This window comes from Magnolia sinica, chromosome 9 (assembly GCF_029962835.1).
Source record: "Magnolia sinica isolate HGM2019 chromosome 9, MsV1, whole genome shotgun sequence".
NCBI classification, from domain to species: domain Eukaryota; kingdom Viridiplantae; phylum Streptophyta; class Magnoliopsida; order Magnoliales; family Magnoliaceae; genus Magnolia; species Magnolia sinica.
In genome coordinates this window covers 80,198,088-80,270,176 of record NC_080581.1, presented here as the reverse complement: position 1 = coordinate 80,270,176, position 72,089 = coordinate 80,198,088, and the positions used below count along the sequence as shown (strand labels likewise).

The 72,089-nt window shown below is 40.7% G+C and overlaps 1 protein-coding gene, 1 long non-coding RNA gene and 1 pseudogene across 2 annotated transcripts; 1 reads left to right on the top strand and 2 right to left on the bottom strand.

The window, feature by feature from the left end:
• Nucleotides 1-8,644: 8,644 nt before the first annotated feature.
• LOC131255819 (cellulose synthase-like protein E6) lies at nt 8,645-21,269 on the bottom strand. The gene is made up of 8 exons (XM_058256695.1): nt 20,983-21,269; nt 18,853-19,171; nt 15,170-15,310; nt 13,523-13,654; nt 11,935-12,147; nt 11,514-11,738; nt 11,074-11,421; nt 8,645-9,277 (listed from the first exon to the last, which is right to left on the bottom strand). The coding sequence occupies exons 1-8, from the start codon at nt 21,246-21,248 to the stop codon at nt 8,732-8,734; spliced, it is 2,190 nt and encodes a 729-aa protein (XP_058112678.1). The 5' UTR covers nt 21,249-21,269; the 3' UTR covers nt 8,645-8,731.
• A 10,778-nt stretch (nt 21,270-32,047) lies between these two features.
• Nucleotides 32,048-33,090, bottom strand: LOC131255823 (uncharacterized). Its single transcript, XR_009176472.1, has 2 exons — nt 32,853-33,090; nt 32,048-32,678 (listed from the first exon to the last, which is right to left on the bottom strand). It is a non-coding gene; the product is annotated as an uncharacterized LOC131255823 (long non-coding RNA).
• Nucleotides 33,091-43,764: 10,674 nt separating this feature from the next.
• LOC131255216 (cellulose synthase-like protein E6) lies at nt 43,765-53,192 on the top strand (annotated as a pseudogene).
• The last annotated feature ends 18,897 nt before the right edge of the window (nt 53,193-72,089 follow it).

Genomic DNA, 72,089 nt, shown 5'->3' with positions numbered 1-72,089 from the left:
ATGAGTGTGTGAATGCAATTAGCCCGGGGAGGCACATCCAGCTGAACAAATGAATGGACCTTTTAGACAGTTGGTTCATTTGTGTAAGAAAATGGATCTTTTAGACAGTCAACCCAATTCAAAATGCAAAAAGGGTTGTTTGAACAGTACACTGGTCTCTTAAACAGTCAACCAGATACCCAATAACGCCTACGTGTCATGTATTTATGATTAAGCCAACCATTATTGGTCCAATTTATAAACAACATATTTGAGAAGCTTAAAGGTCACTATGGGCGGGAGGAGGGGAACCCAGCATAGGCCGACAACTCAAGCATAATGTCCTATACTATCATCCCCGGCTCATGAGATTTTAACAAGTTAAATTCTAACACATGCAAATGATTATAAATAATGTTGATAAAATAAAGAATTCAAGACATTCCATTTACAAGAACCTCTACAACTAGTGGCTACTCATGATTCAACACGTATACATTACCATCACAAGTCCAAATATACTTCAAACAACAAAAGTCATTCAAATAAGCCACATTGGCAGTAAGTCCTTCAAGGACATTAATAAAAATACAATCTACAAGCCACATGAGCAAAAATAATCCACGAGATGGTAAGTCGGTGATCACATAAGATTTAATTCATTCCTAGTTCGAGGAAGTTCTAACTTACATATCCGTCAACATATGACATTGTATTCCAACTACAACTCCTTAATACAACCAAATATCAAATTAGACCATAATCAATTCAACACAAATCATTAAGCAAATATCCATGTGAGTACTCATCAAAACTAAACTAGAGCCAATAATAAATCATAACTCTTTAGAATTTAGGATATTAATATCTACAAATCAAGAAACGTACTTAATGGTTCCTAATTGTAGAAGGATGTGCATATATAAATGCGAATTATTTTTAAATGAAGATTAACAATTCATAAATCAACTAACTCTTTGATCATACACGTAAAGCAAATAACCATTATTAGGAAAAAAAAAAAAAAACTAAATTAACTATTATAATAAGGGAAAGCTTGAAGGATGAATCCTTAACTTCCAAGTCGCGTTGCGATCTAATGTTGAAAAGACTCAAATCAAGCTTCAAATTGAATCCTAACAAGGATTCCCAACATTAAACAATTAGATAATTTAATATTTGTTCAAACTAGAGTTGAACTTGGAACTAAATCATATAAGATGGAATCCAATGGAATGATTTGGAAAAACCTAATTTCCTACATTAAATCAGAAAGTGAATGTCTATTACACTAAATTACTATCTAGTTGCAACTCAATAGGAGATTAGAGATATCCCGAATACAGTCCAACTCGGATTTTGACTAGATGGATCTAAACATGATTCTTAGAAATTACATTCCTACATCTAATTATAAGATCTAAAATCATTAATGTATATTAAATTCTAATTAAGTTCAAATAGAAATTTGATTTAAACCGAGTAGGCCCCAACCCATGCTCCATCATTGAGTCAACCAGATCTGATTCACCTCCCTACAAAACTCGTGGGAATCGTTCAAATTGACCCAGTAGAAACTCGACAACCATCTATCCTCGACTCTATCCTCTTCCTTCCCTAGCTCTCTCCTTCTTCACTATTTTATTCTTTTACCTTCTCTTTGGGATGGCATGTACTGGGTCTGAACTTAGTCCAGACACGCTAGACCCAACCCACGACTCGGGCGAGTTGAGCCGATTCAGTGTGTCACAACCAGCACGCACTCTCTTTCTCTCTCCATCTTTCTCTTCTTGCTTTCCTCTTTCTTTTCTTTCTTCTCTCTTCTTCAATCCCTGCATGACCAAGCGAGTTTGAACTCGACTTAGACGCTACCCAAACTTGGAGGACTCGAATCAAGTCTCGGTGCTGTGCGGGGACAACGGTCCCCTTCTCTTTCTCTTTCGTTTCTCGTTTTTCATTGCTTCGTCTCATTCTTCTGCTTCCCTTCACGTTTCTCCTCTCTCTCTGGACTTTTGTTAAAATTTGTGATTTTCGAAAAAATAATTTAAAATTTCAAAAATTTGGGATTTTTCTGCCAAAAAGATTTTTGAAAATTTCAAATAGGAAAAGTGTGGTGTGAATTTATCCCACATCAGAAATGATAAGAGTTTTGGGGTTTATATGTGGATGTGTGTATAGTGTTCTTACTTGGAGCTTTGGAGATTGAGACGCTCGGGTTGCGTGTACGCACTGGAACGCACGCACGGAAGCGCCCACGCTCGAGCTTGGGCATGGGCGTGGGCAGTGTGGATGCAGTGGGTGTAGTAGCGCTAGTTGGTGCACTTTTCACTTTGCGCGTATGCATCGTGTCACAAAGTGGTTGCTCCCTCGCGATCTTGCACAAACTGTCACGAGACGATGTGAGTGGTCTAGTAGGAGCCTAGGCGCAATGGATCTGAAATGAGACAGAGTTTTATAGGTGACTGAGAATGATCAGATCTTTAATCCGAAATGGTCAACTATTTTTTAAAAAGGCTAGCTGCCTTAAAAGCCACAATGGTCTAAAAACGGATGGGCCATGATGATCCAATGGTCAGATCTTCCAATTCGATGACCAGAAATGACTGATATTAATGATCAACGGTCAGAAATTTTTTTCAAACATTCTGAACTATTGATGGCCACTTAGCAATGGTCCACTCTCTATTTACTATACAAATTGGACCATTCCGATCCAAATTCAATCATCTCGAACAGAAATCTCTCCTTTTCCATCAGATTCTCTAGATGACATCTCCTTCATAGAATATTGTAATCACATCCACTGTTTGATTTTGTTAGAAGATCTGCTGCATTGAATTGTTCCTAAGTGGACCCATTATGATTGCTGCATGTCGGATCCAAATAGGCTTGTCTTATCTTGGAAGCAATTCACCTGTAACTCATCGACAATTGATAAGAGGGCGAATCACACTTTAAGTACAATGTATATTTTTACGTGATTCAGCTTAGTGAAACTATATAATTAAACTTTGTTTTTTATTTTTCGACATATCCAACATTTTTCTAACAACTTTTACGAGATCCGAGCTCGACGCTGCAGCTCGTCCAAAGCCTAGTAGGTGCAGCGGAGACGAAGACAACCATTAATGACATCTTCGAGTTTGTTGCTTCTACCTCCCATCCGATGCTTGCGGAATGTCTGCATGGGCCCTAGGAAGCTTCCAGACAAGCTTTTTCGAGCTTGAAAGAAAAATGGCGGATTCCTAGCGTTTCCTCGAAAGACGAAAGGAAAAACTATTGCATTTGATCCCTATCTCATTTATACCATTACCCTAACTATTTCAGACCTTTGGATGAAAACAATACACAGCCTAGATTCAGTCTAGGGTTTCCTACTTGTGCGCTCTCTCTCCCAAAAAATCAGGTGGGTCCTACCAATGAATTTCAACTATTCTATTGATTTTAATCAATCCAATGGTTAGATTTATTCTGAATTGAACATCAACGGTCAACAACACCTGATGGCCGAAAGTACGGGTGTTACACACATGTTACACATGGAACTCTTGAAAGGATTTTATACGTAATCCTACTTTTCACCTTCGAACATACCTTAAAACCTAATGCAAACCAAATGAAATCTCAACTCCAAACAAGCCAAACCATGCCCACCTCACTCTCTCTTTTGGAACTTGAGTTGCTCCATACCAAAAAAAAAAATCATACAGACGCCTACAAATACTGAAATTGCATACATTTTATATGCAACTCTACCCTTTGCTTCCTTCTCTAGAGAGGTACATACCCTTCTCTTCCCATCCTCCCTCTTTCTCTCTCTTTTTCTAGTATAGATCATCTGTGTGAAGAGCACAAGGATTTCTTGTGCCTTGGATTCTGATTAGGCTATGATCATTTGTGTTTACATCAGCACACTAATTTAACATGATAAAGAAAAGTTTACAAAATATTATCTGATTAACAAAAATTTTTACATGTCAATACTTTTACAATTACACGGTCTTAGCTGTGACCCAAGATATAGTGATGTTAATGGGACCCTGACGGTGGCCCACCTTGATGCATGTGTTCTATATCTATGCCATCCATCCATTTTTTCTAACTTGTTGGAGTGCATTATCTCAAAAATGAGCAAATAATCTCAGGTGGACTACACAGTAAATAGTGGTCATTGATCACCCACCATTGAAAATTTTCTAGGGTCCACCATAATGTTTATCTTCCATCCAACCTCTTGATAAAGTCACACAAACCTGGATGAAGATCCAAAACCTTTGTGGCTCCAAATTTTTTAAATGGTCAATAACTATTGTTTCTTGTGTGTGGTCATCCAAAGATTTAGATCAACTTCATTTTTTGGTCCATTTCATAAAATGAGCTGGCAAATGGATAGACGCTGTATATATACAATGTATACATTAAGGTGGCCCCATGGTCAAGTCCTACCCACATCGTGGGATCTGGGTCAGAGCAAAGTCATTCCTTTTTCAGCTGGTTTTCAAAATGTTACATATGTTACCTTCCATTTAGACTTTGATTTTTTAAAAGGTGGTAACATGCAACCAGATGTATATTAAGAGAACAGGGGATGTACGGCCATTCGGGTGGGCCCCAACAAAAAGGTTCTGGGCCTCACCTATCATATGCTGAACTCCTAATACAGAGATATACAACAGGCAACCAAATGAAAAAACAGCGAGGGACAAGCAACCCAAAGGAGCGACGATCACTGGAGAAGCAGCAAGGAACAAATGTGCAGGGGAGACCATCAACTTCCAATAGCAATCTAGAGATCGAACAGAGCAAGAACAACTGCTGGAGAGGCTGAAACAGAGGCAGTCGGGGGCAGAGCAAAGGATCATCCAACGCCTTTCTCGTGGAAACTCTGTCTAAGCAGGCCAAAACCCAGCTTTATCCAGAATCAAGAAGTCCCTGAACAAGACTGGAAGGAGGGCTGAGGTGTGGTAACATTGCGTCGGGCCTACCTCCACTAGCAGATTTGGCTAGCGCATCTGCTACAGTATTGCCTTCGCGGAGAGGGTGTGAGAAGCGAAGGTTAAGATGGTCGGTAAGACTGTGGATATAGTCCATATAGCACTAGATGTTCCAGCTGCCCAGAGTAAGCAGGTTTGAAGCCACTACAAAGATGACTTGGGAGTCAGTTTCGACAACTACGTTTGAAGGCCCCAGATTGTAGCAAATCTTTAGACCATCAGCCATAACTTAAGCTTCAGCTACTGTATTCGAGACCCACCCGTAGGAATTGTGGAAGGCGAATATCAGAGAACTGTGATGGTCTCTGCAAATACCCCCACCTACCCCTACTCTCGGGTTTCCTTTGACAGAGCCATGCACATTTAGCTTAAGACATCCCTGTTAGGCCTCTGCCATTTGACTAACTGCATTGTGACACCAATGGATGGAGTTGCGTCCTCAATGGCCAAAGATCGGAAGATGGAAGCTTCATGAGCGGAGGGACTGTTAAGGCTTGGCAAAAGCTTTCCTATCTGTTTCAGCTAATTTGAGATTTTTCCGATGGTCCATGCTGCCATTATTTTCTAATTATCATATATTGCTTCCTTTCTGCTCAACCAGAGTTCCCAAATGATGAAAGGAGGAGTCATATCTTGGAGGATCTTCCCTCTCGACGATCAGCTCGCACAAGAAGCCCATTGTAGAAAGTGGCTCTGAATGGACTAAGTAGGGAGGAGGGGGACGAGAAAAAGCTGCGCAAACTTCTTTTGCTACCGTACCATTGTAGAAAAGGTGATTTAAGTTTTCAACCTCTGATCTGATGGTTGGAGTATTCTGGGTAAATGTGGTTGGGTGGCCAACATGGAGCCCGTGCACTGGAAGCTGAGAGACATCACGGCAGGAACATTTGGATGCCAGACTAATACCGAGTTTCTGAATGGCAGAATCAACCAGAACTACTTTATGCATTGTTGTCCACGTGAAAATTGCAATCTTGGGTAGAATCAGCTTGTTCCATACCCAGGGGGTGCACCTTTGCTTGGGATGGCGTGAACGGAGAGAATTCCAAGCAGACTCGAGGAGAATGTGCCTGATGATGTCGTTTTCCATACAAGCCGATCCTTTCTATTCGAGAGGGCGATGCCACTGTTTAGAATGACTTGAATGGTTGCAGGGGAAAGGAGATTGTGTCACAAGGGGCAATTCCATTAGCCAGATACATCCCAAAAATCGTTCACCATAACTGACAAATCAATATCTATAATTGGATGAAGGAACTTGTCAGAAGCCCTCCTCTGGTCCAGTTTTGAGTCCAGAACTTGGTAACTCCCTCGCCAATCTGCCATATAGAAGTAAGGATCGAGTGGGGTATAATTGTCTGCACATCCTTCCAAAGAGTAGACTCTTCTGATTTGATCAGATCATTTCTGGCTATAAACTTGTGAAGGTATCTATCTCTGAAAAGTCTTGCCCAAAGCGACTTTCCTTCTAGAAGTCTCTACGCCATCTTACAGTGGCAGACTTTGTTGGGATTTGTGCTATGGACTTACACAGATCTAAATCTAGGATAGCAATCCAAGAGCACAAAGCAATCACAAGAGAACACAAAGATTTAACGTGGAAAACTCCTGCGGGAAAAAACCATGGCACAAAGCGACAGAATTCCACTATGAAAATATAAATTACAAAGAGAAAGGACTTACCCAATTTGAACAACCTCAAATCTCACCCTTGCTATACCCTTTAAAAACCTTAAAACCCTTTTAGGAATCCTTGAAAACCCTTTAGGAAGCCTTTACAAAGACCCTAGGGACCCTTATTTATAGTTTTGAAAACTCCACTCACGCACCTCTCTGAAATCGCCTCAAATTTATGCAGTCCGCACACAATCTACGCAACCCTCTATTAGTCAAGCCTAGGCTTCAACCGGTCGAGGGACCCCCTCAACTGGTCGATCCTGATCCTCGACTAGTCGAGCGACCTGGTGATCCCAAAATACAACGTTACTGGACTTCGAGTTGAGCAATTAAGCTTCGATTGGTCGAGTAGTGTGGTGAAAATCTAATTTAAGACATCTGTTTTACAACAGGCTTGCATGACATCAACTGTCTACCTGACTCCAATGACGCCCTCTAACAGCGAGAAGTATATATTAGACCTCTTGACCCTGTGATGTTTTTGTCTCCCTTCTGAATATCCCCATAAAAATTGAGAAAAGGCTTTCTCAATGAGGTGACAAGCCTTCCTGGGAATGTTAACAATTGAAAGCAGGTGCATCGATCGGGAGGTTGGAGAGAACATATTTGTTGAGAACAAGTTTAGCCGCTTGATTGAGGAGTCTTGCTTTCCAACTTGCCATTTTGTTCTCTATTTTTTGGATGAGAGGCAGAAGGTGACTTATCCTGATTTTACCTTTAATCAGCGGGACCCCCAAGTAGAAGAACAGGAGAGTAGCTTGCCAATAGACTTACATTGTGGGGGAGCACATGACACGGATCGTGAGTACTGTGTGCTACTAAAAAAGCTTTTGTAGGCCTCGTTATGCTAGATGTATTTTATCTATGCTCTCCACTCATTTTACCAGCTCATATTAGGGCATGAGACCATAAATGAGGTCTATCCAAATCTCAAGTGGACCACACCACAAAAAATAGTGATTGAACACCCACCAATAAAAACTTCTTAGGGCCCACTATAACATTTATTTTCCATTGATAAGGTCACAAGGACAAGAATGAATAGAAAATACAAAGTTAGATTCAAAACTTTTGTAGCCCCTGAGAAGTTTCTAATGGCATGGCATGGATAAAACACATACATTATGGTGGGGCTCATAGAGATTTTCCAATAGCACACCTTACTGCCATTGGTGCTGTTTTCTACACTAAGCAATTGAGTCTTGTTGTTCACAGCCGCTATCCTTGCAAATGGCTTAGCGGTTGGTGAGCCCCACTGTGATGTTCATGTAAAATCAACCTTGATCACGAGGGGTATCACCTCATGTTAGGCCAAGGGCTTAAAAATCAATTCCATCTATGAAAACAATGTAGAGGCCAGTTCTCAGCTTTCAAAAAAAAAAATTCTCAACTTCCAAACTATTTCCATTAGTGTGGCTCAAGTGATTAATTGTATACGTATGATTTTTTAGCCACATGCCTTCTTCTTTTCTTTTTTTTTTTTTTGGAATCAAATGGTTGGAGTAGATTTCATATAAGTATCGTGGTGGTCCCTTCAAAGTCTCTCTCCCAATTACTTCTTTTGTCATGGCCATAGAATCACAAGTCAGCTTGATTTTTTTATTTCTAAGCCTAATAACTGACTTGAGCAAAAACCAAAATATTGAAGAAGAATTGGTCTTTGGATTACCTTTATTAGGACTATGTTCTTATTTATTTTTGTTTCTAACAGGTCAAGTGCTCTTTTACCTCAAAAAATCATACGTACGGTTACCTCATGGGATCCAAATCAAAAGTCACTTCCCATAAATTTTATTTTATTTTTCTAAATAAACAGTCTGATCATCTTCCTCAGGATATTCCTGGGGCATAGACTCAATATGCCAATGGCCTGGATTGCTGGAGCATAAGCTGCACTTCCAGTAATTGAAAATCTGTTACCATGCGAATGCACTACACGAAGATGAGATACTTGAATACTGGGCACCCGACATGAAAGCCATGGCTTTGGTGTCTGCATCAAAACATTGTTGAATGTTACATACGTAACTCATGCTGTCTGCATCAAAATAAAACTGAATGTTATACATGTGACCCATGCTCTAATACATGGGCATTAGACAAGCCAGCACAGCTAAACCAATAGATGTAAATGCAACTGAAATAGGAAGGCGGCCCATGTCCTTGCGCAAGAAGAGCCCTTGATAGATAGGCCAGTTGATGATGACCAACACCCCACATAGAACAAACTGCAACACCAATGCCTCCATATCTCCCATTTCATCGCCCATGGCTACCCTCTTGATTGCACCAATTAGACAGAAGAGGTTCAACATCGCCAGCGTTGCTAGGATGGTGAACATGGGAGAAGTGGACCCAAACTCCATGATCTCCTGATCATACCTCTTCGCCACCTCCTCATCAGTTGCCTTGGCCGTGATCGCGAATGCTGACTTGGCAAGCCCTGATAACTGGAGCACCGCATCGATGGTGGCGAAGAAATACGATGCAGTCCTTTTGTAGAGCCATATCCGCTGTAGGTTCCACCATGACTCAACCGTCTCTCCCAAACATAGCCCCTCGCCTAGGCTGTATGCGTGCTTTGAGATGGTCACATACGCAAAGGGTACGAACCATGGGCTTGAGATCTGAAGGGACGTAAAAATTTTCACTAGAAGACTTGGATTATACCACGAAAGTATGTTCCAGTCAATATGAAGAGCAACAGCCCGTATTGATTATACCACGAAAGCATGTTCTTTCTTTCAAGTAACATTTCCTGTATACGTGTATATGGGAAAAATGTTCCTCGCCGGAAGAGAGATGCTAAAACTTCAGAAAATGAGAAGTTCAGGTTTAATATGGTTTGGACTCAAAAGGCAAAAAAAACGTCTGTATTATTTATGAATAAGTTTAAAATAAAAATTTTCAATTAAAAATTAAAATCACCGTATGCATAATCTATAATGTATATTGAAAATCGAATGATGTTCTTTGTATCTCCCAAAATTTCCTTTTACAGGTGTACTTCTTTTATAAATTGAAACGTCTCTACTAAATTTTTTTCACTTTCTACTCAATTATATGAATACCACCAAATAATTTAATTTTTAACTTATGTTACGCAGTTAAGTTATTTTTTTTTATACTTAAATTAGTTTAGTAAGTATCAATGTCAAAGTTGCTTATTGCTAAAAGCTACTTATCTTAATAAGTAATTTTTTTTTAGCTTTTTAACTTATGACTTTTCTACTTCCCACTCTCACTGTAAATGGTAAAGGAGGCTTTGTCTCACTGTCCATATTAAAGGAAACAAACGTGGTGGATTGTCCACATTAAAGGTGAGGCTCACATGGTAGACAATCCACCTAAAAGATGGGCCTCACATGATGGATGACCCCATATTAATGTGGGCCCCAAATATGGATGGTCCACGTCAAAGGTCAGCTTGTAATGAAAAAAAGCCCACACGCATAGTAGCGTTGTATGATGGATGACCCACTTCAAAGATGGGGCCTACATAAGGGATGGTCCACATCAAAGGTGGGCTCAACATGATTGGCAATTAATAATGGTGGGCCCCACATAATGGACAGTCCACATCAGAGGTCGGCCCTAATGATGGGTGGCTCATATCTCAGGCGGACCCTGCATGATGGACAACCCACATCAAGGTGGGCCCCACATGATGAACGGTCCACATCAAATGTCAGTCTTAATGATGAGTGGCCCATATCCAAGGCGGGCCCTGCATGATGGATAACCTATATCAGAGGTTGGGCCCGCATGAGGGACAATCCACATTAATGGTGGTCTCCACATGATGGGCGGTGGATATTGAAGGTGGGCTTCACATTATGGACAATAACATTGATGGTGGGCCCCACTTGATGGATGACCAACATCAAAGATGGGCCCTACACAATGAATGGTGCACATTAAAGTTCGGGCCATAATAATGTATGGCCCACATTGAAGGTGGGCCCGTATACAAATGGCCCACATCAAAGGTGGGGCCCATACAACGAATGGTTCACATTAAAGGTTGGCCCCATATGATGGATGGTGAAGGTGAGGAGACCAAACAAAACTTGAGGAATAATTGCTTATGATATGGGAAACCAAACATGATTTTCTACTTTTTGATTGATAATTAAGTTTGTTATACCAAACATACTTATATAGTGATTGAGTAGAAACCAAGAAGCCATAAGTAGCTTATCTTAAGTGACTTAAGATATCCAAACGCCCCTAAAAGTTTTGTTTTTGTTTTTTTTTTTTCTAATATATCTTGTTTTGTTGAAAGAATATGTTTAATTCTTTTACCACCGCCCCCCCCCCACAAAAAAAAGTTTTCTTTTACCTATCTTTTGAAATATATGGAGTTTTAAATGTTTGATCAATTGAGAGAGAGAGAGAGAGAGAGAGAGAGAGAGAGCCATACCCTTGGGAACAAGGAAATGCCATTGAAAAGGGCAATGGATGGGACCACAACATAACATAGTGTTGGGAAGGCATTGAGAGTCCACGCATTGCAAATAGCATAGCTCATTTGAAGTCCTATCTTTATCTGGCCATGTCCTTGTATGAATGGACAATGCTTGGTGAGGAATATTTGAAGGTGTCCTTCTGTCCATCTCTTATGTTGAACCAATGTTTGCAACAAGGTTGTAGGTGCAACACCCAAGAATGCTTTCCTAGTTGGGTTGAAATATATAGATTTCCACCCCCTACATTGAATTGCCAAGCCTGTTATCACATCCTCCACTGGACACCCATACTTCAAACCCATCTGCATATTTCAGGTACATGAAAGTTCATATGAGAGAGAGAGAGAGAGAGAGAGAGAGAGAGAGAGAGAGAGAGAGAGAGAGAGAGAGAGACCTCTTTTCCCCACTGAGTATTCTCTTCACAAGTGCAACTTGCAAGACCTTTGGCTCTGTCCTCCAACTCCACAGCACTTCCCTTTGCTCGCCCTTCCATTCCTTTTTTCCATTCCTTCTTGTAGTCCTCGCCATACTTCTTCCCACATAGACTCTCCCTCCTAAAAAAGCATCCGGTCCCACAGTACAGTGGCCCTCCATAAGCGTCCATACCGTGTAATTCCAACTACGTTACCAAGCACATTGAAAGATCCATCGTTTTGATTAGTCATGACCATTGATTTGATGGGCCATTGCCCAAATGCAAGATGATCAGACTATGGTAATCATCCGATAATTGGTCCACAAAATAGATGGTTTATTCACTTTGATTTTGGCCATGGCCCACCATAGAACTTTAATGGGAAATCAGTGATACTTACCCCTAGAGCTACCTTGAAGGAATTAGAATAAATATCATTCGTAGAGAGATTATCGAAGCTCTGAGGGAATTGTACGTAGGCAATTTCATGACCCTTCTCTTCATCCATGAAAAAACACAATGCATCTCTAACTGTTTCCGCTTCGTTTGAGTACATATCGCAGTCTACGGTCAGGATGATTGGCCCATTGCTTATGACCGAAGATACCCGTATCTGCAATTTCGATCATGGTGATCATTACCACTAAGTCAATATAAAAAGGTGAGGATTGTGGCAACGCTCATGTGTACGTGAGGTTCGCATTCACTTGCATACACACATGAATGTTTGTTCAAGTGGGCCCCACAGCATAGACGGCCTTCAATAAAATTAGGTTTATCAATTCATCAGCTAGGCCAACTATGTAAAATAACCATGAGTGGTTTAAGAAATTGTTGGCCATGATAGATTGACAAGGGTGTTTGGCCTGCTTGATGAATGAACCAGATTGGTCTCTAGACCAAGCAATATACAAGGTGGGCCCACCTTATGCATGGATCTGTTGTCCTGAATAGTATGGAGGCCGTCTAGCCGAGTACAATTGTCTGGAGATTAGGCAAAACTCGCAAGCTTGTATGCCCAAGATGCCTAATGTCTATTTCGACAATTAGAGCTGGACATCAAGTCGAGTCGAACCGAGTTAGGGCTGACTTGACTCGATCCGGTTTTGAAATAGGCCTGACCAGAACTCGAACCGACTCGATACCAAGTCTAACATACCTAACTCGATCCAAGTCCGGTCTGGCCTGGACTGATTCGGACCGAGTCCGATACTGTCAGAAGTACCGAGTTGGGTTGAGTTGGCACCGAGTCGGATTAAGAGATGAGGGAGGGAGAGACCGAGAGAGTGGAGAGGAGAGAGAGGAGGAGGAGGGTGGTGGGTGGTTGCCGGGTTTGGAAAATGAAGAGGATGAGGGAGGGAGAGAGAGATTTTGTAATTGGGTCAGGGTAGGGTGTGGCGGGTAGGGTGGTTAGAGAGTCGAGTCTAACCGGATTGAGTTTTGAGTCGAGTCAGGTCGAGTTACTAGGTAACTCAAACTCGACTCAGTTTGAGTTTGTATTGGGCGAAGCCTACTCAGTTCGGACCGACTCACCCATTTGGTTCGGGTCAAGTTGGATCTGAACAATTCGGACGAGTTGAGTTAGCTAGATCAAGTCATTCGGTGCCCACCTTTATGCACAGTAGGTGGCAACGGGCTAGGTAGGAAGGTAGCTTGGGCCCAGTCCATTTGTGGTTGAGCTTCGGCTTGTAAATGGGTCAATGGGCTCTATATGGGCCTATAAAACCCGATTGATTAGTGGATGATTCCCGGGCCCTCGTTTTGCAATATTTTTTTATTCAGATCTAACCCACGCCAGAGAAAAGGCCCATTTACTGTTTTTCTAATGACCTTTGGCTTGTACTAAAGGCCCAATTACTAAATGGGTCGGCCCAGGACTGCTTTTTGGACCAACTATTAATCGGATCTGACTTACCAGGTCCTTGACGGGGCCTGTTTCCACCCTAGTGATCTTCATGTGTTTCGAAATAAAAACATGTAAAGATTACCAATGCATTCAAAGCACCAGCTTTGAAGTTGTGGGGATGTTGAGGTCTCTTCTCACGTGCCATGTACACGAGTGTTGGCAATGCCGATCCTTCTGTATCCACAGCATTCGGGTCCCTCCCATCAATTAATATCTGGAATTTTTTATTGGAAAGATAGATAAACAATTAGGTGGCGGTTTGGTGGTGACTCATCCACTGATAATATGGTGCATATTCACGTCCATCCAGACCATCCAATTAGATCTCATGCGCTGCATCACTATACTGGGTTGTGTCACCATCATTTTAGAAATGCTGAAAAACTATTACTTACAGTGTTAATGCCAAAGGATGGTTTTTTTATTTTTTACATCTTAACCCGCACGTTGGGTTATACACCGAAAAATAACTTCTTTTCTTTTCTTTTCTTTTTTTAAAAAATAATTAAAAAAAAAAAAATCCGTTAGCTTGTTATTACACCCACTGATATTACACCCACCAGCTATAGATACCAGGACCAGAGTGTCCAAAAAAATAACTTCAAACTATTTTCATAAAACTGCCTCTCTTTTTAATATACTTATACTTAATCACCTGTGTCAACTTTGATGGATGGACGGTTTAAAAAAGTGATTGCTAGGTATTAAAATTACATTTTTATCTTTGATTTTACATTTACCTCCTCACTATTTCCTTTTCCATTTCCAACTTAGTTTTACATTTGCCTTACTTTTGGGCCCACTCCTTAGTATAAGCTATCATATATGAGGCTAATTGCAGGTGGCGCAAAAGGTGAGCATTCTATAAAAATAGTTTAAAAGTATAATGTTTTTCAACCATGGTCTGAAATATACGTAGTTATTTAAAAAAATTCGTTAAAAGAAAAAAGAAGAAAGAAGTACGGAAAATGAGAAGTGATCTAGATGCTTTCTAAAGTACTTAAAAGTTATAGTGCCCCTAGCTGGATCGGAACACTTGAACTACCTAATTGATGGATCCGGACCGTTTATCATGACCATCACATAATTCATAAGTTGTCGCTGAAAACTCATGCCAAAATAGTAACTTATGGTACTCTACGGGAACTGGATCACTTTCCTTTAAAAAGAGAAGTTGATACTCTGCCAGCGTATAATGCTTGATCCTCAGGTAGTTTAAAATTGTATGCTGGCATTAGATGAGTTGAAGAAATGATTACATACAGCCAGTCAACATGTCATATGTGTAGAGTATCCAATTCCAATTTGTGGAGGTGGCCCAGACCACAATGATCAGGCGATGTGAAAATTAGGCCAATCCACTCATATGGTGGAACACAACATTAAGAAAAAAAAAATGGATTGTATGATCAGTGAGCTTTTGTGGCCCACCAAATGAGTGGCTCTGCCTGATTTTCATATGAAGTAAACATCATGTTGTGGCCCATCTTTTGCATGGACTAAATGTTCTACACACGAAACAAATTGACAAGAAAGAATAGTTGCATCCCTTGCTTGCTGGCCGCCTCAAAGACGATGTGCGCTAGCTTTCGTTTTTTCAGCATGGCTTCGAAGTTTATTAATAAAATTCCTTCTAATAAAAGGATCATATGTAATGATTTCTGTTTCAAGCTTAGAGTGAAAACAATGGCATTTTTCCTATTTTAATAAAATGGAATTAAAGATTTACCTGAACAATGGCTTGATGGTTGCGAGAATTTACTACCGATTGCCACTCAGCAAAACCTTTATGCTCGGCTCGGATTTCTCCTGGGATGCAGCCCAACTTAGCTGCAGCGTCGATCCGATTCGCCATTTCTTCGTACAATTTCTATGAAAAACAGACAAACGTATTTTGAAATTTTTATAGAGCATAGATTTGAGAGGAATTAGAGTTTCATGCTGATCAGATCATGGCCATGCATTTGGGACCATGATAAGTTGATCGAAAAGTGTCTAATTGATGGCATCACTTCAATAACAAATGCCCAAAAATTCTCCTAAATTGAAAAGATCAACGTACGTGTTTAAAATACAAAACTGTTTACGAGGATTGGTTGTCTTTGGAAAGAGAAATACTTTAATACTTTTAATACTTTGATAGAGTTAGGGGTGCACATCGAACCAGTAGAACCGTGAAACAAGACCAGAACCGACCAAATGATCCAGTTTGGTTCAGTTCTAGAGTGCACCGGTTCCAATTCTGGTTCCAAAAATTAAAGAACTGTTTAGTTTGGTTCGGTTCCCGTTTGAGGGTACGTAGAACCGAATTGAACCGTGATCCGAACCGTGAATCCGAACCGTGGAACCGAACTTGGAACCGAATTGTGGAACCAAACTTGGAACCGTGAGTTTACAATATATTTTAGTTGTATATTTGACTCATAATTTATGGTTTACAATGCACCCTTTGATTGTTTTCATAAATGTATTTTTTTCACGCCATATACAATATATAAACCATTCATCAAATGGATCACAACATGAATGTACATGGGCTAAATTATAAAATAGAACATGTAATTGGGCTGGATTATAAAAAGCCTAGAACTGTGGAACCGATCCTTAACTGAACCGGTTTTCACGGTCAGATTCCGGTTTGGTTCTAGGGTGCTACCAGTCCAGTTCCAGTTCAGAAAATCCTATAACTGTAAGGAATGGTTTGGTTCCGGTTTCACCCCAAAACCGGACCGAACCGAACCATGTGCACCCCTAGATAGAGTATGATGATGGATAATATAGGCAATTCATAATTTTTAAGAAATTGCATACATGCCATGAATAAATTCAAAATAATCATTCAAATTATGCCCGTGGTTTAGATGTATCAGGAAAAAAGATATTATTGTTATATGGTAATCCATTTATTAGATTGCTAGACATTCATTGTACAGTTAAAAATAAAAGCCATCCAATGGTCTCATTTCAAATGGTAAGTGTACATAAATAAGAGGTTACGATAGTTTAACTAGTCCAATTTTCAAACTGTAACTCAGGGATAAATCGTTCCATAATTTACTCACTTTAATTTGAATTAATACATGCAATTATACCATTTCTATACACAACTAGGGCATCAAATAACTCCCATTCTACAAAAAGGTAGAACTTACTCCTAGCAAATAAATAAAATAATTTCTAAACATGCTTTATATGTGCTAAATGTTAGAAAAATGTTGGATATATCGAAAAAAATTTAAAAAAAAAGTTTAATTATATCGTTTCACTAGGCTGAATCACATAAAAATATACGCTGTCTTTAAAGCGTGATTCGCCCGCTTATCAATTATTGACGAGTTACATGCGAATTGCTTGTAGGATAAGACAAGTCTGTTTGAATCTGGTGTACAACAATCATGATGGGTTGATGTAGAGCGGGTCGCGGACAGTTTCATGGCCAAGATGGATTAGAAAAGGCCAGGTCGACGACAGAAGGGATCCGGACCGTTGGACCTCAGATCGGGCGTATCTCGCAATCCAGAATGAGTTATCTGACGTAAAATATATGATTTTGGGGTAGAACGAGCTACTTTAGCCAACCAACTCGGCTATGCCAGATTACGCAGCCCGAAATTGTGAAAAATTCCTGAATCGACAATCGTTTCCCTGTTTTAATTTCGTTTTTATTATAAATAGTAAGTTTTAGTTTGATTATAACTCTTCATCCGTCAGGCTTTAGGAATTGCGCCCAACGTGAAAAGAGCTTAGAATAATTAGGAGAATGGTTTGGTGAAGCCAATAGGACACTTACTATTTTTGGCCGAAAACCTTGCGCATTAGTAGACATCACGACCGTCTATAAATAGTAAGTTTACTATTTATAGTAAGTCGCGGATTCTAGGAGTTAGAGTTGTAGTTTGATTTTAATTTCTTTTCCATTGCTTGGTACCCCTATTTAAAGGGTTGTGAACTCGTTTTTATTCATCAATTAATTAATTTTGAATTTATTAGAATTTATTTCTATTTTCTGCTTTCTTTCCTCGTGGATTCGAGAAGTCTCTGTGAGGAGTTCAGAGAAGCTCCGTGGATTCGGAGTAGTTATCCTCATCACGTTCATCCCTGCATCATGGGTCCACTTAGGAACAATTCAACGTGGCAGATCTTCTGACAGAACGAAATAGTGGATGTGATTACAATATTCTATGAAGGAAATGCTATCTGGAGAATTTGATGGAAATTGAGAGATTTGTGTTCGAGATGATTGAATTTGGACGGGAATGGTCCATTTTATATAGGCACTAGGGAGTGGACCGTTGCTAGGTGGTCATCAATAGTTCAGAACATTTGAAAAACGTTTTTGACCGTTGATCATTAATTTCAGATGTTTTTGGTCGTCAGATCGAAAGATTTGACCGTTGGATCATCATGGCCTGTCCGTTTTCAAATCGTTGTGGCTTTCAAGGCATCTAGCCGTTTTCAGAAATGGCTAACCATTTCGGAAGTACAAAGTGCGTCAACTAACGCCATTACAGCCACACTGCCCACGCCCAAGCCCGTGCCTGTGCCTGAGCCCGAGTGCACATGCGTGCGTGTGTTCCAGTGTGTACACGCAACCAAGGCGTCTCAATCTCCACAGCTTCGAGCAAGAATACTACACATACATCATGGTGGGTCCACTTGAACTTTAGATCTATTTCATTCTTTTTCTCATTCTATAAAACGATGTCTCCAAATTAATGGATGTTGGACGGTATAGATACAACACATGCATCATGGTGGGGTCCACATAGCTTGGTGAAGTCACTTCAGTAGCGATTTGGCTATTGACCTTTCGAGTATCTAATCTGCGTCCCCTATATTTGGCAACATCCTTGATTTCAGTGCTTGCCAGTATCTCAGTATCTAATCTGTCCCACATAGGATCCTTGATTTTAGCGTTGAAAAAAAGTAAAAGTCACGGCATGGTAACCATTGAGGGAAATAATTAATTATTGTCCATTTCCACTGCATTTACATTTACTTGAGAAAATCAAACATGCCCGGACAGGTGAAGTTAGCCGGCATATTATTTACCGGCAGTTACTGATCGGGTGTCCGACACACTAGAAATAAAATAATTGGTCAGAATGAATTAACTAGCTTACTCGGACAAGACAGCCTCCCAGGTGCAACTTTGCTTGATTTAAAACACCAGATGCCAGACAGTTCAATTAACTCATCAAAACCGTTCATAAGGTCCATCACACATCCATTGCCTACCATTAAAAGAAAAGGACACACATTGGACAATTCTAACCTTTTGACATAGGGTCACCCAGTGAGGATGCATGATGTATGTGATGACATGTTGGGGAATGGATGTATGTGTGACAATTTGGATGGTCTGGATTGATCTACGTTTGCGGTTAATAAACAGTGTGGCAGATATATTACCTTGGTTGGCAGCCATTCGTTGGCGTGCTCAGGATCATGTGGTTCAGATGTTGTGCCAAAATAGACGGCCGGTGATGTTGAGTCCACCTTGAATTTCCTGCAAAATGGGATCCAATGCTTCGAGAAGTGGGACGCCTCTAATAGAGCATAGAATGTCAGATCTGACCCACCATCATCGGAGAGGTAGACGCTCAGCTTCTCCGGCGCGTAATCGTAGGCCATGACTGAAAGAACGGTGTTGATCACTAGGTTGGGAGGTTCTATTATAGGGTCCGCGGTGCACACGAAAATGTCCACCCTCGGCAATTCATCTTCATATCTGCACCGTTAAATTTTTTTATTTTTAAAATAAAAGATAAATTAAGAGGACAAAAATGGAATCTTATACCATTGTTCCTTTCAAACGGGCCCATATGAGGTGCAGAGCAGGTTGAATCCTGCCAGAGAGGATCTGTGGCCTCTCTGCCAAAAACAAAGTATCCCCCACGTGGGCGCGGATTAGGTGAGACCCCGGGCCCACCCAAGACGTTGCAACGTTCACTGTGGGGCCCACCTTGATGGATATATTCTGCATCCATGCCGTCCATCCGTTTTTTCAGATCATTTTATGGCATTATGACAAAAATGAAGAAGATTCAATTATCATGTGGACCATACCGTAGGAAAGTGTGGTGATTGACCATTAAAAGGCCATAAAAGTTTTGAATCAAACTGATATTTGTCTTTTCCCTTCATCTAGGCTTACGTGATCTTATCAACAGATTGGATGAAAATAAACACTACTGAAACATTAAGGTGCACCCTAATGGTAGGGTTTTCAATCAGCACTGTTTCCTATGGTATGCTGCACCTGATAATTGGATCTGCTTAATTTTTTGTGTAATGCCTTAAAATGATCTGTAAAAACGGATGGACGGTATGGATACAAAATACATAAATCAAAGTGGGCCCCACGGTAAGGGCCGCACTGTTTCGCTTTAGTCCAGGGTCTCACCTAATCCGCTCCCCTCCCATGTGGCCCACATGCGGAGATGATATGACGATCGCATCCATCCATCTTTTGGGTGTGTATGTAGCTGCTTTCCCAAACTCCCATCATCTGACAATCAAAATACATAGATTATATATTTTGATTGTCAGATGGTAGGAGTTCTGATTGGGTGGATAAACTTTTATACCAAAACCTTTTCTAATTTATATATGGCTGGGATGATCAAATCAGTCCTTGATTTCCATGATCAAATCAGATAACGATTGTGACCAATTCATTTATCCACTCAATCTTGACCATCCATTTTCCATGCTACTGGTCAAATGCTTAAGAGAATAGGTGGTTCAAGTTGATTGTTGGGCATAATTTAAAATAGGGGTGCACACGGTCCAGTCCGGTTCTAGGGTGAAACCGGAACTGAACCGTTCCGTACGGTTCTAGAATTTTTGGAATCGGAACTGAATCGTTAGCACCGTAGATCCGAATCGGAACCAGACCGTGAAAACCAGTTTGGTTTCGGATCGGTTCCACGGTTCTGGGCTTTTTATAATCCAACCCAATTGCATGTTCTATTTTATAATTTATCTCATGTCCATTTGTGTTGTGATCTATTTCATAAATGGTTTAGATATTGTATATGATGTGAAAAAATACATTTATGAAAACAATCAAAGGGTGCATTGTAAACCATAAATCATGAGTCAAAAGACAACTAAAACATATTATAAACTCACAGTTCCTGGTTTGGATCCACGGCTCGGTTCCATGGATTGGATCCATGGTTTGGATCACGGTTTGGTTCCATTCTACATACCCCCAAACTAGAACCGAACCGAACTAAATGGTTCTTAATTTTTGGAACCGAACCGGAACCGATGCACTCTAGAACCAAACCAAACCGGACAATTTGGTAAGTTGGTTCTGGTTCGGTTCAGTTCTACCGGTTGGATGTGTACTCCTAATTTAAAAGGCTTGGAGCCGTCAATCATGTCCCATGAGTGTATGTATACATGTGTTATATATACATATATATTTTGTGTATATACCGATATAAATACATACACACATACATGTATGTATGTGTAAGATTCATGTATCCATGATCGGTGTTTGTTGAGCATAAGTAGAACAGTACATACCGGTTGGAGAGCCTTTCTTTGAAGGTAGAACGATAGATAGGCCTCAAACGTACTGATTGAGTGAAAATCCAATAAATTCCAAACCAAATCTCAGCTCCAAACATGCCAAACCAAGCCCACCTCAACCCTTCTTTTGGAACATGAGTCGCTCTGTACATCCAAATCATACAAACGCCTACAAATACCGAAATTGCATAAATCTTAAACGCAATCCTACCTTTTGCTTCATTAGTTTCAAAGAGAGGTGCATATCCTTCTTTTCCCATCCTCCCTCTCTCTCTCTCTCTCTCACGGGGGTATGTCTAGATACTCATTCCATCACATATGAAGAAAGTAGACGGGAAATGATCAGGTGGGGCCAGGGACTTTGGTAGATTCATCTTACAACATGACACGTGGAAAATAATACACCAAGTAAGTCTACTGTAGCATGGATGGGTTGTTTCCCAGAAGTGGCATCCACATCTGATTTCTAGCCATTGGATTGATGGTGAAAGTAGGAATAGTTAATGGTTAAATATTCAACTGTAAAATTGAAGAAAAATGAATTTAAATAGGAATTATCTAATGGGTTTCAATTTTAAATAGATAAATTTACAAAAAAAAAAAAAAAAAAAAACCAAATCTAATCAATATAAATTTTACACTGGATAAAAACATTTTCAATAAGCTACCTTATTAATTTAATTAATTATCAATCCAATAATTTCCTCAACATTTCTGTTAAATTTGTCCGCTATACAGCCAAATAAGTTAGTTGCATGGGTAGGCCTCATGGTTGATGTTCATGTGAAATTCATCGTTAGGCTTAGGACCCAAAACGCAGCCAGAATAATTAAAAACAGTGTATATAGGCAACGCTTACCATCTAAACTGCTTCTCCCATTTTAATCACAGATGGGCCTGAGTTTTAAATACCATGCCTAAGTTTTGGCATGGCATCTAATAACTGGAATGGATTTTATATGATTATTACGGTATACCCTACAAAAATTAATAGTGGACATCTCTTGCCCAACTAATTCCTGGTGTGGCTCACTTGAATTACTGGTTATCTTATTTATTTATTTATTTATTTATCTTTTTAACTTTGTGCAAGTGTTGATTTGATCTCTGACTATGAAACCTACCGTGATGTATTTGTCTTATAACATGTCATCCATCCGTTTCACTGGCTCATTCCAAGGCGCGAGTCTAAATATATGGCGGATCCAAATCTCAAGTAAACCACGACATAGAAAACTAGTGATTGAATATCAGCCATTAAAATCTTTGTAGGGACCAAGCTGATATTTGTGTGGTCCATTTGAAGTTTTTAGTGGTCATTCACCACTGTTTCCTATCGTATGGTCTACTTGAGATTTGGATCTACTGCGTTGCATTTTTGAACTTGTAACTTAAAATGAGCCGACAAAATAGATTGAAGGTGTAGATATAAGACAGTTACATCAAGTGAGGCCTAGCATCAGGATCCAACGACCTTGGTGGTTAAGGGGTACCAGTCCTTGTCAGATTGCTACTGATTAGATACCCGCCGGGTTGTGTAGTGATGTGCTCACCACCGTTTATGACGCAGGGATGAACGTGATGAGGATAACTACTCCGAATCCATGGAGCTTCTTTAGACTCCTCACAGAGACTTCTTGAATCCACGAGGAAAGAAAGCAGAAAATAGAAATAAATTCTAATAAATTCGAAATTGATTAATTGATGAATAAAAACGAGTTCACAACCCTTTACATAGGGGTACCAAGTAATGGGAAAGAAATCAGAATCAAACTACAACTCAAACTCCTAGAATCCGCGACTTACTATAAATAGTAAACTTACTATTTATAGACGGTCGTGATGTTTACTAGTGTGCAAGGTTTTAGGCAAAAAATGGTAAGTGTCATATTTGGCTTCACCAAACCGTTCTCCTAATTATTCTAAGCTCTTTTCACGTTGGGCGCAACTCCTAAAGCCCGACGGATGAAGAGTTATAATCAAACTAAAACTTACTATTTATAGTAAAAACGAAATTAAAATTGGGAAACGACCGTCGATCCAGGGGTTTTTCGCAATTTCGGGCTGCGTAACCCAACGTAGCGGGGTTGGTTGGCTTCAGTAGCTCGTTCTACCCCAAAATCATATATTTTACGTCAAATAACTCATTCCGGATTGCAAGATACGCCCGATTTAAGGTTCGATGGTCTGGATCACTTCTGTCGTCGACCGGGCCTTTTCTGATCCATCTTGGCCATGTAACTGTCCGCGACCAGCGCGCTCTACATCAGTCTCCTCCACTTCAAAAGAACTCGTCCTCGAGTTCTCGTCATGTTCTGGTTCATGATACTCGGTCAGGTCCGCGACATTGAAAGTCTGTGAGATTGCCATGTCATCTGGAAGATCAACAACATAAGCGTTGGCATTGATCTTTCGGATGATTGGTACCAGTCCAATCTTCTTATTTTTCAACTTGTTGTACATCCCAGTCAGAAATCTCTCTTTGCGCTGATGGACCATAACGCGATCGCCCACCTCGAACACTTTTTGTCGCCGATGCTTGTCCGCTTGTTCCTTGTACTTCTCGTTTGAGGCATGTAGCTTGGTCTGCACTTCTGCATGGATGCCCATGATCTTGTCTGTCATATGTTCTACTGCAATGCTCGTGCCTGGGTGCTTGGGCAGAGGGACCAAGTCAAGTGTGTGGCGAGGTACTCGTCCGTAGATAATCTGGAACGGTGATCTCCCTGTCGAGCGGTTCACCATGTTGTTGAATGCAAACTCTGCTTGAGATAAGACCAAATCCCACTGCTTCGGTTTTTCTCCTGAAATACAGCAAATGAGGTTTCCCAATGTGCGATTCACAACTTCGGTCTGCCCATCAGTCTGTGGGTGGTAAGCACTGCTGAATTGAAGTCGTGTATCGAATCGATTCCATAAAGTCTGCCAAAAGTGGCTAATGAACTTCGTGTCACAATCGGAAGTAATGGTCTTGGGGACCTCGTGTAGCTGTACGACTTCCCTGAAAAATAAATTCGCCACGTGTGTTGCATCGAGGATCTTCTTGCATGGGATAAAGTGCGCCATCTTAGATAAACGATCTACCACCACGAACACCGAATCCATGCCACGTTGTGTTCGTGGGAGACCAAGCACGAAGTCCATTGATAAATCCTCCCAAGGACCGTCAGGAACAGGTAACGGGGTGTAGAGGCCCGTATTCTGAGATTGCCCCTTGGAGGTCTGACAAACATGACAACGTTGTACGGCTTTTCTCACATCGCGTACTAACTACGGCCAGTGATACCGCTCTTCCACAAAAGCTCGCGTCTTGTCTCACCCCAGGTGTCCACCAAGGCCACCTCCATGTAGCTCCTGAATAATCCGCTCCTTTAGAGAACTTTAGGGGATGCACAATCGATTCCCTTTGAAGAGAAAATCGTCCTGTATATGAAGGTCACTGAGGTGACCTTCTTGACACTTCATCCAAGAATCTTTGAAGTCCTCATCCTCGGTATACAACTCCTTGAGACAGTCGAAGCCGACTACCTTGTTGCTCATTGTAACTAGTAGTGATGCACAACGGCTAAGTGCATCAGCCACTTTGTTCTACTGCCCTGACTTGTGTTTCAGAACAAAGATGAATTCCTGTAAAAACACAACCCATCTAGTATGCACACGATTCACGTTAGTCTAACTATTAATAAACTTTAATGCTTGATGGTCAGTGTACAAAACAAACTCTCTTTGAATCAGATAATGACGCCAATGTCGCAGTGCCTGAACAACTGCGTACAACTCAAGCTCATAAGTCGACCACTTCTTTCAGGCTTCGCTGAGCTTCTCGCTGTAGAAGGCTACCAGCCTGCCTTCCTGTGATAATACTCCTCCAATTCCAACGTATGAAGCGTCACACTCAACCTCAAACAATTTATAGAAATTAGGAAGCACCAAGACCGGTGATGTAGACAAACGATGCTTGATCTCATGAAAGCTCTTATTAGCTTTATCGGTCCACTGGAACGGTCCTTTTTTCATGCAATCTGTTATAGGCGCGACTATGGTGCTAAAATCTCGCACAAATCGAGGATAGAAAGTCGCCAACCCATGAAAACTCCTCACCTCATGAATGTTTGTCGGGATCGGCCATTCCCTAATAGTTCGCACCTTTTCATCGTTTACACGAATGCTTGTGGATGTTACAATAAATCCTAAAAACAACAGGCTGTCAGTTAAAAAAACTACACTTCTTCAAGTTGAGATACAACTTGTTAATTTGTAAGACCTGTAGCACCTGCCTGAGATGTTTCCTGTGCTCCGCCTCATCCTGGCTATATATCAATATGTCATCAAAATATACTATCACAAATCGGCCAGTGAACGGTTTTAAAACTTGATTCATCAAACGCATAAAAGTACTTGGTGAGTTCGATAGGCCGAAGGGCATGACCAGCCACTCACACAACCCTTCCTTGGTCTTGAATACCGTCTTTCACTCATCAGCAGGTCGAATACAAATCTGATGGTACCCGCTCCTTAGATCTAGTTTAGAGAACACCTTGGCCCCTTCTAACATATCGAGCATGTCGTCCAACCGTGGTATTGGGAACCGATATTTGATGGTAATTTTGTTGATTGCTCGGCTGTCGACACACATGCGCCAGCTTCCATCTTTTTTTGACGTTAATAATGCTGGTACGGCACATGGGCTCATGTTCTCTCTCAAGAGACCTTTACGGATCAATTCTTCCACTTGCCCTTGAAGTATCTCACACTCCTTCGGACTCATCCGATAATGAGGGCGATTGGGCAGGCTAGCCCCAGGGACGAGGTCTATGTGATGTTGGATGTCCCTCATGGGGGGCAATCCATCAAGTAAATCCTCAGGCCAGACTTCTTTGAATTCGTTTAGCAACAGTCTTAAACTTGGAGGAATGTTTGAGGGTTTCTCTTCCTCGCCCTTCACTATTACGGCGTATACCTCGCCGGTTTTCTTGGATTCCTCCAAAAAATCCCAAATGGTCAAGAGGGAACTCCCCTCCACTTTAGAGGCTTCAGGGTGGTTCTCTGGTGCCATAGGAGCAAGGATTATTTTTCGACTATCCTTAACGAATATGTAAACATTATCTTGTCCCCTATGGGTCGCATCACGGTCCGACTGCCAGGGTCGACCGAGTAACATATGACAAGCTTCTATATCGACCACGTCACAAAGTATTTGATCCTTATAATTTTTACCAATTGAAAACGAGATAGTGCATTGTTCAGTTACCTTGGTCTCATTCACCTTTTTTATCCAGCCGATTGAGTACGGGGAAGGATGTTTCATCGTTGGTAGCCGCAACTTGTCCACCATTACTCTCGAGATGATATTCTCGCTACTACCACTGTCTATGATCACATCACAGACCTTTCTGTTGACGGTGCACTGAGTACGAAATATATTGTGTCGTTGTGGATGTAATTCCTTTCGTAGGGCATATAGTAATCGCCTCACAACTAGAAATTCGCCATGATCTTCGCCCGTCATTTCATCGCCACCTGCTATTTCTTCAGTGATTTGTTCATATTCATCAAAGCGATGATCTTCTTCTACGGCCTCATCTTCAGTACCCCCTTCATTTATAGTCAAGTGTGCTGCGGGACGTTGAGGACAAGTGTTTGATAAGTGGCCTGGTTGGCCACAGCGGTAACAATTGTTCGACCTTGGCCGGGCATAAGGATTTGGAATCCTACTCGGACCCGCTGTTGTGGGTGCTGCACGTTGAGGTCTGGATGAGCCGCTCCCCGTATCACGGTTTGCGGTTGTAGGAAGTTGAGGTATTGGGTCTTTTCCTCGTGACAGCACTAGATCCTGCGTGGGACCCATCATGGAGGGTCGAGTTGAAGGATATGAACGAGCAGGAGCTCTTGCAAGTTGTGTTTCTACCCTGCCCGCCAATTGAATTGTTTCATCCACAGTCTCGACTGGGTACATCTGAACTCGGTCCTGAATTATCGGTCGCAACCCACCTATAAATCGTGCCACCTTCTATGACTCAGATTCAGACAGATCGTTTCGTGTAGCCAGCCTTTGAAATTCTTCAGTGTAATCCGTGACTGTTCGATTTCCTTGTTTGTAATTTTGATATTGCTGAAATAATATCTGCTCATAATCACTAGCAAGAAATCGAGATCGAAGAAGACGTCTCATCCGTGGCCATGATGAGATGGGCGCCTTGTTCTGGCGGGCTCGTGAGAGTTGTAATTGTTCCCACCATACAGAAGCACCAGATTTTAATTTAAATGCTACCAATTTTACCCTTTTATGATCTGGCACGTCCATGTAATCAAAATATCTCTCTACTTCGGCTAGCCAATCGAGAAAATCTTCTATACGTAATAAACCGTTAAAACTAGGAAGTTCAGCCTTACCTCGATAGTCTCTTTTAGCATGATCTAGATGATCACCTCCATGGATTGGTCGTCGAGCAAAACCCTCATTAAGGTCCTCGTCGCTAGAACTTGAATCATCTGGTGTAGCCCTACGGTTTGCCACTGGTAGTGCTCTACGAAAATCGGGGTTGTGTCGTACAACAACTATGGGTGGTGGATTACCGCCTAGGGCTCGGGGCGGAAGTAGCGCATCCGCAAGACGATCGAGAGTTGCCTGCAGCCCTTGCATGGTCAACTAACTCTCCCGGTGGAAAGCTTCCATTCTTTCCGAAAGATAACGAATCCCTGGATCACCGTCCGCAGGATTTTGATTCATACCTTCGTTGTTTGCCATCGACCCGAGGGGAATCCACGAGGAAAGAAAGCAGAAAATAGAAATAAATTCTAATAAATTCGAAATTGATTAATTGATGAATAAAAACGAGTTCACAACCCTTTAAATAGGGGTACCAAGTAATGGGAAAGAAATCAGAATCAAACTACAACTCAAACTCTTAAAATCCGCGACTTACTATAAATAGTAAACTTACTATTTATAGACGGTCGTGATGTCTACTAGTGTGCGAGGTTTTCGGCAAAAAATAGTAAGTGTCCTATTTGGCTTCACCAAACCGTTCTCCTAATTATTCTAAGCTCTTTTCACGTTGAGCGCAACTCCTAAAGCCCGACGGATGAAGAGTTATAATCAAACTAAAACTTACTATTTATAGTAAAAACGAAATTAAAATAGGGAAACGACCGTTGATACAGAGGTTTTTCATAATTCCGGGCTGCGCAACCCAGCGTAGCGGGGTTGGTTGGCTTCAGTAGCTCGTTCTACCACAAAATCATATATTTTACGTCAGGTAACTCATTCCAGATTGCAAGATACACCCGATTTAAGGTTCGATGGTCTAGATCACTTCCGTCGTCGACCGGGCCTTTTCTGATCCATCTTGGCCATGTAATTATCCGCGACCTGCTCTACATCACTTTACCATAAAACGGTGGGCCCCACAGTCTTCACACTATGGTAAAAAATGAGATATATCCAAATCTCAAGTGGACCACATTACATGAAACAGTGTTGAATGAGTCTAGACCATTAAAAACCTTTTGGGGCCGTAAAAGTTTTGGATCAAGCTTATCTTTGTTTTTTCCATTCATCTGGGCCTGTATGGCCTAATCAACAGATTGGATGTCAAATAAACGGTACAGTGGGCCTTTGGAGGGTTTTAATGGTGGATATCCAATTACTATTGTTTTTCTGTGGTGTGGTCCACCTGAGATTTATATCCCTCTTATTTTTGGAATAAACCCTAAAATGATCTATAAAAATGGATGAACGGAATGGATGAAACACATACATCATGGTGGGGCCCACAGAGCACCGACACCAGCACGGGGCTGGTGGCAGGGGGAGTAGCCAATCCGTTTCCACTGTCCATGGTAAAAGGCGGTGAGCGCCTCACAACAACGTCCGTGTCTGATTGGGAAAGAGAGCATCCAGCGGTAAGTAGTGATGTCAATGGCATCAAGCATTTTATATCTGTACACGTGGGGTCATCACTCTTACACCGGTGGTAGACTCTTGGGAGTTTATGGTTCGAGTACCATAGGTGGTGAGATCCAGAACGTCCATACAGGCTAAGTATCCAGAACGTCCATCTGTTGCACCTACGTAGATAGGATGGATGAGAAAAATCGCATCACGCATATGACTCTAGGCAGAAAACCAATGATTTTATCACATAAAAGTTTAACTTTTGACTGGATTTTGTTTTCTAACCACTCGTTTGTCTTCATCAGGGGTCTTAAAATCAGTGGATAAGATGATCTGTCTTATGTGATTTTCAGAATACGGTCCATCCAGAATAGGACCCGGTAGATGAAAGGTTTGGATTTTGTTCATCGGAAAGATATATATGGACTTTGAATGCTTGATCACTAACTTCAGATAATACCAACAGCACCGGATCATCTTACATTGGCTGGTGCATAGGATGACGAGAGAGGTACAATGAATGCTGCTGTCTTGGCTGACGATGGAACGAAAGCAACGGCTAAGATTCCATGGCAGTATAAAAATCTCCTAGCTGGCATGGGTGGAAACGGATTGGCTACTCCCCCCCGCAGCCAATGGCTGATGGTCGGTGCTCTGTGGGCCCCACCATGATGTATGTATTCATCCATCCTTTCACGGTATGAGAAAAAAAAATTGAGGTATATCCCAATATGAAGTGACCACATTACACGAACAGTGTTGAATGAACGGCCATTAAATTTTTTTGGGGCCCATAAAAGTTTTGGATCAAGATCATCTTTGTTTTTTTTTCATTCATCTAGGTCTGTATGACCTAATCAAGAGATTGGATGTCAAATAAACAGTACAGTAGGCCTCCCAAAAATAAGTCAGAGCAACTTACATCCCTCCCAAAAAAATAAATACGAACGTATTTTTATTCACAATTGACCACTCAAGTCGTCGGTAGAGAGAGATAGAGAGCAATATATATATATATATATATATATATATATATATAAAAGCACACACACCTAGTGGGATTTCACCACGTATGGGTATTCGAACCCTTAACAGGTGAAGCTCTTGAGAGTCTACCACCGGACGAAGAGCAAGAATAAAGACCCAACCACATATTTGTATTTATTATTGACTACTCAAGTCATTGGTCTTTGCTTAGAAAGACAGTCATATGCATGATACAAAAAGTCTAATCTAAAGAATAAATAATAATAATAATAATAATAGTAAAAAATAATAAATAAATAAATAAATAAAGAGAAGAGGAAATGAGCTCTACGTCGGAATGGATGGGTATTAGTTGTGTTTCCCCTATCCAGGTTTGCTTGAATAAACCCACCCTGACATATTACAATATACTATATAAGGATTTAAGAGTTTGTGATATATAACGTGGCACAGATACATTAAGACCTAGCATGGTCACGTCATAAATGGACTCGAGCCTAATCCTATGTAGGGCATGATGTAATTGAGCCCTAAGTGAGTTCAGTTCAAAGAAATTCAATTTCGTTAGGGAGGAATTATCATTTGAAGTATGAATAGTAATGATGGAGATTTTCTTCTCATGGCTCGACCAGTCAAGTGCCTCACTCGACCGGTCGAGGGTGGTGCTCGACCAGTTGAGTGGCGTTCGACTTAAAGTCCAACGAGCTTTTGGTTTGGAAATTCCGAGGTGCTCGACCAGTCAAGGGAGGTGCTCGACCAGTCAAGGATTCTACTCGACCAGTCGAGGTTATGCAGATTCATATCCGGATTTTGTGCAAACTGCGTAAATTTGAGGCGGTTTCACCAAGGTGCATAAGAGAAGTTGCTTAAACTACAAATAAGGGTCCCTAGGACTTTTCTAGGGTATGGAGAAAGCTTTCTAAAGCTATTGTACTAAGGGTTTTTGAAAGCGAGAGAGAGAGGAAGCTTGTGGAAGAGAGATTTCTACTCGTAGAAGTGATCTACTTCGTAATCAACGTCTCAGCGTAGAGCGTGAGTGAAGAAGGTTTGATCCAAGCGTTGTGTGCTTGTGATCGGTTATAACGTTCTACTTCATAATGGATTATTGCTCTGGACTGGATTCCGTGGTTTTTATCTCTTTAATGGTTTTCTATGTAAAAATTTCTTGTGTCATATGGTTTGTGTTTTGATTTATTTCATTGCTTTATTATCCCATAATTCTGGTATTTTTGGGAGGCTAGATCCTAATGTTTTGTGCAACAGCCCTCGACAAGTAAATCGGTCATAACTTTTGATCTAGGCATCTTTATATATTACATATTGCATCTACTCTCTATATGTCTATGAAAGAAAAAGAACCTTTCAAAATTTAGATATACTCTTGTTGTATTGTATTTTATTTGATTTGAAAAAGAAAAAAAAAATAGTGGATTATGTTGATAAAATATATTTGAATTTATGCTTTTTCTTTTGCTAGACGTGTCTTCAAGTTTCGGGTTGTCATCTTGAAAATGGTTATATTTTATTTTGATAGTGGATGTGCAATTGATGACATTGATCATCTTTTGCTAGTGGAACAAATGGCAATATATAATGCTTATCATTCGTTCCCTACTAGAAGATTGTGGACATCTTCTACCATAAATCCACCAACGCCATCAACTGTAACAGACTTTAAATCAACAGGCTCTTTTGGGTCCACCGTGTTTTACATGTCAAACCTACTTCAATCAGGTGATACCATTTGTGTTCACGGTACATACAAAAGGTGAGCTTATAACTCTAATGGTCCGCACCAAAAACTTCAAAGCTCACATGTTGTGGTCTTCCTGTGACGTTTCAGATCAGGCAGATCTGTGTATCACCGCTAAGTCTTGGTGAGCCAAAACTGATGAATGGATTTGATGAGTGACACACTCCATGGTGGGGCCACACACAAACTTATGGTTAACATCCCATTCCCACAGTTCCGTGGTGCACGTGGCCTACCTGAATTGTTGATCTCGCTGATTTTTTATTTTTAAACTCCCGGACTGCGTAAATCAAGTGTTGCAGAGGATTCTGTCTGACCCAAACCATTAGCAGTGATAGATATGCGATTGGCCTGGATTGCTGGAGCATGAACTGAACTTACTATAATTGAAAATCTGCGACTTGCACTACACAAAAATGAGATACTTGAATAATGGGTTCGACTTGAAAACTATGGTTTTGGTGTCTGCATCAAAATAATCCAAAATGTTATATATGTGGCACATGCTCTAATGCATGGGATTTAGACAAGCCAGCACAGCTAAACCAATAGATGTAAATGCAACTGTAGTGGGCAGGCGTCCCATATCCTTGCGCAAGAAGAGCCCTTGATAGATAGGCCAGTTGATAATGACCAACACCCCACATAGAACAAACTGCAACACCAATGCCTCCATGTCTCCTACTTCATCACCCCATGGCTAGCCTCTTGATTCCACCAATTAGACAGAAGAGGTTCAACATCGCCAGCGTGGCTAGGATGGTGAACATGGGAGAATTGGACCCAAACTCCATGATCTCCTGTTCATACCTCTTCGCAATCTTGTCGTCAGTTTCCTTGGCTGTTATTGCGAATGCTGACTTGGCAAGCCCTGATAACTTGAGTGCCACATCGATGTTGGCGAAGAAGAATGCCGATGTCCTTCTGTAGAGCCAAATTCGTTGTTGGTTCCACCATGACTCGACTGTATCTCCCAACCATAGCCCCTCGACTAGGTTGTATGTGCTTTGCGACGGTCACATATGCAAAGGGAATGAACCATGGGCTTGAGATCTGAAGGACACGAAAACTTTCAATTTAACATCACATTCAGTAGCAGTTTAACTCGGATGAGTCTTTAGTACTTGATTTGACTCATTATTACTAATTAAATTAATATTGTTTATAAACATCTTAGAATAGGTATATATAAATCAAATATAAAAATAACAGAAGGACACAAAATACATGATGGCTTGCTGATTAGAGGTGTTGCTCTTTCACCTTGAGATCTTAGGTTCGAAACCAATCTTTTAGAGTCGAGTTAGCGAGTTGACTCAATGAACCACACCGAGTCAGGCTTAAAATCGTCTATGTTATGACCTACCAGATGGACAGGATAATCAGATAATGAACCCAAGTGGGCTCTTCCAGGAGAAAAAGAAAGAAAAAGAACATGCCTTTTGTGTCTGATCTAGACCATTCATCATTGCACATAAGAAACCAATGGTTCAGACACACTGAGGATTGGAAATTAGTTTCACATGCCATATCGGTCACCACATACGGCAAAAGGCAGGGAAATGTTCGTCTTTAGTTTGGTTTCGATGGTTAAAAAGACAGTAAAACATTCAGTTAAAGAAAGGTAAATGCAAAAGACAGTAAAGTATTCAGTTAAAGAAATTAGGTAACTGCAAAAAGTCTGGAAAATGAAAAATTTAGGCTTAACGCATATTGGACTCAAAAAACAGATTGAAACTAGCCACACGGGAATGCCTTCCACATATATATATATATATATATATATATATATATAAACACACACACACACACGGGAAATGGTACTATATATGAGGTCGACCTTATTGGAATTTCCCATGAGGTCGAGCTGCCTGTGTCCCTCCATGATGTGCGTCAAACATCAACACTGTGCATTTGATGGGTCCCTTTAGGGTATAGGATATCCCAAAAATCAGCCATATACATAACTCAGGTGGACCATACCTTCTAAAACCATGTGAAGACATGCCTAAAATATATAAAGCACTTGACGGGGCCCACATAAGTTTTTGATGCGGCTGAAACTTGGTCTAACACCTCATCCAAGTGGGGCACACACAATGGATGGGCTGGATTTATAAACCACATTTCGGTGGGCCCAATAAACAACCATGAAAATTTAATGGGTAGGTAACCCCTCTCAACTGTTGTATGTGGTGTGGCCCACTAAGTCATGGATTGACCTGATTTTTAAGCCTGTAGCCTACTATGGAATGTCACATCTGATTGATGGTGTTGATGACTAACACACATAGTTCAACCTCATGGGAAATTACCATGAGGTTGACCTCATAGTACCATTTCCATATATATATATATATATATATATATATATAAAGAGAGAGAGAGAGAGAGAGAGAGAGAGAGAGAGAGAGAGAGAGAGAGAGAGAGACCTTTGGGAAAATAATGAAATGCCATTGAGAAGGCTGAGGGATGGGACCACAACATAACAAAGTGTTGGGAAGGCATTGACAACCCATGCATTGAGAATAGCATTGCCCATTGGAAGTTTTAGCTTTATCTTTCCATGCCCTTGTATGAAGGAACAATGCTTGGTGAGGAATAGTTGAAGGTGACCTTCTCCCCATGTCTTATGTTGCACCTGTTGTATTTAAAATTATTTTAAACTTTGGTGTTTCAAAATATCCATTGGGACGGACCATGGCTGTGGCCATAGGTGCGCATGTGCCCTACGGATGTGTCTTTTCATTAAAAAGCTATATCATTTCAATTTTTGTTTTGAAAAGTTGTATCTTTTGAAGCCTAAGGGTCACACCACTTGGGTTTAAACCCAATAGTCACAACCCTTTGTGAAAGGGTGTCTTTACACCCTTAAGGGTGTTTTCACAAAGTCTATAAATAGACTTTTGATTTTAAGTTTTGGAATGGATTAGAAAATTGATTTTTTCTTTAAAAATTTTGTTTAAGTATTTTCTAGTTCGGGTTAAGACTACAAGTGGTTCAAGCTTATTTACAGTGAGTGCACCGCTAGGACCAGATCATAGTCGTTATATCCTGGAGGTCGATTGCTCTAGAAACATGTTGCACTTGGGACGTTGTCTAAGGGGAGCAAATTTGATTTCAAGCCGAGTAACTCATGCACGCCTCGACTTCTACAAATCGATAAGTTTTCTATTTTCTCATTTTAATTTTAATTTTAATTTATCCAAATAGTTTTTCAAACTCCATATATCCAACAATCTTGAAATCGAATATTTTTTTTTTTGGTTTGGAAACTATTTGGAAATATGATAACATAATTGAGTGCACCATGACCACACATGCTTAAGTTTAGTATGAAAATGTTCACATGTTTTACGAATATAGTTGTCTTCATTCATTGTAGTGGCTCAGACATCCGCCTTCACATATATGGCAAATTGAAATAGGAAGTTTCTTGGACTTTATTAAGGAGACATTTCTATATCATCGCATCACGTCCTAAATCAGTGATATTCTCCAAGAGTGGATGTAACCAGCCATTCTAACTGTTGTAACGTGGTGTGTACATGAGATATGGGTTGTTCATCTTGTGCAGTTGTGCCACTCTGTATTACCTGTGGCCTAAAGTTAAGACTGTCATAAGATAGGTTTAAAATAAGTGAAAAAGGTAACCTATGGTTCCCGCTGGCATACACGTGTGGCTCTTGATTATTGGAATAATCTAATCTATCGCTAATGTTTTTAGTGACGACTAATTTTTTGAATTTTACCAACGGATTTTATCCGTCGCTAGGAGGCGACGGACCTTATCGATCGTAGATTAAACGATAGATTTTATCCGTCGAAAAAAAAAACGACCCAGTAAACAGCAACGGACCAAGCGACGGACAAAGTCCGTCGTTTATTTGGTTTTACGATGAATTTGGTCCGTCGCAAATTAATGATTTTGGCATAGTGTATTTTGGCATTCTACATCTTAAATCCTAGAAATCTGAATCCTTTGCATGAAAATCTTACTTATTACAATCTAATTAGACCATATTATCACACACTACAGTTAATGCAGCAATGCTGACAATGTTATGTTGGGGATTTGTGCTGCGGAATCACACAGATATGGATATAAGATAGCAATCCAAGAGCATCAAGCAATCGCAAGAGAAACACTAAGATTTAACGTGGAAAACCCTTGCGGGAAAAAACCACTGCACAAAGCGACAAAATTTCACTATGAAAATAGAAATTACAAAGAGAAAAGACTTACCCGATTCGAATAACCTCGAATCTCATGCTTGCTACACCCTTTAAAAACCCTTAGAACTCTAGAAAACCTTAACATTCATTTATAAAGGCCCTAAGGACCCCTATTTATAATTTAGGAAACTCTACTTACGTACCTCTCTAAAATCGCATCAAATTTACGTAGTCCACGCAGAATCCGCGCACCATCTACGTAACCTTCGACTACTCAAGCCTCTCCCTCGACTGGTTAAAGACCACGGGATTTTCAGAAACATCACTGCTGGACTTCGAGTCGAGCGGGGTACGACTGGTCGAAGGGCACCTTCGACTAATCGAGCTAATCCCTCGACTGGTCGAGCAGCGCGGTGAATACAAGATTTAAGACATCTTTTTTGTAACAATCTTCACCATGTCTTCAATCTTTAACTACGTAGCTTCTTGACCTCTTCTCTTATCACTGCATCACATCATAGCTTCTTGTGCACACTCCGTCCTCCTTTTATGTCATTGCCAAGCCTAGAGAAGTTGCACAGAACTTGAACTTCTCTGTAGGGACGATCTATGAGAGCATGTCTGCCGGATCTGAATCCACATGCCCAAACCACCTTTACTCTTGTCTTGTCAAAAGGAAAGACGTGGTCTTCTTACCATATCACCACTACCTAATATTACTTACTAGGGTATTTGCTCACAACACTGATAGCCTGTGAAATAACCGATCAGACCATGACGTACATTACCAACTACATTCGAATAAGGCGCATAAGACATATCCTACTTTTCCTCATCTGTTTTGAGACATGTCCTAAGAAAAACTTGAGGAGAGATGCGTAGGGAATGCTCTTCGGCTTTGCCTAGTCCATCACATACTTGATCAATACCTACACAAAGTATTTTACCTGTGATTACCAAAACATATGCCTCTTCCAGTCTTAATGAATATCACCGTTGAGAACCTTCTTTGCAGCCCCCTGATCCTTCATCCTGAATGTCCCACTTAACCGAGTCTTAAGTACATCACATGTCATAATTGGCAATCCACATGTCATTAGCATACAATTCGTAACTCACCATGAAGGAATCAAATCATTGCCTAGGTGGCAGGTCGTACCACGACCTCCTACAAACTTTTTTCTTAGCCCCTTTAACTTCTAACAGCTCTGGTTGCTTTATATAGATCTGCTCTTCCAATTTCCCTTGCAGAAGTTCAAACTCCACATCCATCCTTTCCAACTCGAGATCGCATTGGCCAACTAGCGCCAACCACGGATCTAATAAACACCTGTTATACTGTCAGCGTGAATATCTCTAAGAAGTCAATCCCTTGTCTCTGAGTATAATCATTCGCTACCAACCTCGCTCTATATCTATAATATTGTATCCTCCTGAAGATCCACCTGCATCTAACCGCTTTCTTAACCGCTGGAAGCTCCACCAGCTCCCATATATCAATCTGGTACAACGAGTCCATCACATCGCCCATATGCACCTTCCACTTCTCAGCACCAGGCTCACTTAGATCCATCTGAATAGAAGATGGATTCCCTGTGATATTGGAGTCGTCCATGTACCTCGCCAATATCCAGCAATTATGTTGTGTGATTCTTCTCACAAGTGGCTTCTCCACCTACTCTGTATTCTTGCCCACGAGTCTCAGCCTTCATGCCCTATCCGCTCATGTGGTCATGCCTAATATGTCACACAGGTGTAGAGGTGGAATCTGCTACAGCCACTGCAGCTCTACCTTTTGAAGTGCTCCTAATAAACCTATAAACATTATCGAGTCGTTGCACTTTCATGATTACCCGTGCGCCCTTAGATATTTTAAGGACACCATCAATATTTGTGAACTTGCACTCCATAGCCTCAAGTGCACCGAGAGAAATCAGGCTCTTCTTCATATCAAGAACGTGCCTTACCCCAGTCAAGGTACGCTTTGTCCCATCAAACATCTTGACATGCACCGTACTAACAGCCACAACATTACAGGTAGTATCATTACTCATAAATACATGTCCACTATCGCACTCCCTATAGCTAGTGAACCAACTTCGATGAGGAGTCATGTAAAAGGATGTCTCTGTGTCTAGAATCCACTCACCCCAACGATCATAATATAACCGTCTAATCGTAAATACGAACAAAACATCACCATCACATCCACTCGATCCACTTGATATGGCAGTGTTGACCTCTCTATACGATACCTTAGATTCTTCTCTCTTCGATTTAAAATTTTCACAATCTTTCTTCATATGTCCTTCCATCCCATAATTCTAGCACTTTACCTTCTTTTTTTTTTTGCCATTGTATTTGGATCTAGAACCTGAAGAACCTGTACCTTATTGAGAATTCCTACCCCTTATAAACAGTATATTAGAAGATATCCCCATATCGACGTTAAGCTTTCTTATAGCCTTCCCTTGAAGGGCTGAGATAACAGTGTCGCCATTCAGGGTTTTATTCGTAGTGAGAATTCAACAATATACATGCTTGTTCCTCATCTTTCATTACTTCCTCCATATCCAACAATTTACAAACCAATTTATTAAAGTTATTGATGTAAGCATCCAAATCTCCACCATCTGCCATCTTGAAGTTATACCACTGTCACTTCAAGTGTAGGCGATTTTCAGAGGATTTTTTCGCATAGATATCCTCTAACTTTGCCCATAACTTAGCTGCAGTTTTCTCCCTCATGACATTGTAGAGAACCTCATCCGTGAGATATAAATGGATTGATAATAAGGCCTTCTTGTCAAGAGTATTTCAATCATCATCAGTCATAGTAGACTTTTGCTCCTCAAGAGCATCATATTCGTCTTACTTGATTAAGGAACTGATCATGATCTTCTATAACTCAAAGTTATTTTTTCCTAAGTACTTCTCAATCTCATACCTACTGCTTCCCATTGATGCTGATCCATCATATTCAGATCTGTGCCCCAATGATAGCTTTAATACTACGTGTTGGGGATTTGTGCTACGGAATCACACAGATATGGATTTAGGATAGCAATCCAAGAACACTAAGTAATCACAAGAGAAACACCAAGATTTAACATGAAAAACCTTTGCGGGAAAAAACTATGGCACAAAGCGACAGAATTCTACTATGAAAATAGAAATTACAAAGAGAAAGGACTTACCCGATTCGAAGAACCTCGAATCTCACCCTTGCTACACCCTTTAGAAACCCTAAAACACTTTTAGAAACTCTTGAAACCACTTTAGAAAACCTTAGCATTCCTTTAGAAAGGCCCTAGGGACCCCTATTTATAGTTAAGGAAACTTTACTTACGTACTTCTCTGAAACCGCCTCAAATTTACGCAGTCTGCGCAGAATCTACGCACCATCTACGTAACCTTCGACTGGTCAAAGGGCACCTTTGACTGGTCGAGCCAGTCTCTCGACTGATCGAGTAGTGCGGTGAATACAAGATTTAAGACATCTTTTTTTGCAACACATTATCACTAACGTCGACCAATTGTGATGTACGAAATCAGATTTTTCATGCTTGTGACTAGCAGAGGATCTAGATTAAAATCCTATGCATTAGGATAGGTAGAATTCATCCGTGAAAAGAAAAGTATAAAATAAGAATAGGTTGAAATCAATATCCTTAAACAAGGAACAACAGAGATGTTGATTACCTCCGTGAAGATGGACATGTAAAAATACTCCATTGCCCTCATAGCACTCTAAGTTATAAGTGCTCCTAATTGCATTGGGCACTTATACTGTCCAATCCATCAATCTAAACTGTTTGTAGGTCCAACCCACATTTCAAGGGCTACCATGCCAACATTGCACCAATCAAGCAACTATTAACCATTTGATGAATAGCCTTTAAAATAGACTGCCAAGATGGTTCACATAAAAGTAAGTTCCACAATTTGATCCATCCATCTCTTAGGACCTATAGTGGAATGCTTATGATTTTAAAGAATCATGTTTGTTTGGCAACTGTAACCATCTCAGCTATAGCTTAGAACAGGTTGGCTATGGAAAGTAACGCCAGTTCAAGAATTGATTTGATCATCTGATAAGTACAATTTTTGCATAATGAAAATAAACGATTTAGTTCAATCAATTGAGCTGTCGGAATTAGGAGCACTGTAAGTTATAGTTATAGTGCTCCACGCACACACCTTTATATATATATATATATATATATATATATATATATATATATATATATATATATATGTAAATGGTCTCCTGCGCACAAGGCCGCATGGAGATTTCATGCGAGCTTTTCATATGAGCTATTAGATTATACTCACGGCTGGGATTCAACATCTGTGAGAACGAGAGAGCCTTCAAAATAATGACTCGCGGCGATACCTTCACACTCTCGTGGGGATTGCATGCCGTGCACAGCTCGAAAGCTATTGGACAATGCTCTATGATTCAATCATGACGTACTTGTTTTATCCATGTCATTCATCTAAATTTTCAGATCAGTTTCAAGCATGAGCCCAAAAACAAGGTAGATCCAAATCTCAAATGGACCTCACCATAGGAAAACAGTTGTGGTTGAACACCCATCGTCAAAACTTCCTAGGGCCCACTATAATGTTTATTTGCCATCCAACCTATTCGTTAGGTCACACAGACATGGATGATGAGAAAATAAAAAATATCCAATTCATCCAAAACTTGTGGCCCTCAAGAAGTTTTTAACAGTGGCCAATGATTCTCATCGTTAAAACATTCATAGGGCCCTCCATAATGTTTACTTTCCATCCAATCTGTTCATCAGGTCACACAGACCTGAATGAAGAGAAAAAAAAATATCATATTAATCCATGATTTCTGTGACCCCGAAAAGGGTTTCAATGGCAAGCGTTCAATCCCCCACTGCTTTTTTACAATGTGGTCCACTTAGTTTTTGGATCTGTCATATTTTTCGGCTTAAGTATTAAGAGTAGATCACCAAGTGGACGGACGGTTTGGATATAACTCATACCTCATGATGGGACCCACATAACTTGGTGAAGTCAACACACCAGCCACATTGGTGGTGTGTGTGGTACACCAGCCAATCTGCTTCCTTCGCACACACGATGAATTGGATTGTGTACTGAGTTACTCAGTGCGCTTTTATCGTTCTAAGAAGACTTTGTTGGGACCATCATAAATGTAATTGGTTTATCCACGCCATCCATCCGTTTTTTCATCTCATTTCAAGGGTTGAGCCCAAAATTGAAGCATATTCAAAGCTAAAGTGGACCATACCATAGGAAACAATGGAAATAATAATTTCCACAGTTGAAACTTTTCTAGGGCCCACAATAATGTTTATTTGTCATCCAACCTGTTCATAAGATCACACAAATATGGATGAAGAGAAAAATAAAAATATTAGCTTGATACATAACTTCTATGGCCCCCAAGTATTTTTCAATGGTATTCATTTAATTCGCTCTATTTCCTGTGATGTGGTCCGAGGTTTGGATATACTTTATTTTTGGACTCAAGCCCTAAAATTATCTGTTAAAATAGATGTACAGAGTGGATAGAATACATAAATCATGGTGGGCCCTACTGTAGGTAACAACAATGATGGTGGAGCGATTGTTGTAATCCAACGACTTTTATTCCAACATGTGGTGTGGTCAGCTTGAGCATCCGATGTGTCTCATTTTTGGGCTCATGTACTAAAATAATCTATCCAAAAATATGAACGGGTGGATAAAACATATAGATCACAGTGGGCCCCAAAGAGGCACCACTAGAACCTTTTGTCTCTAGCTGGTCCTAGTGAAATCAAATTGAGTACTAAGTTACATAGTAGAGTTTTATCATGTTGAGCAAAGCTATGTTGGGCCTACCATGAATGTGTGTGGTTTATCCACGCCGTCCATCCATTTTTCTAGCTCATTCTATGGGTTGAACCCAAAATTGAAGCATATCTAAAGCTCAAGTGGAGCACACCATAGGAAACGGTGTAAATTGAATGTCTGCCTTTGAAAAATTCTTCTGGCCAGAGAAGTTTTGGCTCAAGCTGATATTTGTGTTCATCCATATCTGTGTAATCTTATTTAGTAAATTGGATGAACGGAGTGGATAAAATAGGTAAATTATAGTGGGCCCCACAGAGTTTACTCACATACTTGGTTACTCACTACATAATGAGCTTCCGTCCTAATGGGAGTGGTACACATGCATCTAGGGGACACGGATTGCCTTCCGAGGTAGTGTCACTAGATGGCTACTACAGGGTACTCTATGGGCCCCACCATGATGTACGTGTTTAATCCATGTCGTCCATTCATTTTGAATGCTCATTTTAGGGCATGACCTAAAAACGAGGTATATCCAAATCTCAAATGGACCACACCACAAGAAACAATGGTGATTCAACGCTCACTATTAAAAACTTCTTAAGGGCCACAAGTTTTGGATGAAATTGATATTTTTGTTTTCTCATCATCCAAGTCTTTGTGACCTAACGAACAGATTGGATGGCAAATAAACCCTACAGTGGACCCTAGGAAGTTTTTAACGGTGGGTGTTTAATTAGCACCGTTTTCCTGTGGTGTGGTGCATTTGAGATTTGGATCTACCTTTTTTTTTTAGCTAATGTTCTAAAATGATCTAAAAAATTAGATGAACAACATGGATAAATCACATACATCATGATCGGCCCATAGAGCATCGTCCAACAGTTACTAACTCTGTACATCAAGCCATTCCCGTGAGCACGAGGAGTCTCGGTGCGAGTCATGATTATCGAGATTCTCTTATTCTCAATGCCGTTGAATCGCAGCCGTGAGTGTAATCTAACAGCTCACATGAATGCTCGCATGAAAGCTCCGTGCGACCTTGTGTGCAGGAGACTGGGACACACACACACACACACACACACACACTCTCTCTCTCTCTCTCTCTCTCTCTCTCTCTCTCTCTCTCTCTCTCTCTCTATATATATATATATATATATATATATATATATATATAAGAAAAGGTTCTATGTAGCTCATGGGAACTTCCCATGAGGTCGAGTTGTGTGGGCCCACCATGATGGGTGTTGAACATCTACCCCATCAATCAGATGCACCATTCCATGGTGGGCCAAGGTCTTAAAAATCAAGTTAATCTGTGACTTACGTGGGCCACACCACATACAAAAGTTGAGGGGTTACCCTCCATTAAAACATTCATAATCAATTGTTGGGCCCACCGAGATGCAGTTCACAAATCTAGCCCATCCATTATGTGTGTCCCACTTGGATGAGGGGTCAGACCAAGTTTCAAATACATCCAAAATTCAAGTGGGCCCACCAAGTGCTTTTATATGTTTTAGGGTTTAGGGTTTTAGATGATATGGCTCACCTGAGTTCCGTATATAGCTGATATTTGGCATATCCCATAATTTAAAGGAGACCCATCAAATGCACGGTGTTGATGTTCGACATACATCATGGAGGGGCCCACACAGCTCGACCTCATGGGAAGTTCCCATGAGGTTGAGCTGTGTGGGCCCCACCGTAATGTATGTCAAACATCTACCCCATCAGTTAGAAGCACTATTCTATGATGGGTCACTGGCTTAAAAATGAAGTCAATCCATGACTTGGAGGTGCCACACCACATACAACAGTTGAGATAGGTTATCGTCTCATTAAAACATTCAGTATCATTTATTGGGCCCACATAGATGTGATTCACAAATCCAACCCATCCATTGTGTGTGTCTCACTTGGATGAGGGGTTGTACCAAGTTTCAGCCGCATCCAAAACTCAAGTGGATCCTAGCAAGTAATTTTATATGTTTTAGGTATGTCTTCACATGGATTTGGATGGTATGACCAAGCTGAGTTCTGTAAATGGCTTAATTTTGGGATATCCTATGACCTAAAGGAGTCGCATCAAATACATGATTGATGCTCATACAGCTTGACCTCAATGGAAGTTCCCATGAGGTCTCTCTCTCTCTCTCTCTCTCTCTCTCTCTCTCTCTCTCTCTCACACACACACACACACACACACATATATATATATATACACAGTCTTAGTTTTGATTTCAGATGGTGGGAGTTTGGGAGAGTAGCTACATCCACACCCAAAATATGGATGGCTGTGATCATCCTATCATCTTTCTTCACATGGGACACGTGGGAGATACTGTTTTAAGTAAGAGGTCAACCACCCTCTGTGGCACACATACTTTGAGTGTATACGTCCAATCCTCAGATGGGGCCGACTGCAAGTAATAATTGGATGGGGACAGACATCTTTGTTTTTTATTTATTTATTTATTTATTTGTTAGCTTGTTAGTACACAACACTGTGAGTTCACACTTCATTGTTAGCACCCCCACTGGGATCGATACCAAGACTAATACCAAGACGTCAGTGTTGAAAGGAGGTATCTTTCACTCAGTCTACCACTTGAGTGATGGATCAGGGTGTACGGGGACACACACCTGAGTGTTAAATCAACCGGATTTTGGTTTACATGATATACGGTAGGGATTTAATGCATTTTAAGTCTTTCCCACTCATATTAGATCATAAAGTAACTACGGTAAATACCCAGAGGCAAGTGTTATCCCATCAGTGAGGCAGCCAATGGCTAGAATTCACAATGTTAGTGGGCCGAGCGCCGAGCTTCTCGAGCTCAGAGTCATACCAACGGTTCAATTGTGATCAAAGTTACATGAGCCCCATAATGATGTATTTATCATATCCACACCGTTCATCAATTTTTCGAGATCATTTTAGAGCAGTAGCCCAAAAATGAATCATATCCAAAGCTCAAATGGACCACACCAAAAAAGCAGCGAGTATAATGATTTTCACCATTAAAAAATTCATAGGGCCCACCATAACGTTTATTTTTCATCCAATGTGTTCGTCAGGTTACAAATACTCTTCAAACAAATTTCATGTTGATCCAAAACTTATGTGACCCTAAAAGGGTTTCAACGGTAGACGTAAAATCCCCCGCTACATTTTGTAGTGTGGTCCACTTTATTATTAGATCTGTCTTATTTTTCATCTCAAGCCTTACGAAAAGCTTGTGAAATGTATGAACGGTTTGGATATAACATATACCTCATGATGGGACCCACATAACTTGCTGACATCAATTCAGCAGCTATAAATTTGGTGTGTGGTACTCCAGCCAATCCGCTTCAAGTCTACACCCTATAATAGTCACCACTCCACGTGAACTTTTAATTGCTTATATGTTTTGAATTACTTTATTAGGTAAAATGATGCCACACAAGGCAACTTATTATAGCCGTTGGATCACAACGTGATTCTTGGGATCCAAAGGCTCTAAGTGGCGATTTACATAAATGCTATAAATTTCCATTTTTGTCCTTTTAATTTCTCTCCTCTTCTTCTTTAAAAAAACAAAAATAATAAAATAAAAAATAATAAAAATAAAAATAAAAATCTTTTACGGTGCAGATATGAAGATGAATTGCCGAGGGTGGACATTTTCGTGTGTACCGCGGACCCCACAATAGAACCACTCACCTTAGTGATCAACACCGTTCTTTCAGTCATGGCCTACGATTTCCCACCGGAGAAGCTGAGCATCTACCTATCCGATGATGGTGGGTCAGATCTGACATTCTACGCTCTATTAGAGGCATCCCGCTTCTCCAAACATTGGATCCCATTTTGCAAGAAATTCAAGGTGGACCCAAGATCACCGGCGGTCTATTTCGCCACAACATCTGAGCCCCATGATATTCAACACGCCAACGAATGGTTGTCCACCAAGGTAAAATATCTTTAACATTGTTTATCAACATAAAATAAATCCAGTCCATCCAAATTGTACATACAGTTGTGGATGGAGCACGGCCCAAAAATTATATGGATCGGGCCATCGTTAGCATTCAATTGGATGGTTGAGATGAAAATATTGGCATTGATCAGGCCATACGTGTGGATTTTAGACTGGGGCCTGCTTTTTTTATCAAGAAATGATCACATACAATGGCCAGCTGTATTCAAACTTCTCACATAAATTCATTCCCCAGTCTGTCACATTGATTCTGGACAGTTAAGGGACGTTTGGCGCATGGTTTTAAGTGGGATGGAATTGCATTTGGTCCCAATCTCATGGATTTTGAAATTCATTATACATGTGGGCCCACATTGATACATGTGTTTATCCATGTAGTCCATCCATATACACCATTTACACATGACATTTTGGTTATATACATTTATTAGTGAACAACATTGGTTGTGAATTTGATTTGTTAATTACAATTTTATGTCCGCCAAAATTTTTTTTTACTTAATCAAGTATTTTACCCTAAGCAAAAAAATTTATTCCAAATATGAGATTGGATGGCCAAAATACCATGATATTTCTGGACATGCAATCTGTCGCTATCAAAATCTAGATTGCTCTCCTCTCGATACTCCAAACCCCTACTAAGCCTTGCACTAAAATGGTGAGCAAAAAAGACCCTAGATTAAACAGGGGACCCTTCGGTGCCTAAGTCAGGTCAAAGAAATCTGGGTCTAAGTCAAGATGTAGAGAAAGTACGAGATATTGCGTACCTGCCTCCTCCCACAAAGATGCTACTTATACCCCCTCACTTACATCGGGCATGTCCGCAAAAGCAGGCACATATTGGGACATTCACCACGTCTTGCAGATAATTCGATCACCCAGTCGTTCAGTGCTCATGTCTCATGTGGACGTGGGCAATTGAGTAACTGTCACCAATCGTGTAGTAGTGGGACACCTCATGGTTCCCCTCATTAATGGATTCCAATCCGAACCAGATCCGACCGCCTCAGCTCTGGATCACTCCAAGCCAACCGCCTCGAACTTGAATCATTCCAAGCTGACCACCTCGGCCTCAGATCACCCCAACCTCCAAGCTAGTCGTCTGGGCCTAGGGTCTCGGACCGAAGGTATAATGAATGTCAAGTTGGAAGTCCGTCCTCGGACTATTCATATAACTCCGAATTCATATAGCTCCGAGATCAATCTTGAGCCTCAACTCAACTCACCTCGGACCTTGGAGTTCAGGTGTCTCTCTAATCTTCCCATAACACAATCTTTGTACAATAATGATGTTAATCACATCTAATACAATTCAATATCATTTAATCCCATAGACCAAACACACCCTTGGTGTTTGAAATAAGACCATTGTAATGTTTTCATTTTTAAGCATTCATAAATGTCCACTAATGAAATTTCTCATAACTTCAAATCACCTATGTATGATCTGTCAAATTATCATAATATCAAAGTATTTCTCTTTTGCAAACACAAGCAATCTTTTCTAACGGTTTTGTATTTTAGGCACATGTCCTTATTTTTCGAATTAGGATATATCCAGGGCATCCACTATCCCAATGGTGCCATCAATGGGACACTTTTGGATCAATGTATCATGGCCCCAAATGAACGGCCATGATCGAACTTTACATTTGCTGATGAGCATGAAACTCTCATTTTTCTCAAAACTATGCTCTATAAAAATTACAAATTACATTTTATTTGTTTTTTCATAGAAATTATATGAAGAAATGGCGAACCGGATAGATACTGCAGTTAAGTTGGGCCGTGTCCCAAGTGAAATCCGAGCCGTTCACAAAGGTTTCGCAGAGTGGCATTCGGCAGTAAATCCACGCAACCATCAGACCATTCTTCAGGTAAACCTTAATTACATTTCATTACAATAGAGAAATACCATTGCCTTTACAGTAAGCTTGAAAATCCCTATATAAAAGTGCTTGTGCCAGAAGTAATAATGCAATTATTCTTTCCTGCCGATAAGTTTCATGCGTAGAATATCCAATCCATGCAAAAGATGGGCCAAACCATGATGGTCACTTCAAATGAAAATCAGTCCAATCAACTCATTTGTTGGGCCACACCAGTACACTGAGTTATACAATCCATTCATTTTGATGTTGTGTTCTGCTGGATAAGCGGATTGGCCTGATTTTTCCATCCACGATTAGTCATGGTCTGGCCCACCTTTTTCACAGATTGGATTGGATATTTTACAAATGCGACATGTTGACAAGCTGTATGTAAGCCATTTCTCCTGGGAAGTGATATTTACGGCCACCTCATTTTGATAGATACATCCCTCTTGTATTTGTGGTAATCAATAGTAGAAAATTTGTACCATTTGTGTTATTATCATACCAAAAGTAGAAAACAGGGTGTATCGAGATCTGTAACCGTGTAAAAAATAATATCCCAGAGATTTTGCTATATTTTTGTGGGAAATCGAGTAATTATTGAAATTGGTCAAGACTCCAATTTATGGACGCTTCTTTATAATATTAGTTGTTGATTCATTAATAGTCTTGCGGTTGGACTTTAGGAACCTGCTTTAATAGATGAGACACCACCATCTAATTGTTTATTGATCTTTCTAATAAAATATCCAGATATTAATTGATGGGAGGGACCCGAATGCTGTGGATGCTGAAGGATCAGCATTGCCGACACTCGTGTACATGGCACGTGAGAAGAGACCTCAACATCTCCACAACTTCAAAGCTGGTGCTCTGAATGCATTGGTAATTTTTACATGCTTGTATGTGGAAACACGTGCATACTAATAGAGTTGAAAGTCATAACCGACCCGACATTGGGTTGTGCTTGGGCAGGATTTATCAGGTTTGCCCTTGAGCTTGGGCTATACAAACATCAATCGGATAAAATTTTGATCGGGCTTGAGTTGAAGTATAGGATTACCTAACCCAACTAAACCCAACCCAACCCAACCAAAACCCAATCGATATCCAAGTTACTAATAAATTATAATTAAGTGTGGATAATCTGTCTTGAAGGCATATGAAATTCTAGTGCCATTACATCCCATTCGTCCATTTCATTTCCAATGACCCAAGTTATTCGTGCCACGCAACATGAATTTTAACATGTGAAACTTGTTTGGCCCCATAATAATCTGTGTTTTAGATCCATACCGTCCATCAATTTTTACATATCATTCTAGCATATTACCCAAAAAATGAGGCACATTCAAAGCTCAAGTGGACCACACCACAAAAAGTAGTGAAAATTGAACAAACTATTGTCGACACTTTCCTAGGGCCAACCCTGATGCTTATTTTCCGTCTAACATGTTCATAAGATCACACATACTTGGAAGAAGTTAAAATACAAATTTCAGCTTGATCCAAGTCTTGTATGGTCCCATAAAGTTTTCAATGCTACCGTCAATTCCTATTGCTTCTACTAGTGTGGTCTACTTTAGCTTTGAATATGCAATTTTTGGGGGCTCATATCCTATAATGATCCAAAAATTTAGATGGACGGTGTGATTTAAAAAATACATTATTGCAAGGCCACATAAATTTCACATGTCAAGAAATTCAATTGATGTGGTAGTGCACAGAGTGGATTATGTGAGACCATGGCCTCGCTTAAGACTTTGCAGCACTTACCATGGGGCTCACCTTGATGTGCATATTCTGTATCCACTTCGTCCATCTTATTTTCAAATCATTTTAGAGCATGATCCCAAATTTTAAGAAGATCCCATTATCAAGTGGACTATAATTCAGGAAAGAATGGTGATTGAACACCTTTCATTAAAAACTTCTTAGGGTGCATATTATTAATGTTTCCCTAAATTTTATTTGCCATCCAATCTATTGATAAGTCACATAAGCTGGATGAAGGGAAAAAACAAGTATCAGCTTCATCCAAAACTTTTGTTTCTCATTAATGGTCAATCACCTCTATTTCCTATGGTATTGACCACTAGATAATTCGATCTGCTTCATTTTTTGCATAATACCCTAAAATGATCCGAAAAAAAAAAAAGAACTGTATTGAAATAACTATATATATAATTAGTAAAATCACGAGTACAAAAAATAAGATGTGTATTGAAATATAATAAACTAACGTAGTAACAAAAATATTAGCATATATCCACCCAACCGAGCCTGCTTGGGTTGAGAATTCCCAACCTAAGGTTGGGTTGGGCTAGGGTTGAGGTATAGGAAACTTGGGTTGCGCTGGGTTTGAGCACCAACCCACCAAACTTTCAGCCACATAGATTAGGGGTGCAAACAAGCCGGGTCAAGGATCCGTGTAAGCCAGAACCAATTAATATTTGGGCCAACAACTCAGATCTGGGCTCGGCACATTTAGTAACTGGCCCATAGCCCATCAAACAACATAGTAAATGGGCTTCTCCTCTTACATGTGCGAGGTTAAACCCTAATTGGGCTTTATATGCATATATGAAATCCACAGACCCATTTATCATCCCAACCTCAACCGTTATTGGTCTGGGCCCAAAACTCATGACAGACACAGCCCGTGGCCACCGATGGTGTAGACGGACATTAGGCATTTTGGGAATACATAGATGAGAGTTTTGCAGAATCTCCTGCCAATTTTACTCGGCTGGACGGCCTGTATCATATTCAGGACAATAGATTCAAGAAAAAGGTGGGCCCACCATGCAAATTAGTTAGCCTAGAGACCAAGCGGGTTCATTCATCAAACAGGCCAAACATGCATATCAGTGTATCATTGGCAAAATTTTCTTAAACCACCCATGATTATTTTACATGTCAATGTGGCCCACCTGATAATTTGAGCAACCTAATTTTGTAGGAGGCCATCTCTGCAATGGAGTCCACCTGAATGAAACAAACATTCATGTGTGCATGCAAACTCACGAAAACAGAAGCATCCACATAGAGAAGCTCATGCATGCACAACGCACATTGCCACAATCCTCACCATTTTTTATGCTGTGATCATGATCGTCGTGATCAAATTTGCAGATACGGGTGTCGTTGATCATAAGCAATGGGCCAATCATCCTGACCGTAGACTGCGACATGTACTCAAACAATGCAGAATCGCTGAGAGATGCATTGTGTTTTTTCATGGATGAAGAGAAGGGTCATGAAATTGTCTAGTACAATTTCCTCAGAGATTCGATAGTCTCTCTAAGAATGATATTTATGCTAATTCCTACAAGGTAGTTCAAGGGGTAAGTGTCACAGATTGCCCATTAAAGTTCTATGGTGGGCCAATGTAGCTTTGCCATGACCAAAATCGAAGTGATCGGACATTGAGTAAACAATCTATTTGTGGACCAATAATCAGATCATCTTTCATTTGGATAATGGCCCACCAAATAAATGGTCATGACCTTTAAAATAATGGATCTTTCAATGTGCTTGGCTATGTAGGTGGAATTTCACGGTATGGATGGTTATGAAGGGTCACCGTACCTTGGGACCGGATGCTTTTTTAGGAGGGAGAGTGTATGTGGGAAGAAGTATGGTGAAGAATACAAGGAGGAGTGGAAAAAAGGAATGGAAGGGCGAGCAAAGGGAAGTGCCATGGAGTTGGAGGATAGAGCAAAAGGTCATGCAAGTTGCACCTGTGAAGAGAATACTCAGTGGGGAAAAGAGGTCTCTCTCTCTCTCTCTCTCTCTCTCTCTCTCTCTCTCTCTCTCTCTCATGTACCTGAAATATGCAGATGGGAGTGAAGTATGGGTGTCCAGCGGAAGATGTGATAACTGGCATGGCAATTCAATGTAAGGGGTGGAAATCGATGTATCTCAACCCAACAATGAAAGCATTCTTAGGGCTTGCTCCTACAACCTTATTACAATCGTTGGTGCAACACAAGAGATGGGCAGAAGGGCGCCTTCAAATATTCACCAAGCATTGTTCCTTCATAAAAGGAAATGGCAAGATAAAGCTAGGACTTCAAATGAGCTATGCTATTTACAATGCACAGGCTCTCAATGCCTTCCCAACACTATGTTATGTTGTAGTCCTATCCCTTGCCCTTCTCAATGGCATTTCCTTGTTCCCAAAGGTCTCTCTCTCTCTCTCTCTCTCTCTCTCCCCCCCCCCCCAAGGGTATGGTGATCATCAATCAATACTGTTTCCTATGGTGTGGTCCACCTGAGATTTAGATCTGCCTCATTTTTGGAATCAAGCATTAAAATGATCTGGGAAAATGGATGGACGACATGGATAAAACATATAAATCATGGTGGGGCCCACGGAACACTGACATGGTCACTAGCCAAATCTCATCCGGTTCTACGGTAAGTTCAAGCTTTGTGGGCCCCATCATCATCCGTGACCAATATGATATGTTTCTTACGGAAATATGCTCGAATACAGGACATAGGCTAGCATTAGTAGCGAGTAAGCATATACTTTTGTGGTATGATAAATATAGGTGGTAGATTTCCATATTGGCTGGATAGCATCATCTGATCTAGTGATGAATGGTCTAGATCAGACATAAAGATCAAAGGTGCGAATCACATGATGAATGGTCTAGATCAGATATAAAGACATATTACCAGAAAGTTTCCAAGCCTAATTATCGTGAAACTCAATTGTAAGCCTGACTCTACCTTGACACGGTGTGACTTGCCGAGTCAACTTGCTGAGTCGACTCGAAGGGATGGGTTTCAAAATCCCAAGACCTCAAGGAGAAGGACCAACACCTCTAGTCAACAAGCCATGCATCATGTGTTTGCATGTACTTACCCTTATTTTTATATTTGATTGATATATAAAATGTTTATAAATAATATTAATTTAATTATTAATATCGAGTCAAGTAAAGACTCAGTCCGAGTCTTGAATCAACCTGACCCGGCTGGACATAAAATCAAGTTAAACTATGATCGAATGTGATGCTCAAGTTGAAATTTTTCTTGCCCCTTCAGATTTCAAGTCCATGGTTTGCACCCTTTGCATATGTGATGGTCGCAAAGCACACATACAGCCTAGTCGAGGCGCTATGGATGGAAGAGACGGTCGAGTCATGGTGGAACGAACAACGGATGTGGCTTTACAAAAGGACATCGTCGTATTTCTTCAGCACCATCGATGCGGCACTCCAGTTATCAGGACTTGCCAAGTCAGCATTCGTGATCACGGCAAAGGCAACCAACGACGAGGTGGCGAAGAGGTATGATCAAGAGATCATGGAGTTTGGGTCCACTTCTCCTATGTTCGCCGTCCTAGCCACATTGGCGATGGTGAACCTCTTGTGTCTAGTCGGTGAAATCAAGAGGGTAGTCATGGGTGATGAAGTTGAAGACATGGAGGCATTGGCATGGCAGTTTGTTCTATGTGGGGTGTTGGTCATCATCAACTGGCCCATCTATCAAGGGCTCTTCTTGCGCAAGGACATGGGCCGCCTGCCCACCTCGGTTGCATTTATATCTATTGGTTTCGCTATGCTGACTTGTCTAATACCCATGCATTAGAGCATGGGTGACATTATAACATTCAGCAATATTTTGATGCAGACACCAAAACCCCTTTCAAGTAGTGCACCCATTATTCAAATACCTCATTTTTGTGTAGTACAATCATATGTTGGCAGATTTTCAATTATAATAAGTGCAGGTCATGCTCCAGCAATCCAGGCCATTGGCACGTCGAGTCCCGCTGCATATGGGTAGATGATCTTATCTAGCACTGCCAATGGAATTTGGGTCAGACCAGAATCCCTTACAGGTAGACCACACCACAGGGAACAACAGGGATGGGATGCCAACCATAGGTTCGTGTGTGAGGCCATTGTGGAGTGTGTCATTCAAAAAATCCATTCATTAGGTGTGACTCACCAAGACTAGGATCAGCCACACATGAACTTTAACAATCTTACATTGCGGGGACTTTTATAGTGACACAAACCGTCTATGTTCAATGGATTCAATAGATGAGAGATACCCAAAAATTTTCTGATTGAAAATTTCAACCCTTTGATTATGACCATTCATTTTTAAAGCAAAATAGCCAAAATTTCTAATGGTTAGAAAAAAATAAAATTAAGAGATTTTATTTTTTGTCTCTACAACACAAGTGAAGACCCATCATGTAAACGGCTTTGATCATTGAAAGATGATCAGCATCAAACTCTAAACTCCCTATTTATAACATTGTAATATGTGAGGATGTATTTGAGCAAACCTCTGCACATCCTTTCAAATGTGGACCTTGTTTTTGTTTTTTACCCTTGATTTTTCCAGCTAGTGTTTTTGTATTATGCAAATGTGTCTTTCCAAGCAAAGACTAATGACATGAATGGTCAATAGCGAATTAAAAAAAAAATATGTGGTTTATATTTTTGAAGGGATGTCAGTTGTTTCTCTCTCTCTCTCTCTCGTAAGCCACAAGGCATTGGTCACTCATTAGGTAGTCTAGATGTGTAAATCAAACTATTTATTGTTCGTTTATTATGATGGTGAGGCCTACCTGATGAGTGGATTTTATTCAAAGTGATATATTGTGGGGCCCATCTTTTGGATGGATTGGATCCTACAAAATTGACTCGTTTTGATGGAAAGATGGTCGAGTGTTTGGTGATTCTGATCCGTCCATCAAGCAATCCTTACCATGGTTTTAAAACTCTGCGGAGTCAGCTCGACTTTGTTCTGATTCTCAGCACCTGACATGACTAGTGTAGTGACTTGAACAGAGTCACTCATCCATTTCAAATCCTACTCGTACGTGTGGTTAACTTGACCCATATTCACAATACCAACTACCCAATGAATGGCTCAAATCAATCAAATTTGCACCATTCAACGGTGGGAAACAGGCCTTGATTGGTAGTTGTAATGTGGACCCTGCATTCTTTCAAGGCCAACATGGTTTTACAGTTTCCTGCAATTGAGGTCAATTGTTCAAAATTTGCATTTATCAGAGCCGGCATTGATACCCAAGTCCAGAGCCCTCACCCTTTTCACTCATCACGTGCGTTGCACGTGCCAGCTTGGAGAGTTTTAGACAGCTATGGAATCTTAGCCGTTGATTTCCTTCCACAGTCAACCAATACAGCAGCAATCATGCAGCCTATCTCGTCATCCTATGCATCAGAGTAGGGAAGATGATCAAGCATACAATATCCGTACATATATTTCCCATGAATGGAAGCAGATTGGCTGGTGTACCACACACCAGCGATATAGCTAGTGTGGGTACGTGTCGACGATCGCTGACTCTCCTCGAGCTCCGAGTTGTACAAACGTTTCAAAGGAGATCAAAGTTGCGTAGGCCTTAAACTGATGTATTCTTTATATCCACACCGTTCATCCATTTTTAGAGGTCATTTTAGGCCTGAGACAAAAATTGAATTATAAAAAAAGCTCAAGTGGACCACACCACAAATAAAAGCTGAGAGGATGATTTTCACGGTTAAAACATTCGCAGAGCCCACATAACGTTTGTTTTCCCTCCAGGGTAACAAAGAAATGGTTGAAGAGAAAAAACAAATTTCATATTGATCTAAAACTTCCATGACAACAAAAGGATTTGAATAGTAGGCGTGCAATCCTCCATTTTTTTGCAGGGTGGTTTACTTGATCTTTATATCTATCTTATTTTTAGCTCAAAGTCTTACCAGCCAAACGGATGGACGGTTTGGATATAACACATGCCTCATGATGGGACCCACAACACTCGCTGACGTTGACACACCAGCTATATCGCTGGTGTGTGGTATACCAGCCAATCTACTTTCCGATCAACAAGACCCAGACCTTACATCCATCAGGGTCCTAATCTTGATGGACCGTAGCCTGAAAATCAGGTAATACAGATCATTTTAACACCCTTGATGAATACAAATGAGTGGTTATAAAATTTATTTATTTTTTACTCCGGTCAACAGCCATACTATTATGCGATAATAGCGCTGGTTTTCTGCCCAGGTACGCGGGTTTATTGCCAGAGCCTTTCTCACTGACTACATGCGCTGTAAACCTAGGTGGAGCCCACTGTTTTGCAGGCCCATTTTAGGATATGATGCCAAAAGAGCATGATCCAAAGCTCAAGTGGGCCACACTTAAGGAAAAGGTGGGTAGGGAAATTCCTACCGTTGAAACCTCCTTGGGTCGACAATGATGTTTGAATGTCATGCATACGGTTAGTAACGTCATTACTCATGAGATGAATGAACTGAGAACACAGAAATTACCTTGATTGAAAACTTCTTCAATCCTTACATTGAATCTAGCTCATTTTTGGTCCAACGTCCTAAAATGAGCTCACAAAATAGATGAACGCGATGAATTTCTCACAAACATCACGGTGGGGCCATCTAGGTTTAGATCATAGGAATTTCCTAGGAAATGCTTTTACAGGAAATCCGTACACACTGACAACGCTCTGGATACTTGGCCTGTATGCCACATGTACAGACATTGAATGTTAGATGACGCCAGTGGATGCTCTCCGTCTCATGTGCTGTGTGTAGTGACGTGCACCCTGGTCTCACCCAAGACGATTTGGCCTTACACTGGGCGCACCTTGATGTATGTAGTATGTATTCGCTGGCGTCGTATATTTTCCCAAATCATTTCATGTAAAAATGAAATAGATCCTGTTATCAGGTTGACCATACCATAAGTAACAGTGGTGATTGACTCACAACTAACCACAGAAGTTTTGGATAAGCGTATGTGACCTTATCAATAGATTGGATGGTAAATAAACACTACGAAAAACATTAAGGTGTGCCTAAGAAGATTTCAAGGGTGGGATAGTCAATCACTACTGTTTCTTATAATATGGTCCACCTGATAATTGGATCTGCTTCATTTTTTGGATAATGCCTTCAAATAATCTGAAAAAACGGATGGACGGTGTGGATACATAATACATACATAAATGTGAGCTCCCATGATAAGGGTCGCATGTCTTGGGTGAGGATCGGTACAAATGAGACCTTGGAAGTGCCCTATTTTTGGGCTTGTACCGTAAACGGTAGAATGGATGGATGGTGTGGATAATACCCATACATCACAGCCCTCAGAGCCTCTGTCCGTTAGCTAGAAATATGACAAAATGGTCATCTCACAGACGAATCTTTGCCTTTCGCTAGAGGTCAGTATCTGACGATTGAATCGAACCTTTTCATTGGATCATGTAGTGTGTTGGCCGTCCGGATCCATTGGCATGTTATCGACGCAATAGCTAATTTATTAATAAGGAAGCCGGTTGCCTGGTGGGTCCGCAGATGAGAAACTGAAGCGGTCCAGCACACCACATGCACCAAATAGAATGCATGACTACGATCCACATACTCATCAGGTGGGCCATGTGTATGAGAATGTACCTTCGGTCTTTTCTGTGGTGAATGTGGAACATTGGTGTATTTTGTTTAAAAGTTTGATTACGTAGCCAAAGAGATTAACTTTTAAATTGTGGGGCCCACTATAATATTGAAAAGGCCAAGCTAAGTCCTAGAAGAGGGGGTGAATAAGACTATACCAAATTAACAATTTAAGAGCGAAATAATAAACAAATAAGTAAAGATAGTACTAAACAATCCCACAAGGCAGAAATGAATAGCAACCTCAAATGTACAAGTATTGAGAAGTTGATACAGATGTTATTTTAAGGACAACCTTATACCAAAAACTAATGGCTTATGGTAGGACAACTTGATTCATAGAATGGTCTATGTATCAAAATCTCAAACCAATACAGAGGAATAAAGAATAAAAATAGCAAAAAATAAACTAAACTATTACAGCATTCTCACACTTGTATAAAAAGATTACAACATTTTCCACAAAGGCTTAAAAAGAAATTTACAATATTCACACAAAGTTACAATCAATTAACCACCACTACACCAGATATTATAGTGGTTCGCTTGTGTGTACACTAACTGTTTAGAAAAACAGCCACACAACTACTCCACTCTCAATATCCTCTCCCTCGGGATATTGGCTTTCACTATCAAAGAGGTTTTTCAAGGTTTACCTAAAACCTTCACAATTGTGTCTTTCAAGTGAGCTTACATAATTCGAAAACCCCACATTCTAAGATTTTCTGGATCATCTCAGAAAAACCAAAAAGGAAAGAGAGATTTTTCTGGCACAACTTCAAAAACCAAAAAGAGATTTATAAAAAGAATGTAAATATACTTATCTGGATATTCTCCTTTGATGAAGCCCGGTAGAACTAATTCGAAGTAGATGTTCAATGTCCACACTCACTTATGAAAGGGTACTAAGTTCTAAATGATTTTTTATATTAAATCACCTCGGGCTAGCTTGATTTGATTTTGATCTCAAGAAAGGGGAAAGCTTAAATCCCTTCTTTAATGAAGATTGGAATAGAGAATCAAAAATCAAATAAAAAAGCTAAATTAAAGAGAATATTAAATGAACACAATTAGCTTAAGAATATCACAAACTTATCTCTCAGAATGGTGTCTTGATCTTGCTTGAATGACTTGCCAAACTCTAAAATTTGTGCTCAATTTATAGGCATAAAAACTATTCGCTCGACTGGCCTAGTGGTCAGTTCGACTGGTCGTAAAACCAACAAGATTTTAACAATTCGGGCGCGATAAGATAAGTTCGCTACTCGACTGGTCAAGTGACCTGCTCGATTAGTCGAGCCCTGCACTCTACTAATCGAGTGGGACCAAGACTGGTTGCTGGACTTTAAGTCGAGCACTGTTTACTTGACTGGTCGAGCAGTCTCCAAGACTGGTCGAGGGTCTAGTAGAAAATCTTGAAAATTCACAACAAACTTAAGACTAGTCGAGGAAATTCTTGGACTAGTCGAGCCTGTATCTAGACTAGTCGAACATAGGATAAGACTAGTCGAGAAAAAGCTTATAAAATTATATAATGACCCAAATGAAGTATACAATCAATATGACCTATCCTATGGTCAATCTAGGGTCATTCATACCTTACCAGTGAAGACTGAACATTGAAACATTATTCTCTTCGGTTGATAGTTGATCTTGAAGTACTTGAAGCTTGTCATCTTGAAGTATATGAACATTGAACTTGAAGTACTTATGACTTTTGTTTCAACTTGAGTATATGAGCTTAAACTTGAGAAGATTACTTGAGCTTGAAAACTTGAAGTAGTACTTGATGTTTTACTTGAATCTCTTATTCTTGAACTTGAACTTGAGATGCTTGATTCTTGAATTAGGACATCTTGAACTTGTACTTGAATTGCTTAATCTTGAATATGAAGATGAGCTACACAAGATACAGATTCCAAGAGGTTTTGGCACCATAAAATTTGATAAATCTAAGATAGCATTTACAAATATGTCTTATCTATACTGTCCATCCCTTCCACCATCTCATTTTAGTCTGTGTGAAAAAAATGAGGCAGATCTAAAGCTTAAGTGGACCACACCACAAGAAACAATGGGAATTGAGCACCTACCATTGAAAACTTCTTGTAGGCCTCATAAGTTTTAGATGAAGTTAACATTTTTATTTTCCCTTATCTATGACTGTGTGACCTTATAAACATGTTGGATGACAAATAAATATTAATGTGAAGTATAACGCCCTAAACTTGGAAACCGGGCTTACAAAATTTTCGATCGCTGAATCCGGTACAGACAGCCTCCGTAGTATCCCATTCTCAGCTCCCGGCACCCATATACCAGGTTCCGATTTTGGGATGCTAAAAGGAGAATTTTCGATATAGATTTGTTTCACAATAAGCATAACCACAAGCAAAACCCACGAACAACAACAAGAACATCATCACAAAATTAACTATGATAAAAAAACTTTAAGTACAAACTGAAAAGGAAATACAATGATAATAATAACAAAAACTCTGTACGCTCTGCGGCACGCTCCTACCTTAATGCTGCTGCGGTGTCCTAACGTCACTTATACACATCAATCGTACATAAGCTTATAAAAAGTTTAGAGGGTGGTGTAAGTGTGTGCGCAATATGAGCGTACTCAGAATGCAATATCAGAGTAATGCGGAAACATGCAAGTAAATTCATGAATACTGTTAGCCGTAACAAGGCTATACGATACGAGGCATAAATATTATCGGCAATACCAAGACCATGCGATGCAAGACATGAATACTATCGGCCACACTAGGGCCATGTGATGTAAGGCATGAATGTTATCAGCCACACCATGGCCATGCGATGCAGGATGCAACTTAAGCATGCCAGTCCTCATATGAATCCACATAACAATACAGCTCATCTCTGGATATCACCGGTATCTTTTGATTTGGGCTTTGATGAGGAGAACATATTATTCTTGAGAGGCCCATAATTTATTTTCACCAATATATATATATATATATATATATATATATATATATATATATATATATATATATATCGTCATCATAGCCTTCTCCTAGGTACTTGGGATTGACTTCACATATCTTGTTTCACCAATTGCAAGATTCAAAATTGGAATTGGGAGACATGGAATACTGGTATACGGTCCTCATGCGCTCATATATCCAGTCGGTCTCGACGTTTGAGCATCCTCTGGTATCATCGAGGTTAGGGATTTTCACCCAGAGACTCTATGGTGCCCTATGTATAGAAAAAGATTTTCGGTGTCCAATCCTACCATCCATGATATACCTCTGGAGGCCATGGCCCTGATGTCGCTAGGGTATACAGTAATCATAACACGCAATGCAAGATGCATGAGTCACACAATCTAGTCATACGTCAATCCTGCGCATACCGTGTGCTCATGTGGGACAACTCCGCCTATCAGGGAGTTCTAGAAACAACTTGTCCAATGGCATACGCAATGGTCAACCACATCTCATAACAAGCATGCAGATGATGCGTATGGGCATGTTTCATGATGCTATGCTATCACGTACTCATAATCGACATCAATAATCAGCCTATATACAAGTAGTGTCCATAGTTGGATAGCAGATCCATAACATGAGGGTCAGTCCTCGTCTGTGGATATACTAAATTTGATAGCACGAATCCCTCCGTCTACGGTGAGGATGAACTCTCCTCATATCAAGGTTAGGTCTAGGTGGCATACCTATAATCCTAAGGATCCGGAACGAGCTTCCTTCACCATATTATCATATAGCCCGCTATATGTCCGAGGGGGCCCAAATAAGTCCTATATGCACTCCAAGATTAAAACAATCTTACTAACAACCAATGAAGGCCCAACATCTTACGTTAACGCAATGTGAAATAGATAGATCATGCAAATGGCGCCCAATGATTAGGGTCAACCCACTTAGAGAAGGATGAGAATGGGCCTCACAAAGGCCTAAAGGAAGGTCACAATGTGGACATTTAACCATCATTGCCCATTAGTGTGTATATTTAACCAACATCGCTCCTAAGAAGTGGCCCATATAGAGCCTAACAAATAGTGAGCCCATGGCCTCACATAAGTGCCTAATACACATCCCATCAGGCCTTACAAAAAGGCCTCATATACATCACATCAGGCCTCATCATATGGGCCTCTCATACATCACATCGGGCTCATCAAAGGCCACGAACACATCACAATGGGCCTCACCAAATGGGTCACAAATACATCACAATGGGCCTCACCAAATGGGCCACAAATACATCATAATGGGCCTCATCAAATGGGCCACAAATATATCACAATGAGCCTCAGCAAATGGGTCACAAATACATTAGATTGGCCTCGCCAAATGAGCCACAAATACATCACAATGGGCCTCACCAAATGGGTTACAAATACATCATAATGGGCCTCCCCAAACGGGTCATAAATACATCACAATGGGGTGGGCCCTATATATTCCAAATGGGCCCCACCAAGTGGACAATCTAGACAGCTTAGATTAAACACGTACATCACATGGGGGCCACGTGGATGGACGGTGTGAATATACAACATATCACAAGGTGGGCCCCACCCGTCCAACAAACGGACGAGGTGGATATACATCATCTAGGCCCAACGTGGCAGCCAAAATAGATGGACAACATGGCTGTAAACCTCATACATCAAAGGTGAGTCCCACCGTCCAGCGATCTAAACGGTGTAGATAAGACCCATACATCATGGTTGGCCCCACATGGCACACCGTCTAGAGATGGACGGTGTGAATATACAATACATACATCAACGGTGGGGTCCCACGTCCTATCCTTAGATGGACAGATGGCTGGGATCAAACACATATATCATGGTGCATCCCACAGCACTGTCCAGAGATGGACGACGGGGATATAGAATACATACATTGAGGTGGGCTCCACCCCCACACGTGGAGCACGTGTGGGGTGGGCCCCACATCCATGGAAAAATGGACAAACGGTATGGATATATCACATACCCCATGATTAGAGCCCCCCCTCCCCGAAACTTGTTGACGTTAATACAACAGCTAAATAGCTGCGTGTGGGAACCACCGTCTCTGTTGGACAGACGGTATGGATATAAGGCACATGCATCACACATGGGTCCCACATGCACGTGGCCCACCTGGTTGGGATTAAATTGATATTGGCGTTTTCCTATCATTCAGTCCAGTAGTATTTTGCTACTGGACGCCCCATGGCTGGACTATCTGGATGTAATTCATCCATCAAGTGGGGCCCACGTGCATATGGCCCACTAGCCACATACATTTTTCTCATCAAAATAAGAAGAGAGCGAGAGAGAGAGAGATAGAGAGCAGTTGCAGGAGGGCCCCCGCCACTATGAGCCCCTCTTTTGCATAACAACACATGCATGCATCACTTGGGTCCCATCGAATGTGGGCCTCCAAATCATCAAATCCATGCAAGAAAATACAAATCTAATCCTAGAAAAGCTTCCACTTTAGATCTTGGACTTCTTCTTCCACCAGTGTGTTCTAGAGCTCCAAGGGATGAGATTCAATGGTTGGGATTGATTTTGGAGGGTTGGATGATGAGATTGGATGGTAGGGAGGTGGGCCTTCTCTTTTCTCTCCTTAGGATTTTCTCTCTTGTTGCTTGGGATTTTGGGTAGAGAATGAGATAGAGAATGAAGTGAATGATGGGTGGAGTGGTGTTGTGTAAGAGATGGGATGGAAAGTATGGGTTGTGTAAGAGGAGATGGGATGAGAGGTATGGGTGTTGTTGACTCTTGGGTGAGAGAGGGATGGGCTAGGTATGTGTTGTGATGGGTTGTATACTTGATTGATTGATGTGATGGTTGGGTAGAGATTCTCTCGAGATTTGCAATGCGCGGCATTTTTCTCGAGATGAACGCAAGCCCACAACTCTTAACTTGGGTATCGCATCGGTGCGCAAGTCACGACGTTGAAACCGCGACGACGGCGCGGTCGCCACAGTACAAGTCTCGTGTCTAGTCAACTCAGATTTACAAGATGCGACTTATAGTCGCAGGCAAACACCGATTACAGGTCGTGGATTGCCGGAGTTCAACAGGGAGGCTCGCGAGAGTCTAAGGAATGGCACGAATTAGGATATAGGCCTTACATGAAGCTTAAGGAGGAAACAACTTTCAATGAGTGATGTCTTTAAGACCATTATTTTTTAGTCGAGCTTCTCTTAAGCTTTGAATCTGCCTCATTTTTCCAATCTTGTCCTAAAATGTGTTGGTAAATGGATGGATAGTGTGGATAAGTCACATGCAAGGTAAAGCCCACAAATTTAAATAAGTGCTAATAAAGTCCTTTTTCTATCTCTTAAACAACTGTAAAAAGTTGAAAATCAAACCGCCTATAAGAGAAAATTGATAATGGACTGCGTTGTATGTATGACCAGGGATATCTTTAACACCCCCCGCACGTGCGGGGTAGGAATTCCTCACGGGAACATACTGATGAGGGTGGAGGGATAGTCACACCATAAATAGGCCGGGCTTAATTTTCCGGTCCCTGGGCCGGGCGTGATATTCCTACCCCCCATGGGAGAATAATATATTAGCAAGGCATATTTGCTACTCTCGAGAGTCGAACATAGGACCTTCCGCTTTAATACCATGTCAAACAACCATTTACTCCAAAAGCTTAAGCTATCAGAGTGTGGTGTATCAATCTATATTAAGGGACTTTATCACTTTAACAATACAGGCATCATGCACGCGGATTTCCTGAAAAAGCCTTCTATAGGAAGTTCCTACTAAAGGATGTTGGGGCCACCGCAATGTATGTGAGAAATCCATTCCGTCCATCCATTTTGCAAGCTCTTAGGACATGCTATAAAAAATGAGGTGGATACAAAACTCAAGTGTGTTACATGATAGGGAAATTTGGGAAAAGAAATTCCTATTGTTGAAACCTTCATGGGCCTACACCTTGAAGTTTATATGCTATCCAAACCATTTGTAAGGTCATTCCAAACGGGATGAAGTGAAAACACCAAAAAGATAGCCTGATACAAAAGTTTTATGGTCATAAAAATGCTTCAACGGTGCTCAGTGAATGGTTACTATTTCCTTTCATGTGGCTCACTTAAGTGTTGGATACACCTCATTTTTGGTCTCACGTCCTAAAATGATTTTACAAAAAAGATGGACGGGGTGGATTTATCACAAATATCTCAATGGCCCCACCTGGCATCATGATGTCCCACCTTTTGTACAGAACTAATATGGTGGAGATCACAAGATGAATGGTTCAATTACTAGGGCCTTTGTTTCATGTAGATATGGACTGTAATCAGCAGAAAAGCACCGGATTGGCAAAAATCACATTTTTTATTCTTTCAAGTAGGCTACCCATGGTTTTAAGACTCAGGCAATATTCGTTCAACTTGTTGGAGTCAACTCAGACTCAGTTAGACCCAATTGAGTTCAATGGCATGAGTCACCCCTGACTCCCATGAGTAAGGCCGATTCAACCCCGACTTACACTTATAGCTGAATGAGACTGGTAAAGTGTTGGAAACCTAAGAAACATATGGAGACGAATCAAGCAAAGTACATGCAATCGCACAACCAAGCCCAAATAAGAATAATCCGAATTTTACGTGAAAAAATCATTTCAACAAAGAGATAGTGGATTATCGATTCGATCAAGCCTCGAATCTCTTTTCAGAAGCCCTATCTATGCCCTTGAATACTTAGGAGCGATTTTGAAAGCTCTAATCTCTCTCTCTCTCTCTCTCTCTCTCTCTCTCTCTCTCTCTCTCTCTCTCTCTCTCTCTCTCTCTCTCTCAAATCCCGATTACGCTTGATATATACATTGTTACAATTGGATTATGTAACAACTTACACAGTTGCACAATTCTGTGGAAATCCTCAATGGGACCTTCGATAGCAACTAACATAGATTTTTTCAAATTTTCTCGATGGCATCGACATCTGCTCGATAACATCGAGTTGTCTTTCATGGCATCAACAGACCATGTTATGGACATATTTAAAACATCAACAACATAAAGTCCCCAAGTTTTTTAACCATAGGCCTTCCCAAAATTATTTCACTAAATGGACCGTTAGGATCATCCTAACAAGGTGGCTCCTTGTTGATGAAGCATATCCTAAACTTACATTGATTAAATAATCCTAACCATCTAATTGTTTTCCTTCAAGTGGACTACTAACATTAAAAGTTCCATGGTCCAAATTCAATGGACTAGGATTGTACAGTGTAGCATACAACACCAACATCAACACTGCAGCTGCTAGAAAATCTTAGTGGGTAGCCCACCATGATGTATATGTTTTATTCATGCCTTCCATCAATTTTGCTAGCTCATTTCAGGGCATGAGCCCAAAAATAAGGCAAATCCAAATCTCAGGTGGACCAAACCACATGAGACAGTGGTGATTGAACACCCACTACAATGTTTATTTTCCATTAACTTGTTCATGAGATCACACAGTCATGGATGAATGAAAAATATACATCAACTTAATTTGAAACTTTTGCAGCCCTCAAGAAGATTTCTATGATGGTTAGAAAATAACCATTATTTCTTATGGTGTGGTCCACTTGAGATTTGGATCTACCTCATTTTATGGATCTAAAATGATTTGTAAAAAAGGATGGATTACTTCGTGAAGGGGCCCACAAAAAATTTTCCAGTGGCACACGGCACCGCCACACTACTCTATCCCAGTCCAATTTTCTATGGGCAAGGTAAGATGATTATCTATGGGCAGGGTTAGATGATAAGGTTTTTCTTCCTTCAACTGCTTTGGCACCATGGACTCTCTCTCTCTCTCTCTCTCTCTCTCTCTCTCTCTCTCTCTCTCTCTCTCTCTCTCTCTCTCTCTCTCTCTCTCTCTCTCTCTCTATGCAGCCCTTTGAAGGTTTTAATGGTGGGCATTCAATCACGATGGTTTCCTATGATGAGTAAAATCTGTGGGGCTCATGTTATAAAATATATTTAAAATAAAATATATTAAAATATATTAAAAAGAATAGTCCCACATGGGAAAGGGAAGAGAAGATTTCTTAGTTTAAATGAAAACAATGAAGTACCTTATTATTTCCCTACATAGTCCATGGACCATGGAACTTGCGTGATCCAGTGCGTAGCACTGGAAGACCCGCGGGTGCGCGCACGCGCTCAGGCTCGGGCTCGATGCGAGGGCATGGGCATGTGAAGCAGTGTGTCTGTAGAGGCGCTAGTGGCGCTACTGTAACTACTACATGGTTAGCCCAACAGCTAGAAAACGGCTAGCCAGCTCTCACAACAGTCAGCATGCAGCTACTGTTATGAGCCATGCACAACAGTTAGAAAACGGCTGATTTTTCAATAGCTATAAATGGCTTAATAAGAGTTAATTCCCTGGACCATAACCCCCAGCCACAAATGCCTATATAAACAGGGCCTAAATGGGTTTCCAAACCATCTCTCAACCCACTCCAGCAGAACCATACAAACTGAGTTATAGACACTCTTCTCCTATACTCCAGTGACTCCAACAATAATAGCAAGATTAAACAATTGTCTGAAGATTAGACCAGCGGTACGTGTGGTCTAGGAATGGTTCAACTGATGTTTTATTTAAACCAACATGATTTAAATGATTTTTAAACTCGCAAGTATACGAATCAGATGTAGATACGGTACGTATTACGAGATCGTTCCCACGAGGACTGGTCGTCACAATTCAAATCTATGATTCTCCTTAACTAATCCAACAAATAATGGAATGAATTACTAAGCACAATTTTATGAAAAACAATTAATTAAGAACAGGGAAGAAAATTTAATCAGAGAGAGAGCACTAGGACTTTCGAATCCACCCCTAATTATCCTAACCCTTGTTTTGTCTATTGATTCACCTTGATCTAGATTGATACCACTTAAATAGAGAAAGCACAATCTGTGTCCTTAATCGGGCATACAGACTGTCTAATTCCTTTAAGCAATGCCATGAATGACATATCCCATATCCTTGGTCGGGTACATGGAATGTACATTCATTAAAGCACCCTGTTTCTTCCTCTATAGGAAACTTGTTCTTGATCAGACACAAGTACCTATAATAAGCATCCAAACAACATCCATATATATATTTTAATCAAGTTCATAGATGGAGAAGTATAGAATTTAAACCCATAAAGCCCACTTAAAGAAAGAAACAAATTAATTGAAATTCAAAGTAAATCAACCAATACAAGAGCTAATCAAATTAGGGGCTTCATCTCAGCCCTAGCTGAAAGATTAGTGACCCATAAAATTCATGAAAAATATTAAATAAAATTCATAAAAATTAAACACCAAACCAATCGATCTCTCTCTTCTTTCTTCTCTTCCTTCTCTTTCTTCTCTTCCTTGCTCCAGATCTGGAATCCCCTGGTTCTGAATGCCTTTCCCACGTCCAAAACTCCCCTTTTATAGCTGCTGGATGGCTGAGGTCGGTGGCAGAGTCGTAGAAGGACTCGAAGTGCGATTTTTTGCAGCCGTGATCGGTGGGCCCCACAGAGGTATTTTCTGGAAAATCTACCATGTCCATTGGATTCAGGACGAAATTTCAGTCAAGAATGGGTGGTTTTGAAGGTCCATTAGCGCGACCCACAGAAGAAATCTCAACAAAATCAGTTTTGGACGTCACAAGACGGCCTGTTTGTGGCCTCTGTATCACGCACGTGTGCACGCATGAGAGAAGAATGTCAACATGGTTTTGAAGCTCTCGAAGCCCTCTACACGATGGACGGATCAGATCGGCCGTACGTGCTACCGGTGGGGTTCACAAACTCCCGCAAAACCCGGATTTCGCAGACGCGAACAGAGCAGCGGATTGCTTCCGCTGTGACAACGGTGAGGCCCATTTGGATTTTATATTGAAAGATCCAATCCGTTCACCGAATTCATCTCGAAATTTCGGTCGAAAACCCACGGTTTTTCTTCATTTTGGTGTGGTACACAGAATGTTTCTGTTCCACCGTTCAACCTGCGTTTGAAGGGTAAAAAAAACCAATATTTACTGTCTTCTCAAATACCTCCACCTAGGCTATGGTACTAGGGACACTGGAATTCTGGTGGACGGCTTGGATTGTCCGTTTGGACAATGTATGGGCCCCACAACCGACGACAGCGGTCGGCCTGCGGAGACGCTGCAGCGGCGAGAGAGAGAGAGATGGGTCAGCGCTGGTGCTGACCGTCCCAGCGGTGCGGTGCGCAGCCGGCGCACGTGTCTTTAATACACACGCCACCCATGCGGGGTCCACTACGATGATTTCGAGAAATCCAATCCGTCCATCCTATTCCTCACCTTATTTAAACCGTCTGGGCCAATTTTGAATTATATCCAAATTGTAGGTGGGCCTAAAATTGAAGATTAATGGGCTGATCTGTCCGTTGGCCCACTTCTCGAGATATCCAATGGTTGAAATTTATTATGTACAGTTTATTTATGGCGTCCAGGCCATATATGGAGTTTCGAGCCAATTGGATGGTGAGAACCATGTGATCTTGCATTTTGGACCCGTTTCGGGCCTCTTTATCGTGCTTTCCTCAGATCTCAGGCGTGTAAAATCTTCACTATTGGTTTTCTGGAGTCCATCCCGTGCTCTGGTAATTTTGGAGCACCAAATCCATGTTCTTAACATCATCTTTCAGTACACACTCCTGATTTCATCCTGTAATAAAAACAGGATTAAAATATGGCATTAAACCTTATCATGTACGTAAAATCAGGCAATTACTGGGGTCTGATATGCAATATTTGACCCTGATCACAACCCCCAACCAGCATTTTGCTAGTCCCGAGCAAAGTATGCGAAAAATAATTTTAGAAATAAAAGATGATTCCTGTAAACTCAAGTGACTTGAGAACAGATAGTTGAGATGTGAAAATTCTAAGATTCATGAATGGTAAGTAGAGTTTTTTTTTTTTTTTTTTTTTTCTGAAATCAAGCTCTCAGTAAACTTCATAATCAAGTTCAACATATTAATCCATTAATTGGAACAATTCTGAACATCGAGCTCCATGAATGTAAAGTGTAATCTCGACTTACAAACATTAAGAGATCCAATTGTCAATCTCATGATATCATTGGTAATTCGTGACAACCAAGCTTGAAACCAACACTTATCTCACAGAGTAATTTTTCATTTTACCAGCCTTTGATTTTCTTTATGAGTAGTAACGCAAATGAGGGGAATCAATTCTTGCCTATAGGGAGCAAACCTATGGCGAAAACTCGTCGCCTCATTTTTTTTTTATGAGTCAACTATGGAGAATCAAATCTACACCTATAGGGAGTAAACCTATGGTGAAGATTATGTGGCTTAGCCTTTTAATTCTTCTTTTTACCAAGTTAATCATTCAGTTATCGAACCGAAACCTTAATGTGCAAGCGAGATGTGATATATGAAATCATGACTCAATCAATGTTTACAACGTCTAATCATGGATTAACAATTCAAAATTGACTGTGAAATCAAACAGATGGCCGAATCCAAGAGTCATTAGTTACCAACATCAGGTATCTTATAATGTTAAAATCACAACTATCCTTCAAAGTCACTTTGAATTCAATAGAAATTCAGAAAAAATTTTAAAATTTTCACAAATTTTCCTCAGGACTAAGAAAATACTGATTAGGTACCCTAATCTCCCACCCCCAACCGAAAATCTACATTGTCCTCAATGTATTAGAAATAAACAAGTAATGCACATGGGACAACGAATAATAAAAGAGAAATGAGGGAAAGATAGTACCTGGACGGAGAATCAAGAGGCTTTCCAAAATTATCAATGTAAGAGCAAGTTAGGGCAAGAGAGAAATTAACAGAAGCGAAAATAACAAAAAGAAAAAGAAAAGAAGATCCTACCTATACCACTTTCGCAGGTGCTCTCGATTGCATTTAGCGCATGCAACAAGCCTTTAAACCCCTAGGTTACCCCTAGTGGACGAGTTGTAGTCTCGTGAGGGTTTGCAGTAATGTTACCCACAAACATTGAAGTAACTAACTAAGAAAAATGAAAATGAATGAAATAAAAAGCAATACAATAAAGCAAAAGGCTGGGTTGCCTCCCATGAGCGCTAAGTTTAACGTCTTCAGCCAAACAAGAACGGACCATGAATGAAATAATCTTTATAACCAGGGTCCGCCAAAGAAATTACCTCAACACTTTCATTAACCGATCCCAGACAAGTGATGTGAGTTCCCATGAACTGTGCTATCTGAAATAAGGCAACTGACACTGTCGTCAAATAATTTAAGGACTTCTGCTCGAACGACTTCTTCTATGTTAGGATCACGCTTCCTTTGCATGTTATGCGACATTTCCACAGCATGATCCATACATATCGTGGGGCATACTCCCTGTATTTCCACTATCTTCCGTTCAATTGCTGCCTTATATGCTCTAAGAACATTAAGCAGCCTGCTCGCCTTTGTCTTCTCAGAGTTACAAACTGTGCTGTCAGGAAGAATCTCAGAGGGATGGAGAGGTTCCACTTTCGCTCTCCATTTTTCAGTCTCCAATATATGAGTAGAGTCGAGCAATGCATTGACTTCATGGATGGGACTATCAATGTCAAAATCCATGCCCGATTGTGCTAAGCAGGTCTCAAGAGGATCTTCAAAAGATGTACGGAAGGAGTCCTGCACAAGGCTCTCGATCATGTCCACTTCAAATATGTCATCCAAATCTGAGGGTTGTTGTCCTGCATTAAAAACATTGAGTTTAATATTCATGTTACCAAAGGACAATTTCATAACTCCATTCCTGCAATTGATAATAGCATTAGATGTGGCCAAAAATGGACGACCCAAAATGACTGGGATCTGACTATGAAGATTCTGGACAGGCTGAGTATCTATAACTATGAAATCCACTGGAAAATAAAATTTATCAACCTGGATTAACACATCTTCAATAACACCCCGGGGCACCTTGACAGATCTATCGGCTAGTTGTAATGTTACCTTAGTCGGTTTTAACTCACCAAGTCCTAGCTGCTCATAAACCGAATATGGTAACAAATTGACACTCGCCCCTAAATCAAGTAATGCCTTCCCGATCTTATGATCTCCTATGCCGCAAGAAATGGTGGGAGCTCCTGGATCCCTAAATTTAGGAGGGGTGTTATGTTGAATCATGGAGCTGAGCTGCTCTGCAAGGAAGACTTTCTTATGAACATTCTGCTTACGCTTTTGAGTGCATAAATCTTTAAGAAACTTAGCGTAAGCAGGGACTTGCTTGATAGCGTCAAGCAACGGGATGTTGACTTGTACTTTTTGAAACACATCCAAGATTTCATCAAAGTTATTTCTTTTCTTTATTGGTGCCAGACGTTGAGGAAAGGGTGCTTTGGGCACATAAGGTGGCACATTAGTGGCTCTTGGAGAATCAGAGAGCTTTTGGACTTTGGATGCATTGGTATGGCTCTCTGCTTCATCTTGATCTTCTGTTTTAGAATTTGATTCATCCCTAGGCATCTCTATTCTGTTATCAATCTGCTTGCCTGACCTAAGGGTAGTGATCGATTTGGCCTGTTCATGATATTGCCTTTGGTTGGAATTAGAGCCAATCTCATACTGTCCCTTTGGATTAGCCTCAGGTTGGCTAGGGAGCTTGCCCTTCTCTCTCTCACTCAATGTGGCAGCTAGTTGACCCATTTGTACTTCCAGCTTGGCAATGGATTGTGCATTTGCATGTAATCTTTTCTGGTTTGCCAATAAGGTTTGTTGGGTGTCTTTTTGGAATTGGAGAGAACTCTGCATGAAAAGATGGAGTGTATCCTCAAGAGATGGTTTCCTTGATTGTGTAGGCAGTTGTTGATATTGTGGAAACTGTTGAGGTTGTTGACTGCCAACTTGGAGGTGCGGTTGCATGGGAGGATTTCCAGATGGTCCTCCTTGTTGTGGTCCTTTTGCCCAAGAGAAATTTGGATGTCTAGCCCACCCTGGGTTGTATGTGTTCGAGTAAGGATCATTCCCAGATTTTTGAAAAGTGTTCATAGCATGAACTTGTTCAGAGAGAAGTTCTGGGAATGCTGCACCAGATGGACAAGACCGCATAGGATGGGACGGACTAGAACATGTGGCATATGCCTCGAC

Bases quoted from the DNA above. Each gene is read 5' to 3' on its own strand.
- LOC131255819 (XM_058256695.1), bottom strand. From the start codon at position 21,248: ATGGGAAAAGAAGGATATGCACCTCTCTTTGAAACTAATGAAGCAAAA. The intron at 15,311-18,852 runs GTAATATATCTG...TGTTTTTCATAG, and splicing joins ACGAATGGCTGCCAACCAAG to AAATTGTACGAAGAAATGGC. The intron at 13,655-15,169 runs GTAAATCTTTAA...AAAAAATTCCAG, and splicing joins ACCATCAAGCCATTGTTCAG to ATATTAATTGATGGGAGGGA.